General features: G+C 38.2%; 1 protein-coding gene across 1 annotated transcript; it reads left to right on the forward strand.

Moving 5' to 3' along the window:
- The first annotated feature begins 9,285 nt into the window (after positions 1 to 9,285).
- Positions 9,286 to 36,257, forward strand: LOC135216808 (phytanoyl-CoA dioxygenase, peroxisomal-like). Its single transcript, XM_064252309.1, is given in 9 exon segments — positions 9,286 to 9,565; positions 14,419 to 14,587; positions 22,328 to 22,444; positions 22,446 to 22,465; positions 28,488 to 28,569; positions 28,571 to 28,615; positions 29,200 to 29,224; positions 29,227 to 29,333; positions 35,514 to 36,257. Coding segments are annotated over 8 exon segments (714 nt in total). The 5' UTR covers positions 9,286 to 9,565; positions 14,419 to 14,464; the 3' UTR covers positions 35,709 to 36,257.
- Positions 36,258 to 65,000: the final 28,743 nt, after the last annotated feature.

Consider the following 65,000-nt stretch of genomic DNA (forward strand, 5'->3'; position numbering starts at 1 on the left):
GAAACTGTGCTAAACTATAAAGGATTCTTATCTTATCATAATATGTGTTTTTTAAAAGCATCGTAAACTCGGAGCATCGGAAGCTCGTCAGCGTCGTAACCTCGGAACAAGCGTCGTAACCTCGGAACAAGCGTCGTAACCCAGGGCGGATTTTTCAATGAATATTTAAGAAAAAGCGTCGTAACCTCGGAACGTCGTCAAGCCGGGTTACCCGTCGTAAAAAACCCGGGGACCGCCTGTACTCTGTTTTCATTTTCATTAATTAAATAAATTGTGAGTCAAGAAATGGAGCTATCGCTGTAGATGTGGCGGGTTTCGCTCTTTTCCTGAAGTTGATCCTCATGAATAATGTTCTCAGTGTCGAGGGCGGCAGTGCGCTCGTGCGGAGTCGTTTATTTCTGGGTGAAATTGTGAGATGAAACTTGTAAGTACAGTACTCTTTTTCATTTATATTTTGCCCTGTGCACTCTGGGTCGAGGGGCACGAATGCTCGCGGCACGAGCCCTTTAAATTTGTATGGAAGTGAATGCAAGAGCAGTATTCCTTTTCATTTCCATATATTATTTGATTTTGGATCAGTTTTTTCCGCTCTTACCCGGGGGGAAACAAAAATGATCCTTCCCCTTTTGATTTTGTGTGAAAGAAAGTGAAATTGCAAGTGCAGTACTATTCTTTTTCATTTTCATATATTATTTTTGATTGCATCAATATTCATTTGGATCAATGTTTCGGCTCTTACCCGGGCCCCAATTGATCCGTCCCTTTTAGTTATGTGAAAGTGATCGCAAGTGCAGTATTCTTTCACTTTTTATATATTATATTTCATTGCATCAATATTAAATTATGGATTAGTTCCCGCTCATACCGGGAATTAATCTTTATACTTTGCGCTCGGTGCAGAGGGTGCACCGTTTTGCTCTCCAGGGCGCCGGGTAACGTTAGTTAGTGATAGGTGTCAATAGATGCTGTGCGGGGCAGGGAAGCGAAGGCCTGCCAAGAAGTCGTTCGGAAAGCTCTCCCGGCGACTCCCTTGGTAAACCGATTCTTCGTCTTCTTTCCTGCATCCCCGACTTCAGCTTCCATGAATGGCACCTTCCCCCCACTAATCACCCTCTTGTTGCTTACGCAGAAACGAGTGGACCTTGGACAGGTGTGGGCGTCCGTGGATCTGCAGGGCGCGCCTAGTGTCCAGGGGTTGATTCAGCATCTGGCGGGGGGGGGGTGTCGTTGGGGGCGGGTCACCCATGGAGCGGTGACCACCACAACCACTACCCCACCCCAGGGTACGGCCGCCCCTCCTCACCTTGTGTATACCCCGCATGTGATGACCGTGACGCCGACAGCCCGCCGTTCAGGGCCGATCGCTGCCGTACCGAGGAGGGGTGTGCCGCCTCCACCTGGGTTCTTTGTGCTGCCGAACCCGACTTCCGCTGCCCGAAGCTCCCCTGGACCTCCACTGGTACCCAGGATGTTGTTGTCTTGAGTGTAAGCCGCCTGGGACGCCCGACCTTCCTGCCGTACCTGATGCTGTTGCTGTTGCTGGCCCAGCCGCTCTTTCCCGCTCCTGATGTGCCAGCCGCTCGTGACGCTCCTGCTGTTCCCGCTCCTGCCCATGTCGTTCCTCTTCATGGCGGTGCTGCCCCAGACTCAGGTCCTTCCGGACAGGTGCAGCCGGGCCGTGTTGGATGGAGGATCTGACGTCTGTCCTGAGCGAGCTGACGAAGAAGAGGAAGGTGTCGTTGTCGTCTTCGTCGTCTGCTGCCGCCTCTCCCCCTTCGACTTCTAAGAAGGCTCCTTCGGGACCTTCGAAGGGCCCGCTCACTCCGGTGGGACGGGGGGTCCTTCTGCTGGTCCTCCTGTTCCCTCGGGAACAGGGCCCGTCTCTCCTTCTGAGAAGAAGAAGACGGGGACCAGAGGGGTACCGGCTACCACCGGTACTTCCTCACCTGGTGTTAGCGGCGCTGCAGCTACGCCAGATTCCGGCTCGGTCTCTCGTTCGCGAGAGGTTCCGAGTGTACGGTCTCCCGCGGGAGACCGTGCAGCCAAAGTTCTGGCGACGGCCATGGGTTGGAAGAAAGGAGACAGAGTCGCTCAGGCGACTCATGCCTTGCTGGTGATTGCTCTCACCGTGATTGCGTGATTGCGGTTCCCAGGGTTGATGTGACGGTCCCATGAGACCGTGCACGCAGAGACCGGGGGAGGCTCCCCATCCGGTCCTCTTTGAGAGATTTTGGCCTTGACGAGGTCTTGGACGAGTTGGAGGACAGTATCAACTCTCTCCAGTCAGGTGCATGCTCACCCCCACCCAGATGACGGTCACGTTTGTGTGACCGACTGGTCTCGATGGCGGCAGACGTTTCACCTGCCATACGAGAGTTTCGTAACCCTCCTTGGGAAAGTGTTTTCTCCAGACGATGACGCTTTCCTAGACTCGCGGAGTGGCCATCATAGCGGTTGATGTTTACCGGTCCTGCTGACCATGCACGCAGAGACCGTTTGTGGGCTCCCCCATTTGGGCCTCTTGAGAGGTTTTTTGGCCTTGACGAGGACTGGGGAAGCGTCGGAGGACAGTATCAGATCTCTCCTGTCAGGTGCACACTCAGCCCACCCAGACAATGGTCCAAGTCACGTGACCGACCAGTCCTCGGGTGGCGGCAGACGTTTCACCTGCTGTACGACCCGCGGAGCAGCCATCACCGGCAGGGGTGATGGCTTTCCCGTTTCTTAATTTCCTGATGAGCACCTTGGACTTATTCTTCTTGATGCTTGAATTCCAAGTCAAAGGCCCCTTTTGGGGCCTTGTCCCCATTGGTTATAAAATAGGTTTAATCTTTTGAATAACAAAAACCACAACCAAATTCCTCCTTTTGCCTTTTCCATTTACCTTTTAGCTGCCTTCCTCATCTCCTTGTAGTACGTATACATTTCTATTTTCTTCCTTGGCTGCTGTTTGCCAGAGCTTCAATTTTTACGCCAGTAACAGTTAGCTTTTCCTTACTGTTTATCAGCTTTCATAATTGATACCTATTTGAGGTAGAATCAGCTCACTATGGAAAACATTTGTATCTAAATGTACCTCCAAAAATAGATTTGTAACCATGTACATTTTGATTATTAACACATTTTTCATGATACAGTTTTTAGTTCCTATTACTTGATAAAGTGTTTCATAGTACAAAATAGTTTCTATACGTAATGCTTTGTTTTCACTTTATTGGCTATTGATTGTCTTTTTTTCTCTGTTTTAGAAGATAACTAGAACACCCATTTTTTTCCCCTTTCGATCACATTCTTGGTGGTTAACATTATTTCCCAATTGTTTATTTTTGAAAATAGGTGCAGATTAAATAGAATTACATTGTAAAATGTAATTTCGATATTTAATCTGTTTGTGCCGTAGCAGTTCGACAGTGTTTTTTAGATAAAATTGTTTGAAAAAATAAGTAGTTGACCTCTGATGTAATATAGTAATATACTATTATGAAAACAAAAAAATAAAGTTGTAAATCTGTAAGAATCATTATTTGTATGTATATGTTAAGAGAAGCCTTCACATATGTAAAATTTGTACAATACCCTTGCAGAATTCTGATTCATGTTTTCATATTGATTGATTGATTATGTAATTTAGGTCTTGAGGACCTAGCACTAGAACCCATCAGGTTTATTTAGCAGGTGTAATGTATATTTTCAAAAGTATTTCATGCCCTCCACAGTTTGTGGTATTGTTGTAAAACAGTAAACACATTGTTATGATAAGAATATCTTTTGAGTTTTTGTGTTAAGATCAGTGTGTGGAAAGACCTGACAATATCAGATAATTTGTGTACATAAATTAGTCGTGTAATCTATAGAGTTATCACTAAAATAACCTTTGACATAATTGGACCTTGCTGAACTGATAATTATGTAAGTGTAGTGTGGCTTCATGGTAGTGCACATAGGTGTATTTTCATGCATACACAGGAAAAATATTAATGGCAAAGTGAAGTCTGCACCTTTCTTCTACTTTCAGGCCTCTTTGTGTTGGAAGAATTGAGATTGTTCAGTACTGTCCCCTAACTGAGAGCAGTCCATATTAAATTAACACAGTGGAAGTAGTAGTCTTAGATAAGAGAATTATATAGCATACGTATTCCAGGAATGAAATTTTCTTTGAATGTTGAAAAGCAACTGCTCGTCAATTTTAACCTAGACAAACCCTTATATCATGTTATAGCCAAGTCTATGAAACTGTATATCATTTGCTGTTTTAAGGGTGATTTTATTGTAATACGTATACACTTGGATGAAGTGGATGGTATTAAGTATTGGCTAAATGCAGATACCTTCTGATCATTTGGTACTTCTCTTGATGGTAAAGCATTGTAAACATAGAAAGAGATAGTGTCTGTGGCGCCTTATGATTTCCTTATCTGAATATGGAGTGGTGAATTACTATTGTACCAGATGTTGGTGGAGCCTGCCTAATTTTAAACATGGTTAATTTATGGTCAATAGGTGTACCACTCATTATGTACATAGAAAATTCAAGTGGAGTACACTAGTTTTATCATAAATAAAGCTGATAAAGATAGGAGTTTATCTGTGGTGATAAACGATTACTGTGAAGTAAAGCACTACATACTGGTAGTGATTACATTTGCATGTCAGTTATTTGTAGTTCCTTGACATTGTGGTAGGTATGAATTTTGGTTGTAGTTTTAAAATCAAACCTTTCTCTCTTTTCTGTGTCTCCCTCTCTTGATAGTGATAGTGCAATGTTTACAGATGAAGAAGTATTTTTGTTGATCAAGTCAAAAGAAATACAAATTTTCTTTGTATACAGTCAGTGCTTAGTCATTAGGGCTAAGAAGTATGTATGGGTATATACCATAAAAGGTTTTTATATTGGTGTGTTGCTAATGACTTGTTAAGATTCCATCTGATAAACACTGTAGCATGTGTTTTTTGTTATTTAGAATTAGGCTAGCCTCATGCCAGCATGGGAAAAGCAGCCTGTAATGACAGTAGAACAGATAGTTGTTGGGTAACCAATTATCAATTTTTTATGACAGATGACAAAATCACAAGTAAATGTTTGAATAAAATTTAAAAAGGCAAGCCACATTAACAGAGTGTGTGTGCAATTATTATTTTTGTTATTGGTGTAATAAGTGTAGTAGTACATTGTCATTTAACCCAAAAAGACTAGTGCACTCTCTCTCTGCTCTCCTCTGTCCTATGGACTTCTTGCTTGAACACTGATTAGTGCCAGGTCTTCGTCTATCCTACATTTTGATGATCATCCTGCTACCTCCAAATCTGCAGCTTTATGATCTCGGTGCATTTTCCAGCTACTGGGTATGAATCTTTTTGCCACTTCTCATGCATAACATAAAGTTTCCATCAAACTTTGATGATGACTCTTTTTAACATTTTATATTCATACCATATCTAAAACTCCATTTTCTTCACTCATACCCATAGAATCATGGATAGGGGGCCAGGTAAAGTCCTATACTTTATGCCATTTCAAGCATTTAGTCTACAAGATAGAGGAGATTGAAGAGATGTGAAGTTAATTTGTTTTGGTTATAATATAACAGTAATTTTTGAGCCACGACAACATGTCATAATAATTTTGAGCAAGGTCATATAAAGATTGTTGTAATTATTTTTATTTCTTCTGATGTTTTGACTTGTGCTCTTGTGATTATCTACTGAGAGTTACCAAAGTTAATGAAGGTACACAGGTATTCATAGCAGATGGGTGGGTTACATTTAGTGGGTGGACTGGCGTGCTGAATTTTGATCGAATGTGTGGTGATGCTGTTACAGCTGGTTCTAGAGGAATTGCGATCTAATTAGTCTGGTCGGGGGTGGGTTAGCTATTATATCCCCCTCTGGTCTGACTGGTATGAATCCTGTTGAGATGAGGAAATATCTGCTTTTATTTTTCACTCTTTTTCTCTTGAATAATAATCATAATAATAATAATTTATAATGTTCTAAAGGGTCCACAATAATAAAAGAAAAAATGTTGTGAGTCCGTGTATAATTTTTAAAACTTTACAAAAAGCTTTCGAACCCTTCCCTGGGTTCATCTTCAGTCCAAATGAACAATTAGTTACAACATGTACTGAGGTGAATTTAAAAATAACCAAGAGTCATTGAAGATCATTGACACCGGTCGTTAGCTCGTTTTTGGACCAGATAAACGAGCTAACAACTGGTGTCAACGTTCTTCAACGACTCTTGTTTATTTTTAAATTCACCTCAGTACATGTTGTAACTAATTGTTCATTTGGACTGAAGATGAACCCAGGGAAGGGTTCGAAAGCTTTTTGTAAAGTTTTAAAAATTATACACGGACTCACAACACTTTTTATTATTGTGGACCCTTTATACATTATATATACTCTTGCGATAGAGAGTTTTTCCCAAATAATTATAATAATAATAATGAGACTAGTAATTAGTTTTCTCATGTCGAGATGGGGGGATTATGATTTGAAGGTCAGCCAGACCATTGACTTTTATTTCTCCAATGGGCCAGACAGCAGGTAAAAATGATCCATTGCCCAGCTAGGTGACTGCATCTCTTCTGTTTGTTTCTCACAGCCAATCTGCTAGACCTTCTCACCAGTAGTTGTGCTTGTGCATACATTCTGTCATCTGCTTACATTGCTTTTCGTTCATATGGGTTGCATGATATCTGTAACAGGAGAGGAGAGGCAACGGCAGCATTGGACGAAGGAAAAACGGAGCCTTTCCTAACATTGAAATTTTTTTCACAAAGTTCTTTACAATATAAAGATTAACAATCTGATCATTTTTTTTTTCCAGAAAACTTGTGACCTGGGACTTGAATCACTTAACTAGAATTAACCATGGCGCAGGCGCGCATGAAGGTCATCTTTGGCCATATAAATTGCGAAGGGGACCGGTCCCATGCTTTTTGTAGCCTTTTTAAGCTAAGTGTTTCACAGGCATTTCATATCAAAATGCCCAATCCATCATCAGTGGCAGTTTACTTGGGTTTTCTCATCATCTTTTTTTATAAGACTTTGAATAAACCTCACTTGTACCCATTAAAAAAAACACTAGTAGTATAGGATTTTTTTTTATGAGATACAGTTTGTATTATTTGTGGTCCTACATTTGTACAACCCTGATGTTTTACATGCATCTTATCAACTACTGATAGCATGTGAAAAGATCATTTAGAACTGACATACCTGTTGTTGGGATACCCTGCTGTGGTTACTTTGATAGTTGGTAAACTACTGCCTGTTGGTCAAGTCCCTTGCTTATCAGCTAGAAGTGTTATTCCTTTGTTTGATTTCTGTTACTGTATCAAACATTCATATTAGGTATGTTCTTGTTACTTGGTCAGAAATTTCAAGTTCGTATAAGTTTGCTAATTTTGGGTTTGTATTTCTGTTAGGTTTGAGACTTGTGCGAGAGCATGAATCTTAGTATTTTGTTGTAAGTGTAGTAATAATTTAGGGTTGTGCAGAGAATGGTGTATTGTAAATAACTATGATTGATTATATGCTTAAAGACCAAGACCTTGCTATTTCACATTACATTGACACTTGCTATTCTTGTTTTGCCATTTTTTATTTTTTAATTTTTATTTTTTTTTACAACTGGTGGTCTTCTTCCCCTTTTTGTTATTCAGTGTGCAAAGTTTATTTATAATAATTCAGCTGTATGGATTATGCATTTATTTCCAGGCATTTCCTACAGTGTTCAGAGTTTCTGTATAATGCTTGATTTCCCAAAACTTGCTGGTATTGCACTACTTAAAATCATTATATTTGGTTCTGAATTTGTATATTTTGAATATAATATAGTTTTTTTTACTAGATGTTAAATAGTATTCACAGTCCATGTCATTGTAACTTAAGGCTGGTCCTGAGTGTGAGGTTCCACAAATTGTAAGTAGCATCAGTGATATCTGTTATATTTATTGACAGCTCAACAAAAAGATACTGTAATTAGTCATACAATATGTAGAATAACATTTAATATTAGGGACACAGTATGCAGAATATACTACATCTAATCTAGAATTATCTCATGTTTTGATAAAAAAGCTTGTTGGATGTGGATATACTTCAGGTTGTTACACTAATATTTTCTGGCATCACTTGTTAGTTTTTTGTATCGGGAATAAATACTATTGTAATTAACAAAGCCATTGAGTCTCAGTGCAAGACTATTAGAGCTCTGAATTTTGTTCCAAAGTGAGAATTGAAAGTAAAAGAAGGTAAAAAGTTGTGGACATTAGGCTATAGGAGAAATGACTAAAGGTAAGGGATAAGAAGTACAAGGCCGTTTAGGTGTAGTTGAAGGGATACATTTATAGTATGCTGTGGGCAGTAACCCGTAAGTGGTGGTTGGCTCACCCTTTGTAATGGCAAGAATACAGAAGGCTGTAAGATAGTCTGGTAGTGTTGAATGATGTAACAGATTTTTAGGTGTAATTAGGATAGGAATATTTCCAGATGAAGGCTTATTAACAATAATAACTTCAGTCTTCAAGTTAACTGTGATTTTAAAGTTTAGGTAGTATTAAATGACCCAAACTTTTGCAGCTTTTTCAAGAAAAAATTAAGTGATAAAAATTTTGCTGAGTTTTTATTAAATTTCAGAGTTGTTACAATTAGATATTATTGTCAGGATTATCACTGTCTGGATTGAAAAATGCTTGAAAGTCAGGTTCTTGGTTTAATGTATAGTTATGCCCAAGATGTATGACATTGAAGAAAACTTCACCCTTTAACCTTTGAGTCTCAGTTCTGTAGGCAATAGCATTTATTTTCATTATTTTATCAATTGCCTACTCTCGGTTGCAAAATTATATACATACCATATTTCTCCAATATAATGTATACAAGGAGAATGACTGAATCTAATGTTAATCCTTCCTTGTAAATACAACTGTGTTTTCAGGACCTGACTCTTAGAAATCGAGTACACGTATAAGGAAATGTGATTTTGATCAAGGTATTATTTTTTGCAATATTTAATGCCACACTATTCGAAAGATTCTGTCAGTTGTATTTTAAAAATAAAACTTCTAGTGGAATTAACATTGTAGGGATTACTCATTTTTAAATTAAGTGTCGGCCATGATCTGCTGAATTTATTCTCTCCATATTCAGATACAGAATATGAACTATTTTGAAAGTAAGAATAAGCTTGACCTAGAATTAAATTATTGAATTATTGATATTTCCAGCTGTATTTTATTCTCATTTCTTATGTGGTGTATGAAAAAAACCTTGTCTAAAATTAACCTTGCAAATTTTAAAAGCTTTATATATATTAATTTTGTATTCAACTTTTCTCTACTTGACTACTTAATGATTCCTATTAGTACAATGTTTTCCTTAACAATATCCTAGTCATTAAGCCCTGTTGCAGCAGGACTGAGTGTGCAGCCACAGGTTACTGAATTTCAGTATACTCTTGATAATCCTCGTTTGACCTACGCCCAGCGTGCCTTTTATGAAGAAAATGGATTCCTGGTTATCCCCAATTTGGTACCACATGTTCTTATTGATAAATGGAGGTAAGCATTTTCAAGTAACTCTTTTTACCCTAACATTAACTCGGTAGTTTTTAGGAGGGCTGAGGCACTTGATAGAAAAATTTGTCAACCTCCTGATATTTAAAGGTATTTTTTTCATGATTATCATGGTAGGCAGTCCCCAGGTTACGACAAGTTCGGCTTACGAAGTTCCGAGGTTAGGCACTTCTCAATTACAGTATATTCATCAGAAATTATTTCCAGGGTTACGATGCATGTTCCAGGGTTACAACGCCTACAACGCTCATCTGGCAGAAGAAATATGACACCAAAAATGCAAAATAATCAATATTTGAAGTTTTTTTTATGTAAAATGCAATATGAATGCAGTTTATATAGTTTTCAATGCACCCAAAGCATTAAAAGTAAGTTTTTCTCAAGATTTTCAACAATGTTCCGGCTTACAACGATTTTCGGCTTACAACGCGCCTCAAGAACGGAACCCCCGTCATAACCCGGGGACTGCCTGTATACAGTTTTGGATGATTTATTTAGGTTACAAAAGGCAGCTTTTTGTCAATCAGTAGAGTGAAAAGCTTAAAAGAAACAGGAGGCTCTTAATTTGGCATTTTTTATATTCAAGAAGAAGGTATGTAAAGAAAATGCTGCCTGATATGCTTATCTAACAGTAATTGAGAAAAATGCACAAACCATTATACCATATTTTTTTATTTCTAAGAGTTGTGAACTAATACTATCATCTGGGCTATTTATGGCTACTAAAACTCATATCTCGACAAAGTCCTCACATTAGCAGCAGCAATGTCCAAGACAGTAGTTGCCATGGCCAGACTGAATAAACTTTGTAGCATTGTCTGTGCTTAGTAGAATTACATGTGCTGAGCTAGTTTTACATTGGATGGCTGAGGGTTTCTTATTTGGATTTTGATGTCCATTCAAACAAAAAATCTTGCACTTTATCTTGTTAGTCCAGTTTTTATTCATCCGAGTATGCAAAAAGCTTAAATCTGGCAATGATTCAAAATATGTCCTCCTCTTCCTGGATGAAGCTGAAGTGCTGATGAAGAGTTGTCCCTATTAGAAAGATAAGCGAGAAGTGAGAGGTCTTGGCTGAGGCTCAAAAATATCCTCTCAAAAGAGTTGGTTGACAGTGTCTCTTTGTTTGATGGCTGGGTAAGTCTCCCAGTACCATTCTTTCTCAATCATGAGTGGTCATAGTCATTGTTGGAGAAACATCTTGAGCAGTAATGTTGAGACTGCTGATGAGGTAGATCTGTGTGAAGAAAGCTGATCCTTTAAGATTCCTTAAGATGGATCCACCTGTACAGTGACAAGCGTTGATGTTAAGAGAAGGCAATCACAGCCTACAATGGTGAGTTAGCAGAAAGTCATTAAGCCACAACTTGAGAACATCACGAGAAATGGTTATGGCATGTATTTAGTCCATCATTAGTACAGTAGTTGTTACTGAGGATATGCCAGGACAATAATCAGATGTGCAAGCTTGAGAACTTAAGTTCTTTCAGTTGAGCCAAATATAAGTGATTACATATCAGTGGTTACAGCTACAGAGCAGGTAACAGAGGCCGAGTAGAAGTAAGTCAATAAGAGGATGAGACATCATCCAAAGTCTGGCACCCATTCACTATAACCAACGATGAGTACGTTGCTGACTGTAGACTGAAGACTCTGAAGCTCAGGGAGCAGCACTACTTGACCGTCTTACACTGCATGTTTTTGCAGAATTACTGTATGACAACCTCTTGCATGAAAAATGGTGAACATAATACTTCAACAGCATATGAGAAGAAAGTGAAGGTCATGGTTGATACTTCAATGACAGGAATGAATTACCCAGCTTATTCAGAGGGTCTTGACAGGTAAGCTGGGGCAATGAAAAAAGACCGCACATGAAATCTCAAAACTAGCAAAGCACAGCAGTTAATGTGTGGAAAGTCAAGAATTCGCATAAATTAATACACTGACAGTAGTGGTAATAAAACTAATAAGTTCCAGTGAATTAATGAAATAAACTAAAATTAGGTACAACTGCAGGCAAAAACATATGTCATTAATACACTAATCAAATACCTAAGTAGCATGTGAAAAAATACAATTGATACCAGTATAGCTTATGTGCAGATAATTAAACCAGTATCAATGTTAGGATACTAAAGCAACATTCTAAATACCTAAATTTAAATTTACATAACATCCTCGGAAACAATGTAAAGAAGAAACATACCCTCAATATAGTACATTAACACTATAGCAAATGATTGTGTTTAGTGAGAATAACTCGCTGAATACTAACTACTGTACAAAAATCTACTCGGTAGCATCACTTCAGCTTAAAAACCTTTACAATAGCTATAACAAATGAAAGAGAGAAAATAAAGACTGAAATCATAAACCAGAATTACAGCAAACCCTGAAAAGTGCTAAATTCTCAAGGTGATCAAACAGTTTCTTGCAAATTGCTATACCTAAGAAAGCCTAGGATCCAAGAAACGACAATGACGCTGATTGTGCTAAAAAGCAAGAAAGGTTACTGACATACTTGAGGATCCAGATGGGACATGTAATGGCAAGACTATTTTCTGTGTGACAGACAAAAGACTTGTGAAATTGGGAATAATCGGGGCATGAACCAATAGCATATATAAGATTGTGATTTTGGTAGAACCAAATTCTGGCAGCATTAACTAAAAAGCAACAACCAAATTCTGGCAGTATTAACTAAAAAGCAGGCTTCTGATTAATTACTCTACCATACTGGAGTGAACATTTCCCATTTCTTTCTACTGAATAAATAACTAATTTTGGCTTTTAATTTTTTCATTGCTTTAGGTGATCAAGCAAACTGCTTACTGGAAACATACAGGATAAATGCTTTATTCAATATGAGTATGAAGTCTTCTCCATTGCATTATAATTCTTGTAAACCCATTGCTACAGCATTTGGCTCCAAATGAATTCCTGAAAGATTGTTATTGTTTTCATGACAATTTTTGTAGCACTATGCTCATACAGCAGATGCTGACTATCAAGACAGTTTGCGATGACATCCAGAAGATTGCACTGTGCATATGGGTACCTCTTACAATATGTATTGCATAGCAAACAAAATGGTTCTAAGGATTTTCTTCAGTATTACTTCAGGCCCCAGTTGCATTGCTGTCTGTCTTTTACTTTTTATCTGTTCCCCTCTTAACTTTTCACAAATCCTTCAACCAACCTCTATGGAAGTCTAGTAATATGACTTTATATTATTAGTTCACAACTCTTAAAAAAAGTATGGGATAATGGTTTATGCATTTTTCTAAATTACTTTCAGATAAGCATATTGGATGTGGCTTTTTCTTTACATACTTTCTTCTTAAATATTATAAAAAATGCCAAAATTAACTCTGCACATGTGGGAGAGAAGTGATGTGCTATCAGGCGAGTGCAACACATTTACAGATATTCCTTGACCTCCTTACACAACAGAATGAACTACTTAATTAGTATGTATCAATCATGGAACTATAAACAAGGAATGGACTTGCACATATATATATGTACTGACGCTGATTGTCACTGTGCGGTGCTAGAGGAAAAGGTGGAGATGACGCTATTAAAGCATAGTCTTGCAGTTGCTTTTTTCACTCTGTTGTCCTTAATTTTCCACCAATTTTAGTAAATACAGGCTTATTGGAAAGCTCTTGAAAATCCCTTTTAAATGCATACAATTAAGCATGTAGAAAATATGGCGCTGCAGTGTTTTAAGTAAAGATATCCAGATATGTATTTTACCTGGGTTTGCTTTTTACTCTACTGTTCCAAATTTTTTAATATAAAATTTTAATAAATTTATCATTGATTAAAAGCTCTTGAAAAGCATTTTCCAGTGAGCCCACCTTGCTATCCAGTCTGTGTCACCTAGTAGGATTACCCCATTACCATGGCACAATGGACTTAAATTGTAATTATGATGACTTATTCTTAATGCTTACTTACATCAGTCATTATTACAAAAAGAAACACACTTGTTGATATAAATAATTTATTTTTACAGATCACTTATTAATGTCAGTCTTATTGTTAATACTAATAATTTTAGATCTATTTCAAATGTATTATCATGTAAACAGAATTACTAGATGACCAGATATTGTCATGGAAAATTAAACGAATTACACTCCAATATGGCGAGGTGGCCATAGTGATACAGGCTGGCTTACCACTGAATTACATAATTTGTAGAAAATTTTATGCTAAATATACAGAAGCTGAACTCTTAACACTAAATATTACTGCCCCTTGAAGAGAACAAGTTTATTGCATTTCTGGCAAATGCTTCTACCCTGCAATGCCTGACTGGAGCCTGGCTACATGATAATAGCGTAAATCAAAGTAAATGCCCATAATCATGCGATAGTGACTAAAAAGCATGTAAAAACTGAATTTACTTGTAAAAAAGAGTTGCCATGTTGTTTAGAGAATATGTTTTTTGTAGTTTGTACAGTTAATGGCAAAGCACTGACTGCCTTTTTTAGTGTCATTACATTTCTCCTTCACTGGCACCATAACACGGCTCTCTCCCCCCTTTGTAATGGTGGCATGCGGCACATGGCGATTTCGCGCATGTCCATTCCATGTTTATAGTTTCATGATATCAACTTTGCTCCCCACCTTCCTAACAACTGTTTATAAGTGATGCATTTTCCATGCTAGAATTATTGTAATGTAATCATAATAAATATGCATTTACTCTGTTAAGGGTACAGATAAATGTTAATTTTATTTTTAAAATATGTGGTAATATGCTGACCTTCGATTATTCAACTCTTGAAAATTTGGTGAGATTTAGAAAATACTTTATCTTACAGAGACAGGTTCCTTGACCTTGTAGAAGGTCGTGTTGATACTGCAGGCATGACGAAGATGAAGGATATAGCATTGAAGGACAAAAAAAACGTAGCAGCTGAACGTGTTGTCAACAAACTTCAGGACTTTGTTTGGGATGAGGTTCTCTCTGAGCACTGCTTGTTACCTCAGGTATATATCATTTACCCAATAGTATATTCATTGCAGGTTTTGTAACTAATGTTGAATTAGTTATTTGAATCCCAAGGTTATGTGCATGAATTATGCAGTCTAGTAATCTTTGATTTCACTTTTATTATCAACATCATCTGTGACAAAATAAAGAGGAGACAGATGAGGCATTCCAAGCTTTCAAGGAGCTTTCACTCTTACTGTAAAGCCCAGATGAAAAACAGTAACGGGTTGTTACTGGTATACTCTTGAGTAATTAATAGGTGTGTGAATTTTCTTGTGCATAGAGCAAACTTGTGGCTTATTAATGCCAAACGACCACTTAGAGAAAAAAAAAATTGGACTCCTCTTCAGTTACAGCATCCAACCAATCAGAAATTACATTCAGCAATAATGCCTATTGCCGTGATCACTGGTTAGTGCTATGATTGTTTTTCATTCTTATAAGGTGCATACAGTATATAAGCCAGTAAATCATTTATTAGATAAACTTCCAAAGAATAGCATGTCAAATATGAAAAAAGAAAATGGCAATGATGAGGATATAAAGTCAAATTATAAATACGTTAACCCTCTTACGCCGGAGCGGTAAAAAAAATTTGTCCTCCCTTTGTGTACTGGAGGGGTTTTCGGAGTGAGCGCGGAAGCGGAAAAAATATTTTTTTCAAAAATCACAGCGCACTTAGCTTTCAAGATTAAGAGGTCATTTTTGGCTCCTTTTTTGTCATTGCCTGAAGTTTAGTATGCAACCATCAAAAATGAAAAAAATTATCATTATCATATATAAATAATGCGATATATGATAGCGCAAAAACGAAATTTCATATATAATTGTATTCAAATCGCTCTGTGTGCGAAACGGTTAAGGTAACAAGTTACTTTTTTTCGTTGTAATGTACACTAAATTGCGATCATTTTGGTATACAACACATTGTAAAACGATCAAAGCAACACAGAGAAAATATTATCACAAAATAATGCATGAATTCGTAACGCGCGGATGTAAACAAATATTTTTTTCAAAAAATTCACCATAATTCTAAATATTGTCCTAGAGACTTTCAAGTTACTTTCAAAATGAAGACACAAATGATTGAATATTACTATAAACTGTAAGAGTATTAGCTTAAAATTGCAGTTTTCGACCATATCTGGTACGAGGGTTAAAGTTGACCGAATGTCTTATTTTTTATATATATGTTTTATATGCAATTATTTCGGAAATAAGAAAAGCTACAACCTTCAAATATTTTTCGTTTTATTCTACATAAAATTGCGCACATTTTCATATATAAAACTCTATGAAATGCCTAATATGAAACGGAGCAAATATTCCGAGAATGGTACGTATGTATTTCGGAGATTTGTGGCGGAGAATCCACGCGCGGACCGGGAAGGAAAGATTTTTTTTTTAAATTCACCATAAATCTAAATATTTTGCTAGAGACTTCGAATTTGTTTCAAGATGAAGATAAATGACTGAATATTACTAGACTGTAAGAGTTTTAGCTTACAATGCGTTTTTCGACCAATTTCGGTAGAGTCAAAGTTGACCGAACGTGGTTTTTTTTCTATTTTATCGTGATTTATATGCAAATATTTCAAAAATGAGAAAAGCTACAACCTTCAATTATTTATTGTTTGTATTCTACATGGAATTGCGCACATTTTCAATATATAAAACTTTATGTAACGGCTAATTTAAAATGGTGCAAACATTACCACAATCGCACGTATGATTTTTTCGGAAGAGTTACCGCGCGGACATAAAGAAAATGTTATTTTTTTCATAAATTCACCATAAATCGAAATATGTGCTAGAGACTTCCAATTTGTTGCAAAATGAAGGTAAATGCTTGAATATTACTAGAATATAAGCGTTTTAGCTTACAATTGCGTTTTTCGACCATTTCAGTAGAGTCAAAGTTGACCGAAGGTTGAAATTTTGGCAATTATCGTTATTTATATGAAAATATCTCAAAACTGATAAAAGCTACAACCATGGGTTGTTTTTAGTTGTATTGTGCATGAAATTGCACACCATTTCCTATATAAAACTTTATATAACGGCTAATTTTAAAATGGTGCAAACATTACCACAATCGCATGTATGATTTTTTTCGGAAGAGTTACCGCGCGGACATAAGGAAAAAGTTTTTTTTCAAAAATTCACCATAAATCAAAATATTGTGCTAGAGACTTGCAATTAGTTGCAAAATTAAGGTAAATGATTGAATATTACTATAATATAAGCGTTTTTTTTTAGCTTACAATTGCGTTTTCGACCATTTCGGTAGAGTCAAAGTTGACCAAAGGTTGAAATTTTGGCAATTATCGTTATTTATATGAAAATATCTCAAAACTGATAAAAGCTACAATCATGAGTATTTTATTGTTGTATTCTACAAAAAATAAAAATTCGCACATTTTGTTTTTCATATATAATACTTCATGTAACGGCTAATTTACAATGGTACAAAAATTATGTCAAAGTGACGAAATAATTTCCGAGATGTGTCACAGATACTTTTTAGTGCGGCAAGAAAGAAATTCGCGCTTGCGCGCCTGCGTATCGATTGTAAACAAAACAACACCTTGATCCGTGAACTCCCAGCATCCCCCAAGGCGCGTGATTCAAGAGTTTTCGGCTGGTAGGCCTAAAAGTATTTTTCCGCGAATTTTTAAAAAAACTTTTGTATGTCGACGTAAAATACGTCCAGTCGGCACCCGAGAGAGACAAAAAAATGTCGACGTAAAATACGTCCAGTCGGCGTTTAAGGGGTAATAAGATTTTAAAACTGTAAGTGAGTAGAAGCCAAGATAATTTAAAAAATTGGTGCAGTACACAAAGGATCAAAAACTCCAAGACCCTTTAGACCATGGTACAGAAATACTGTGAAATTCAATGTTGTAGATCAAAAATTTACATAATATGCCTCTGGCCAGTTCAGTGTTTTTAGAACAATACATTCATAGTACGCCACTATGTTCAAGGCCGTAAAACTGACACATTTGACCTGAATGTCACAACAGCATACAGGGTGTGTTTCGAAAAGTAGAGCCTCCCCCCCCCCCCCCTCCCTCCTTTTACAGCATAAACTAAAATTGATATGGACAAAAACAAAAGTAATTCAGAACCAGTATGTATTTATTTAAGTTTCTCTCTTGAGTATTTAATATTTTGTGCAGCCTCCATTTGCCTGTATCACAGCCTGCATTCTTGAGGGGTGTGATTTCAGCAAATTGCAAAAAAGCTGAGACTAACTCCATTTCCCTGAGCACTTCGGTCACCTCTCTTCGCAGGTCATCGAGGCTTGGTATACCATCATAGTTCCCTGTGCGCGCTTCAACACGGTCCTTTAAGATCCTATCCATGTTTTCACACACATTAAGGTTAGGGGAGCTACCTGGAAATTCACTTGACGAGAAGAAATAGATACCACTGTTTCGAAGCAGCTCTGTGTCTGAAGAGCCTTGAAATATGGTGGCTTATCATGCAAAAATGTGACAACTTCAACAGATAACACATTTTCAGGATCTTTGAGGAAAGGAAATACTCCACCAGTAAGCACAGTTTCTCTGACGTATTTGCCATTCCATGACTGTTCTTTTTCTTTGATGATCCACATTAACCATTTGGCTGTGAAACAGAAAAAATTCCCAACATTAAGGAAATTTCACAACTTGGCGATAGTGCATGTCATCGCTGATATCATCCAGCTTTGCAGCCCAAATGATGTCATTTTTATGATTTGGCCTCCTGACTGTGTGAATGAAGAATTCATCTGATGCGGCAACATGGAGAAAGTTAGCTTCATCCCAATCGCTAAGAAATGAACCACAAAACCATGCACGGTCTTCTCTGTTGCTGAGTGATTTTGGGCTTGCTGATAACATGGAATGGCTTGATACCAGATTTTTTCAACTAGCAATATACAGCACTATAACTTCTCTTCTTTCCCCTTTTTGTTTCTAGTTCAAGCGCCAACTTATATAGAGACTTTCTTGGTCTAACCACTGCATTAGCTATGATGTCTTTTGACTCCTGAGAAAGAACTTCAGGCCTTCCAAGATTCTCACTCTTTTTGCGATGACAGTTTTGGATTTTTGGTCCAGTTTCTTTAAACAAAGGATTCATCTCTTAATACACATATTTAGCTATCCAGGAATGTGAAATGAAGGATGCGCCAGCATCCCTGGCCTCTCTGAAGGTTATAGCCCGGATTCGGTCAGTCCATCTGATTTCCTCCAAGTCATTAGCCATGCCTGTATCTAACTCTATCACTCAATATGAAAATACAAGAAATGTATAATGAAAAATAGCTTAATAGAAACAGGATAATGTACTTGGAGATAGGCTATAGCAAAGAACTTCATAACTTTCCATTTGTTCCATGGGGGGGGGTGGCCTCTAATTTAGAAGCACCCAGTAGATCCAGTCGACCCCCGCTATTCGTGGACACATGATTTACGGACTCTCTTATTCTTGGGTTTTTCCATGGAACGTATGTATTCATTATTCACAGAAAATTCACCTATTGACGTAATTTGTCACTTAGAGATATTCACAAATTTTATATCGTATCTTCATATAATTTTTTGTAACTAAAAGCACTTTTTTTGTGATAAAACTATTAAAATACGCAGGTATAATTATTTTTTAGATTTTTTTTAACTATCGAAATAGGCAATACCAATCATTTTCAGAAGGGTTTTAAGTATTTGCAGATTGTAGCTATCCACTGGTGTGTGTGTGTGTGTGTGTGTGTGTGGTACCCATCCCCCACGAATACAGGGGGTCCACTGTAGTACTTACATTTTTCTTACAAGATATTATCCCTGTAGGGAGATAGTACTGTCAGTGCACCTCATGTGGTGCACTGTAGCAATTTGGCTGCGGGGATGGTGCTGTTAGTGCACCTCATGCGGTACTGTAGGCATTAAGGGTTTTTGCAGCGTGCCTTCGACCTCTAGTTGCAACCCCTTTGTTCCTTTCATTGTACCTCCTTTCATATTCTTGTTATTCCATCTTACTTTCCCCCACTCCTAACAATAGATTTATAGTACAACTGCAACGTTTCCCTTTCAGCGCGAAATAACCTCATAGGTCCCAGTGCTTGGCCTTTGGCCTAAGTTCTATATTAAAATCAATTCAATGCAAAATATTATGTTGGTGGTATTTTTGGCAATTTTCTCCACGACAAATATCAGAAATCAAGTTTGTGTAAAACTAAAAGGCACTGATCTGATAGCACAAGGTGATGAAGTACACCCATAGGACTGTCATAACCATGGCTGGAACAGTCAAATGGTCTGTCAAATGCAGTAAAAGATCTTTCTGGATGGCAACTAAGTACTTGGCCAAAGGAAGCTTGAAGTTCTTGGTAGCAGACTCCTGATCATCACTCCTTAGGTTGGCAGCTGAGGCTTCACAGAGGGATTAAGAGGCACTGTGAATCTTAAACATATCAAAGATTCAGTTGTGGATCTTTGGAAAGTGGTATTGTTATAGAAAAGAGGTCCTACACAGGGTTATCAGTCTTCAACCAATACAGCACTACACTCAGCAGAGCTAAATCTAGCCCTCTTAAGAGTGAAGAGTGCTGGGCATGCTGGGCGGTGTATCCAGAGTCCAAAAGGTTCAGGCTAAGGGGTCTGGGAAGAAGCCACACTTGATGGATGAGTTGAAGCTGTAGGGCACAGCTGGTGAAGAGCAATATAGAGCTCTACAATGGGAAACATTTCTGGGGAAAAGTGCAGGAGAAGCAATAGGATGCCAGGACTGCTTTCAATGAAGAGCTGCCAGAAGAGAGCTAGTATGGGAGTTATCTGATGAAGAGGAACACTAAACAAGAGAGTAGTCCTTTCTAGAACCACAATCAAAAGGGGAGTAGCATGGCAACTTTCAGTATGTCAAAGAGGACCACCAAGAGCTACCTCTACTGCAGTGACAACTCAAACTCATGACTGCAACCCCTCGGGTAGATTGTGTACATGACTTTTGATGATTGAAACAACAGAAGACTTGATAGAAGGTTCAGTGCTGGTCCTCTATTCACAGGTTCAAAAGATTACCCTTCACAGCAGCTGTTCAAAATACTATAGGGAGGGGGATGGAACTTTACTGCAATTCAGTTTATGGAGGCATCTCGGGTGTCAGGTCAACAGGAGAGGAATGTCATCCATACAAGGCCCACAACCAACAGTGGTGGACAAAAGCCCAGAATCAGTTACCTTTGGCACAGCTGCAGTCCAAGCCATGGTCAGCAAGGATAAGGAGACTTATGATGGTAGTACAGCAACTACAGCCTGACCTCTTAAATTTGGCATTCCATGGTCTGGGAACTCCCATTAACCGAGATGATTTTGAATCGGCTGCCATTAATTCTTTAGTCAGGATGGTGTCACATGTTCTTTGTATATTTTTCTTTGGATTTTGGAACTGAAGCTTGGTCTATAAATATACAAGCACAGTTTATTTCCAAGGAAAACACAAACTCAAAAATATACAGCATACAAAAGAACTGTAATTTGCACACACGTATACTTTTGTATCGTTAAAACTCCGTATCATGTGATTGTGAAAATTTCATCCGAAAAAATGATTTACGTAATCATATACATTTTGTATAGTATGATATGTATTTACTAGGCTAGGGTTTCTATGCTTATCTTGGTTTTGGCAGATACCACTGATAATGCATCTATTTCCGGTTATCAGTGCTGATATATACCTAACAGAGGTGCCATTAACTGGTTATCAGTGCCAATAAGCCCCGAAAATGGCCAATTTATGGTTTATCAGTGATTTTTGTTTATCATAAAGACATTTAAACAGAACCCCTGTCGATAACCAGCTACTGCCTGTACTGACAAACAGTCTAATCGAGAAACAACTGTTTGCCAGTATCAGTTACCATAACCAAGACACGCTAATTAAGGGTGCATTACAGTTGTTAACTTATTAAAAATGTGCTAATTTTGAATAGTGACTGACATAAATAAAAGTAAAATAACTCTTTATGTACCCTTCATGCAATGGAGAAGAAAGTGTTATGAAATATGCCACAAAATTTATGGTTGTAGTTGACTGAAGAACAATGTGCATGACACAATATGTTTAGGGTAGTCTACCCAATAATTATTATTTCAATAAGTAAAAGTAACAGTATAGTGTATCAGAATTCTAGGGTGGCATAATTTTGAAGGTAATTTTGAAGGTAGTATTGTGTGACTATACACACCATATAGAATTTTTAAGAATACTGTATGAATGTACATATTTCAAAAATGTTGTTAAAAGCTCCACAGTTGTACATATGTTATAATTAAATATACATATAGTAAGTATATGTAATGTATATACAGTGGAAGAGGCACAGTGGAAAAAATGCAGAAGTTACTGTTATAATTATTAATGCATATACTAAATAGTACTTTATATACTACTGTGGAACTTTGAACCATAAAAATAAAAGAATGACTAGTGTTCTGCTGGGGATGTACTACTTTAAAATCTCAAAGTTCCACATAATAAAGTGCTGGATAATAATGGATGCCTTAAACTTATATGATTTATTGGAACAACATGCATAGCATTAATCAACTTGAAAATTGTAAATGACAAAGCCATTGGACTTGTACATAGTTGGAATGAAGGAAGGTAAGTTTAAGGCATTACCAATTAATCCTTGTGATATTTGGAAAGAATATGATCCTGAACAGAATCCCATTTAACAGGTTCTAGACTATGTTGAATGTTTTACTGGTCCCAACATCATGGCTATGCACACCATGCTGATTAACAAACCACCAGATCCAGGTACTCGCACTTCACGACATCCTCTCCACCAGGATTTTACACTACTTCCCATTCAGGTGTAGTACAGAATATCTTGTGTCTTTTCTTTTCTTTGCATTTGACAATATTGGGGGATAGTTATTAATCCAGGAATTTTTTATATGAAAATTTGTGGTTGCTTGGATATGTGCAAATCACATTTGTTCCAAGTGCAAAAACTTTGTGAGTATAAAGTTTGCCATTGCATAGTAGAGTATCACTTTAAAAGTAACTTACCTAGGTCTCCAATTGACATAGTTTCTCGTTTTAAGTATTTTTCCATTATGGAAAAAAGACAACTATAAATTTGAAATTATCCATTACAATCTATTAAAAGTAGTAAGAGTATGTTCTCTTCTTGGTAGTGGCACCCTGCTCACTTTTAACAGTCATCTTTCAGCTCGTACTCCTGTGTGAACACTGTTTGTATAAGCTGTTTTCTTCACTATGGTATCAATCTCTTCCCATTTACATAGATTTTGGAGGCTTTTAGATTGTCATATAATTTTCTAATTAAATATAGTGTAAATCTGAGATGGTTGTACTTCAATGTTTTTATTCATTTACTTGTCTTTACTTCTGCTCATCGTAGCTTACGTCAGCAGAAATGCTTTATGGAGTGATGGTGTGAAGTATTTGTAAAATTAACAGATCCAAGAAAATGTCTGGAGTTTTTAAGGATATTTGTTCAGAGTTAAGCTCCTTAATCTTTATGTGTGCAGTATTAATGATGCCATGCTGGTGTTAGGTACTGCAATTTTCCCTGAAAATTGAAATGCCCTCATTTGAATTTATATTAAGTGGGCATGGGAAGTCTGATGTAGGTGAACATCAAAGCTATTTCTCAAGTTACTTTATTTCCCAGTATACTCTGAAATAATCTTCTTCAGTATAGTGTTAGGAATGGAATATAGAGAGTTTAGGCCAAAGGTCAAGGGCTGGGACCTATGAGGTCATTCAGCGCTGGAAAGAAAATTTAGTATGGGTAGGTTTGAAAGTATAATAGGAGGAAAACCTTGTAGTTGCACTAGAAACCATTGTTAGGAGAGGGTGGGAGAGTAAAATGGAAGAGAGATTTGAATAGACTTACAATAGGAATGAAAAGGGTTGGAGGTAGAGACTGAATGGATGCTGCAAAGAACCTTTAGCTTTGATTACAGTGCACCATGTTAGGTGCACTGACAGCAATAACCCCCTACAGGAAATAGTGTTAGATTTTGTTGCTCATGTGGTTAGGCGGGTACTAGCACAGCACAGTAATGCTATGGTTAGGCCCCATACTTCAGTGGTTGAATGTACTTGCTGTTAACTACTTTGTATTTAGTTATTTTTTTAATTTATTTATTGTAGTGGGTACTTCTGCTTTTTAATTCTTTTTTTTACCTTCTCAGTTACAGGAGCCTGTTATGTGGAAACATGTTATAGAAAGATTGTTTCACCATGGTTCATAAAAACATCTGCAGGAATTTTTGTTTAATGGCTGATAAATTATTAGTATACTCTAATTGGAGATGCTAGCAATGGGCCTTGGAAAACATTAGATTGAAGGTGGTTATGTCTTGGCTCTTAACTTTCTATCTTAATTGATTGTCACCACTAATTTGTACTGTACCTTCTTTTATATTATTTTTCATCTTGCTATCCACCCTCTCCTAACAATTATAGTGCACTTGCAAAGTTAACTTTTCAAACCTACTTGCTCTCAATTTCTTTTTCAGTACTGAATGACCTCATAGGTCCGAGTGCTTGGCCTTTGGCCTTAACTCTATATTCAATTTAATTCTTTGAAACTACTGAATGTTACCAACTAAACTGTGATAGATGTTACTATCATGGCATCTTCCTGTATGTCTACATAATACAAGGAAAGATTCTGGATCATCTGTGGTTTGGAGGTGTTATTTAGTTTTCATTCTTCTTGAGGACCTTTATTGGTGTTTCTCCTATATTAGAGTGTATATTGACGCTGGATTTCTTGTGTTGTCTAATAGCTAATTCTGGAACAGAAACCAGCACTAGCACCTTTTCTGGGATTGAATAAGCCTGTAAAGGAGTGACTGGTTGTGTTGCTGCTACTTTCATTTTATGTATACATTTCTACAATAAGGTTTTCTTTTAGTTTAAACATCTTGCATGGAACTGACAGTGAATTGGCTTTTCATTTGTAAATGTATTTATGGCACTACCATAATGTACCTCATCACCTTAACATCTTGCCATCTTTTCAAGTGGAGTCACCATCTGTCACCTTGTTTGAGTTCCTTCCAGGTATCGATCTGTCACTTTCTTGTTGAGTTCCCTCCATCTATCCAGAGTGCCTGCAGGAATAAATTTGAATTGAGCATTCTATTTGAGAGAAAAATCTGTTTGGCTAGTTAAAAAATTCTAACAACTCAAGAAGAGACCTATTAAACAAAAAAAAAAAGAAACAATTTCAGTTGGCACCAAAGCCTATTTCAAAGAACCTTTTATATGCAGTGCTTTAACGGGGGTATTGCAAAAGCTGTGAAGACTTTAATTACTTTACTGGTAATGCATTCCTTTTGACGGTACAATGATATTCCCCGGTTTGTGCCTGTGGTATTTGGAACTGTTGGGATGAAGCTTGACTCAAAAGTCTCCTGCCATGAGGAGAAACAATAGAATGAATATCTGGCTTTAGATAATCATCAGCATATTTTCAAATACTGACATAATCAACTGGAACACTGTTGGATGGGCAGCATTTGTGTCTATATGCCAGCACATGTTCAGACACCAGTCTGTCATCACATACTCGGAGGTTTTGAGGAAACCCTAAAAAGAATTGGTTTGGATTTCAGGAAAGTCTCTTTTTCATTCATTGTGGTGTGGAAGTGCTTTGTTTGTCTATTTGCATTCTACATATGCTTCTCTGCTGCAGTACAAGTAATCTGATGTAGACTTCGTGTTCACTTTGTAGTGTATGTTACGTTTTAACAGCTTCAACATGAAGACTTACTGTTGAGTCGGTCGTCTGTATTTTACTTAACTTCCTAACAAAAGGTTTCTTTTTTATTATCTTTGGAGTTATAGCTTATTTAAAAATTACTGATTTTTTTTTTCACAAAAGTTGCAATTTTGTATGGAGGTTGTCCACTAACTTTCTTTGGCAAAATCTGACTGAAAAGGAAGGCATCAATCAAGACTTAACTCTTACAAGGACTTCCAGGGAGTCTAACACCTCTTCCTGGTCATTAGATCTGTGATTAGCTGGAGCAGGAAGACAAAACACTAACCAGGCTTCTGTCATTAGGTGTGTTGAAGACTGAAAACATTGACGACCTCTGGATGGGGAGAACTATGATTAGTGTGCAGTTCAAGTGATGAGGCATTACCTTTCAATACATATCAAGATTCATTGAGTACACAAGCTTTTTTTTCTTTAATACTAAAGTGGTCTCCTAATATTCAGCAGATGAATTCTCTTGTCCAGTGTGCTAGATTAATATTTACATGGAGAAATAATATCAATCTATGAAACTAGCAGAAACAGAACCAGTGTAAGGTAAACAAAATTAGCTCCAGCAAAGCACAGGAAACAGCAACCCATCTGGGACTGGTGGTAAAGAATACTCTGTATCGGGAATAAGAAATATGGTTACACAAACCTAATTTAGCAGGGGAAAAAAAAGCATAGTCATTTAGGTTTCAGTGCTTACTTTCCCTATCCAAGGAGGGATATTGATCTGGATAATGCATAGAGGCTTATGGTATAGCCTTAATTGAGAGTGCTCTCACGAGGAAATTACCAGCTAGTCCATATCATTGGCATCCTACAACAAATTATTTGCCATTCTATGGCTTTGACAATTAAGTCTGGTTGCTGGTGGATTAACAGGATATTTAGGAGGTTCAGGTGGCTTCTTAGAACTCTTCAATTGCCTTAGTCATCCCAAAGGCTGGAGTAGGATAAAGGCCCAGTACCAGTTTGGAATTCCTCTATTTGTTTTTCACTGCAGACTACCATCTAAATTCACACATTTTTGGGTTGTATTTAGTTGTATTAAAGAAAGTGTTGCACTAATAAGGTGTTCAGGTCAAGAGTATTATCTATTCAAATCTTCAGTAGATTATTGGCGATGGTCCCTTTGCTGAGAAAAATGTCCAACTTGTCAGTTTCTTCATTACCCTCATCAGTTCTTCCTTCCTTCAATGTACATATGGAGCTATAAGGGTCTCACCTCAGGTATTTTCTTTAGTGTCTTAGTGGATGGACATAGCTTTGAGTTCTGTTCCATGTCAGTTACTCTTATATAGTAGTCAAGTTCTTGTCTAGGTTAATGGGAGTATATGTATTATCCTTTGTCCTTAATATACGTGCTCTTTTCAATCCTAGAATTTTCAGGATGATCCATATGGTCTCCATTAAGCTACTGAGGGACATTGGCAGCTCAAATTTTACCCTCCCAAGTTGGGATGCAAGCTAAATAGTATGTGTAATAGGATCGCAAAATGAAAGCAGTTGAAGAGTAAAATAATTTTTAAATTTTTACAAAATACATTACTTGTAATGAAGTTCCCGCCTCCCAACCCTGCTGTTTTAACACATTGTAGACAACATGAAAGAATGAGGCTATTGCTTGACTGGAATCTGGGTGTTTTATTTTTATTTCTTTTTTTTATTTAGTGGGACCTATTTATTTGTTCTGAAGTCTGTGAATGTGGGCTAATTGTCAGTAATGGAATTGTACAGTTTCAACCTCTTAAATCCAAGAACCTTGGGACCAGGTCACTGCCAGACCACAGAAAATCCAAGAATAGAATACACACCTGAAAAATTAAGCCCCTAGATAAACAGTCTTGCAAGTTAATTATAACTATACTAGTACAAATAGCCTAGTTGCTTACTTGGCGTACTACTACTTGGCTAAGTTCTGGCGCCACTTATTATCATCATTTTATTATTCATATTTTTTCACTTGATCATTTCATAACTTCATACTGTATAATTTTCTTTTAAAAATAGTGTACATTACTTATTTAACTCATTTAGCCTACATTCCCTAGCTAGCCTAACTATAGGCTGATTACTTTTTTCAGAATTTGCAGAATCCTACAGTTGACTCAAGTCTCCTAATTTTACTACTTCATAATTGCTAGTATAGATAAAGATTTATGTTTGCATTTCTTACCTGTATCATCATCTGATCTCTTGGGTGGCACATCGGATGGGTAAATATACAACTGTATGAAAGAAATGAGGTCTTTCAAGCACACTAAGAGTAAGGAATCCATGTGTTGCTAAGTGTCTCATTGTTTTGATCAAAAGTTTTGACTTTATAGTGCTTTCTCAAGTGGAATCTTTAAAAAATATATTTATGCATTTAAATTTACTATTGAAAACTTATTTGATTTTGCACATTTTCATTACTAACAATTATTTTCATAAGAACAAAAGATAGCGGATAATTTTTGCTGTTAGGAAGTTATAAACAATATGTGGCGCCGTCCTTGTGACTTTCTCGACGAACTAATGGCAGCCGATTCAAAATACAGCCGATCCATGGGAATTCCTGGACCACAGAATACTGGTTTTTAGAGGTTCAACTGTATAAGAAAATCGGTATTACAAGAATATAACATAATTGTAATGGGTCCCTGTACTTAACACCAGTTAGTTATAGTATTCAAATTTGGAAGGGGAAGTACTGTACTTTGTCACTCACCCTAATATATATTGATTTTTGCATCAAGAGAATATAGGCAATAGATTTTCTTCTAAATGCTTTAGAGAATATAATATAATAGAGATATATATTTTCTTCTTTTTGCATCAAGAGAATATAATAGATTTTCTTCTAAATGCAATTTAGAGAATATAATATAGAGAATATAATAGATTTTCTTCTTTTTGGCATCAAGAGAATTATAATAGATTTTCTTCTAAATTCATGAGCATTTCATCTTTCTACCGGTTTCATGTGTGAATTGTATTTTTTGTATGCTGTAAAGTATCATACTTTTATGCCTACTTGTAGCATGCAAATATAATGTCATTCTATGAAAACATGATAGCATTTTGCTTTCTTCTTCCTTCAGACCCGCAAACAGAATTGTATGCGCCTGGACAGCTATGGAGAAGATAAACAATGACAATGGGTGCCTCTTTGTCCTCCCAGGTTATTCATAAAGGAAAGCTTGAACAACACGAGTACCCAGAATGGGAGGTAACAGCACAATGTTTCTTTTACTTGTTAAAAAAAATTACTACAGTAATGCATAAAAATTGGAGATCTAAGGTCATAGTTTTCCTTGTTTAAGTAAACGACTGATGTTAAATACCTTGTTGTTTTCTCTGGATGGGGTTTACAAAACTTGGGAAGGCTGCAAGATGCAAATTATTTTCTTGAGGTAATACAGAAAATTTTCATAAATATCTGTAGATCTGAGTACAACGGTGATATGATTCCATTGACAGCATGACAAAGTAAGTCATTGACAAGGACATATTAAATATTGGTTGTGTCCATTTCCTGCAATAAACAAGGGTAACATGCTGACATTTTGAGTACCATAACTGTATAACCAGAGCTTTTAAAGGGTAATTTTACTCCACAAGCTGTAAATTGACTAGTTAAAAATTGCATCTCCAAATATTGTACTTTTAGGTACAAAGAAAAATAGTACCTAGTTTAGATTCCTACTGAAGTTAGTGGTTGGTGTTTTATGGATTACTACTGATATTCAAGAGTTATAGTTTTCTTTTGGAATTTTAAATTCATTGTAATGGGTGTATTACTTGCTTTCACAGGATGGGGTAAACAAGATGTACCATGGAGTCGTGGTTTTGATGATGAGCCCAAAGCTATGTTATGCATGGAAAAAGGTGATACAGTTTTCTTCCACCCTATCCTGCTACATGGCTCGGGAGATAATCGTACACAGGTAAAAAGAGTAACCAAATTCAAAATTCTTTTATATTTCAGAGGAATAACTATGCTTTGTGTTTTTAAAGCATCTTAGAGTTTTTGGTCCATATCTTTGATACTTAGTTCTCTCTCTTATGCAGAGAAATCTTAAATTTACAGTTGATATGGATTGTAAAATTACAATGTGGTAGTGTCCATTTAACTTCTTTATTTGGATGATCTGTTTTTACTGTTTTGAATTTCAAGTATTGAATTTTTTAAAGATATACATTCATATATATTTTAGTAACACCCAATTAACTTAAAAAGCTAATGAAACTCAGGTGATACTTAAAATCAGTTTAAGTCCATTTTGGCATATTGAGTTATAATCCCAGGAAGATGGTTAATATGCCATAAGAAAGTGAGGAGTGTTGATACAGTGTAACTAAAAATTGCTCTATAAAATGCACATTTCAAAGGTTTTCACAAGTCAAACAGACTTTTTAATTTTAATTCAAAATTATTAATAAGTGGTAGATAATTAACCAGCGTGTAACTGCTTGGCCATATTAGCTATATCACTTTAATTCCAGCTGAGCAGTCTAGCTGTAGTGGATATGAATATAAGAAGTCGAAATGCTTTTTAAAAACTAGGTGAAAGTGATAATCTGCGTGTACATATGCTTGTAATATTTGACTTTTTGGGGGCCTATTTCTGATACAAAAATTAGTAGGTCAAACTTCTTGTAGTAACTGAGAAAACTGGGATTTAGACCAATCTGTACAGTTGCATACTCTTATACAAGTCGTAATCAACAAAACATATCTCTTTTTTAATTGATATAACTCTATAGTTATATCTATATAATCATCATGCACTGTGTGCATTCTAATATACTATATAGTAATTAGCTTTGAAGTAAAATTTTATTCTGAAATTACCATATAAGATGGTTAAAGTCTCTTGCTTCTCTCACCAGTTGACTCCACTGCAGTTTCACTAACCCCTCCCTACTAACATTTTGGGTGGTTTGTGTGTAGATAATAAATAATATTTACATGCTAACTTTTTGTTATTATGGAAGCTTTAATAAAATTAAAGTACAAAAAATTTACATAACATTGTAGTAATTTGTTAAAATATCCACAGGATTGTAAGAATCGTAGCAAAATATTGCTCATACATAGAACAAACTTTCAGTCATTAAGATAATCTGCGGCATCTGGCAACTCATAGGTGGTACGAGGTTGAAGTTAGTCATGAAATAGCCTTAGCCCTAGATTACAATAGCCTGACAAAGGAGGAATGACTAGCTGAATTCCCTTAGTACGATCTGACGCTATCCTGGCTACCACAGTGGACCACCAGTCCAACAGGACAGAGATTTGAAGATGGTTGAAGCAGCATCCTCCATAGCCAAGGCCCTGATCCAGGGTCAAACCAGGCTTAAGATGATAGGGCATCAGCTGAACCACATTGGTGGAATAACACTTCCTATGCAGCATGAGAGGAGGGAGGAAGGAACTTCAAGGGCCTATTGGAGTGCAGAGAGCCATCCTGGTCTGAAACCAAGGGGTTAAACACGCTGCAAGATCTGAGCATGCCCTGTCCAGTAGGAAAGACTAACAAGAATTTGGGAGGAGTTGGTGAAAAGTCTTAATGCATGCAGCTTGGGGTGAAGTCTAGTGTACACATGCCCTTAATCGGAGCCTTATCATCTCGACAATGGACTGAAACAAGGACAGGAGACGATGGTGGATGGAGGGCTATCGCTTCCATGGCCACATACATGTGCTCGTAAGGGAGAGACAGCGAAGCACTCCTCTCACTCGCAGAAGACGACGCCACAAAGTCCAGAATTCTCCTTTTCACTCGAGGAGTGGAGAAGCAGAGGGAGATGGAGGAGGAGAGTGCTGTCTGCCTTTACGATGTCTCTTGCAAGATGGAGGTGAGAAAGAATCAATCCTTCAATGATGCTTCTTACCAGAGAGAGCAGGGTACCTCTCTCGAAAAACAGAGTCCAGCCTCTCAACCATATCTTGCAACACCATCTCCAATGGCTCAGCGAGAGGTTGTTATGATGTCATAGGAGAAGGTGGAGATGTTGTCACAACAACAGGAGGCAGAGATGCCACCGCAGCTGACGTCTCCCAAACCGCCATCTTGTTTGATTCAGAATCTGAAATAAGGCAGAAAGCACAGCCTCCTCCCTCTTGGGAAGGACATAATATCCCATGGGAGAGGGGCTACGTTAAACAATCTCATCATGTCCAGGGCGTGGCCTTGTCAAAGATGGCGGGATCAGTAGATTCGGAGTCCTTGCCGCCCTCTGGAACGGGGATCTTCTCGAGTTGCAGCTTCTATTCCCAAGAACTCATTTAGAAGATGTGATTAACTGGCTGTGAGACAATACCAAAGATAGGCTAGCATCAGGCAGTATCTAAATCGGAGGCTCATTCTCATCCTCCTACTCCCCCTCTGCAATGGCTGACAAGTCAGTCTCCTGTCAAGTTGACGAGGTGTTCAACTACTGGAGAGCCTCTCGGGCTGCTTCTCTGTCAAAGTCCCTTCATCCCTTCAATCTCGCCCCTACAAGGCTGGGAGGGAATCTAGAGGAAGGGGCAGAGGGAGTCATGGGTTAAGTGGGTGCCCTCTCCCTCCCCATTGCCATGGGAAGGGGGATGCCTGGTGGGCCATTGGGCCAATGGCAGTTGCATGGAGTGGAGAAGTGGGTAGAAGATGCATTCAGGAGTATATCTACTACCCTTTGACTTCTCTCCCCCCCTCTCAGACAGGACCTTTCTCAATTGGACTTATGCTCAAGGCTCTCCAAAGTACGTGGCTCTTCGGGAGGAAGTGTTGAAAATGCTGGACAAGGGTGCGGTGGAAGAAGTACACTGTCCTTCACCGGGGTGTTTCATTTGGATTTTCCTTGTTCCAAAGGCTACAGGCAATTTGAGACCAGTGATAGATTTTTACACACTGAATCACTTTGTAAAGAAGACAAGGTTCAGAATGGAGACGCCTCTGACAGTTTGGCAGCAATAAGAGACGACTTCTTGCTGTCAATAGATTTGAGGGATGCTTATTATCAGATTCCAGTCCACCCTGCATCCAGGAAGTTCCTTTGCTTCAGCCTGAGAGAGCAAGTCTTCCAGTTTACGGTCCTTTGCTTCTGATTGACTATGGCCCCTCAGGTGTTGACAAGGGTGTTTGCCCTAGTCTCGAAGTGTGCTCATGCTCAAGGGATTTGCTTGTGAGATACCTCAACAACTGGCTGGTCTTGGCAAGCTCCAGGAAGAAACTACTTCAAGACAGGGATTGCCTTCTTCAGTTTTGTTGGGATCTAGGCATAGTAGTAACCTGGAGAAGTCCAATCTGGTACCCAGCCAGAAAGCGCTCTATCTGGGTATGGATATAGATATTGCTGCGTCAAATGTTTTTCCGTTGGACCAGAGGTTGAAAAAGTTCAGTTCAGGGCCATGTTCATTCCTGTCACAGACCGAACAACCAACTTACCAGTGGCAGGTCCTTCTGGGGTTTTGACTCCTCTGGAGAAGCTGATCCCTCATAGTCACCTTCACCTTCACTCTCTACAGTGGAGACTGAAGGAATTCTGGCCCCCAGTGGGAGATTCCCCCTTTTCCAGAGTGTTCCTCTGTCAGAAGAGGTAAGAAAAGACCTTTGTTGGTCTTTTTGAATCCCACGGTGGGAGTCCCTCTGTGTTCACCCTCTCCAGACTTAGTACTCGTGTTTTTGGATGCCTCCCTCTAAGGTTAGGGTGCTCATTTGGAAGATCTCCTTGCCTCAGGTGTTTGGAATGTGGAGGACAAGCTGCTTCACATCAACATTTTGAAGGTTTGGAAGCAGCTTTCTAGGTCAGCGGGAGAGGGTAGAGGGACAGTCCGTTGTGCTGATGTCGGCAACACCACAGTGGTCGCCTATGTTGTGAACAAACAGGGCCTGGTGTCTCATCAACTCTTTGTTGACAATCGAGATGCACCAATGGGCGATTGACAACTGTGGAGCTCCCCACCAGGTACATTCCAGGCAAGAGGAATATGGTGGCTGACAAGCTGAGTCGTCTGAATCAAATCCTTGGCACGAAGTAGTCTGGTATCAGGACATGGCGAACAGGCTTTTTTTTTACATATGGGAAATGCCTATACTAGACATCTTTGCCACTCGCTTCAACAGGAAGTTGGAGGTTTAGTGGTCCTAGATCCACTTGCTGAATCCTTGTGACAATGTCGAGGTGTATGCCTTCCCTTCGTTCTCCCTGATCCGTCAAATTCTGAACAGAGTAATAAGTTCTTGAAATCTCAGGATGACTTTGGTGGCACCTCTGTGTCCTCTAGCGGAGTAGTTCCTGTACTTTCTGTCCCTTCTGTCAGAAGTTCCAAGAGAAATTCCCCCATGGCAAACGGCTCCTTTGCCAACCTTGTGGAAAGGTTTCACCGCAGTGCGAGTCCCTGTCTCTTCATGGCTGGAGACTTAATGATCTCCATGAGTGAGAAGTTTTTCTTGAAAGGCTGGGGGGCCAGATGTTAGGCTACCTCAGGAAATCTTTGTCAGCAGTTTACCAGGGGACAGGCAGTCTGCTGTGATTGGTGTCATCGACGGGGTTCCTCTCCACTCGGAGCTTCTGTTCAGTGGATAGCGGTTTTATTTTCTGATCTTCTGTTTCTGCTGTCACAAGGCTACAGAGTGGCCTTGGGCTTGATTTTGCGCCTGAAAGGCGTGGACATTTCTTCATCCTGGGAAATCTCCTTGTTGTTCAAGAGTTTCAAACAGTACTGTTCACCAAGAGAACTCAATCTCCTATGTGGAATCTTTCTCGTCCTGAGAAGTCTCACTCAAGCTCCTTTTGAGCCCCTATGTCGGTCATCAAACCGGGATCCAACTCTAAAAGACAGCTTTCCTGTTAGCTTGGCTTCTTCAAAAAGAGTTAGGAGCTTCATGGCTTAAGTTATGATGTTAAAACACACCAGGGGTTGGGGGTCTATGGCCTTCGAATTTGTCCCGGAATTCGTGGCTAAAAACCAAAATCCCTCTGTGCTTGATGACATATTTGCCTTGTTTTTCTATTCCCTAACTGTATGACTTTGTGGACAATAATCCACAGGACTCGTTTCCTAAGACCTAGGTGCCATAGACTTTTTGTTAGCATAGGCTGGTCAAGAAGGGAAGTGTCCAAGAACACTATTTCATTCTGGTTATGTGAGACAAACTGGCTTACTCTTCACATACTAGTTCTGTCACAAAGTCTGTGCTAGAGCACATGGCATCAGAAGCATAAGTTCCTCTCTGGCATTTAAGAAGAACTTGTCTGTTCATAGAATTTTGAGCGCTGATTCTTGGTATGTCAATCCACATTCTCTTCCTTTTACCTAAAGGAAGTTGCCGACAGTTCCTTAGATAGGCCATATGTCTGGCTGTTTGGTAACCTTTGCTTAACAGATCAGAGGCATAAGACTCCTCCTATGTCCTATCTTTGGCCAGAAAGTGAGCCAAACTTCCAGTTAGTTCTAAGACTTACTTTATCCTCCCACCATGAGTAAGTCTCCCCTACATTAAGTCCAACGGTTTATTTTGTGTATGACCAAATGACAAATTTTTAATCCAATTTCTATTTCTCATAACTAACAAACTTGTGGTCTTAGTGTGTATGGTGTGTGGCCCACCTAAAGCCACCCTCATTCAGTTATCTGGGGTGGAAGAAAAATGTATGTATATCACTGCATTGGTGGGGAAAGTCAGGTTGGGATGCACCTCCCTTCTTCACCCCGTATTGCCACCAAAATCCTTGTGCTATTTTAACTGGACTCCAGCAGGTGCTAGAGAAATTTCTCTAACACTTAAGACCAAGGGTTTGTTCTGTGTATGAACAAATGACAAATGTTAGTTGTATATGAAAAATATAGATTTATTAAAAATGCCATGTTTTCTTCAGGCACAGTTGTGCTTTAAAAGTCTTAAAAATCTGTTGTGGTAAATTCATGTGTTTTGTCTACATTAAAGTTCTTTAAGTCCCCATCTAAAGCTTCCAGCTGCTATGCGGGCTCCTAATCATCTCTACTTTGAATTTGTAGACTAACTCCATAACTCATGGTACAAAGCTACTAATTTTTTCCTGGATTATTCTGAAATTTTCCTAATTAAAAGATTTAACACACAAACCTTCCTGAGATATAATTTAATCTTTGTTTTCAGCACTTCCGCAAAGCCATTTCCTGTCACTATGCAGCCTCCGAATGTAACTACATTGATGTACGTGGGACATCCCAGGAAAGTATTGCCAAGGAGGTTGAAGAGATTGCCTTAAGGAGAGGTGTTACTGGATTAGACTTCAAGGAAATTTGGAAACTTCGCAGTCGTGTAGCTCGTGGGACTGAAGTGAACCTGTAAATGTAGAGTATTGGATGAAATAAGTAAACTTACATATATATAACATGAAGGATATAATGTTTGCATAGTATTGCAATCAGTAGATGTGGCAGTGCAAGTATTATTTCAAGTCTGTTGGGAGTTTATATAGTTTTGTCAAATAATGAGGAATGTTCTTAAATGTGAAGGTTAAGAATATGAAGCAGTGTATAAAATTTCATTGGAAGTTTTTGTTTGGTCTGTAATATAACTCTAAACATTAATTTCCAAATGCAATTCAGCTGTAAAACTGTAATGTTACACAAATGTTTATCAGTAATAATGAATGAATGCATGACCAAATTAAAAATCCAAAGTTTTTTATGGTGACTAATTATCATCTACAACAATAATAAAATAGTTTCTGATTCTTTTTCACTGGGTAGAATTTGATGGCATTAGTTGAAGTTCGGCTTCTTTAAACAGTTCTCATAATACACAAAAATTTTCAGTAAAAAAAATTACAGCCTTAAACTCATAGGTTTCTCATTGATCCTAGGCTGAGTAGTTAATCTTTAAAAATTAATTAAAGTAACAACATTACTTATATGGATGATTTTTTAAGGCTTTTTATTACTATGATGGCTTTTTAGTTGAAACATTATTACTATGGGGAAAAAAATTTCCCCCCAAAGTATCTCTCAAGAAGCACAATTATGATCCAATCTCTTTCATCTTCTATAACCAACTTCAATTTTAAATTCCCTGGATCTCACACTCTCCTTACATTTAAGAACAATCCCTAGATGAGCCCTATGGGTCTAGATATGTGCCTTGGCGGTTTCTTTAAACTACCGTGTAATATAATCGTTTTGGTGCTATTAGAATAAACTATTATGTATGCAAATCTTCACTATGAAATATATGGCAATTTGTATGACACTACTGTGTGTTTCTGTAATTTAGGATTATTTTATTCTTGAATAATTTTTTTGACATACTACAGTCAATCCATGGTATTCACAGGGGATAGGGATCACAAACACCTGTGAATAGCTAAAATCCATAAAAATTGACATCTCTAAAAAATACTTATAACTGGCTATTTAAATACTTCAAAAACCAGATCCCACCTCTAAAAAAATTTATAACTGCTTCCACCCTCATCCTACAGAGAATATCTGCTTACCTACTTTAATAGTTCAAAAACCAAATCTATATCTTTTTGCAAATAAACCAGTGCCAAGTTTTCCGCAGAAAAAATCTGCAAATAGGTGAAGCCTAGAATCAGGAACCACAAATAGGTGGGGGTCAACTGTAATGCGCAGGCAGTAGTAAAATTTGCCAGGAACCCCTTAACTACATCAGCAGTAGTAAAATTTGTAAGGAACCTTAACTACATAAAACCCTTTGTGTACCGTTAGATTTTTCTGCACTAGTTTGAGCCATGTAGCTCTAGCTTTCAGAGGTTCCTTAATATATCCAAAATTCATATGCAGTAGTTGTAATAGAATTATGTAAGCAACAAAAACCAAATTAAACCTTCAAAACTTCTATTTTAGTGCATGAATTCATATGTATGGTTTAACTTCATACTGGTTGTCCAGTGCTTTTGAAGTTATTTAAAACAGCTGTACATTCATTTAAAACAACTGTACATCTTTTGAAATTATAGAGTTATACAAAACAACTGTAATTTCTGATGTAAGATGTATCTTGTAGTTTCATTTATTTTTTTCTCCAGTGTTCCTCCACACAGTTCACTGGTTAGATTTATGTGCTGGGTTATATAGGTGTATTTGATCTGTTAAACTAGACCTTAGAATTTTACCTTCATATGAATAAATCTGAAAAAATTTAAAGCATTAGTTGTTAATAACCGTCCCTATTAATCTTATTTTGTATTTCCAACTGTTTTGTCCAAGCTCTCAAAATGAAGCAAAATATGTATGGTTTCTTAGTTTCTGATGTAACTCGATGTAGCAAATATATTTCATAAGTAATGTACACTTCAAATTCATATCATATCAGTACATAAACTGTATAGGTCTTTCAGGCAAGCCATAACAGGGTCTCTAGAAATGAGAGACTGTAGTCCTGTTAAAATACTTTTTACTAAAAGCAGGCATTAAAAATAAACAGTTTTGATGTAGGAAAAACCAATGTGTCCATACACAAAAAGCTTTAGTTTTTATCGTGCAGGATAATTTTTCAAAAGCACAGCTGGACTGGTTTAAAAATAGAACAAGGTTGGTGGCTCAAGTCAGCCAATGGGGGGGAGAGTGGAGGCTGAGCCTCAATTTTTTTCCTTATTGCAAGATGCTCAGTTGCTTAATTTAATCTCTCAAACAGTCTTCAAGCAAGACGAGCACTCCCCTCTTTCAAGAAGCCGGTTGTTTATGCACTTCATGATCATCTACGGGTTGGCATTTCTGGTTATCACTTTTTGTTGTGTTTATATGGTATTGTCTATAATTGTATTTCAATCATACAAACCCAAGAATCATCAAAGCTTAATGCCAAGTCCCCAGAAGAAATGTTCTGGGATTGGTAACAACCCATGTATGCATTATCTAGCCTCTTTACTGTTCTCATTCAACTTGCAGTATATTTAGATTTCGTTTGTTTGCCGTGTAAGTAGCCCTTGTTCAGTGTCATGATTGGTCCCTGGAGCAGTGGATATGTTTTGGTAAGAAGCAGCAGCACAAAAGGAAGCCAGCCAAGGCATTATGGGAAGACTTCATGCCTCCAATGGCATTATATGCAGATTTTCCTTCCTCTTTCTCTCCACCATGAGAATTGCCTCTTGTTTTCTATTCTCAGGAAGAATTTACCCCTTCTCGTTCTATTGCTTTGTCTCTGGATAGTCCAAGGGGCAGTTTGAGTGACCACATGTTAGATGCAGCTGCTTCTATTCTTTTAGAGTGAAGCAGCTCACCCTTCTGTTGTTTCAAGGATAGATGCAGAGAAGCTCAAGGAGTGCTGGTCTTCCCTAATCTATCAGGGAAGCCCCAACTAGGTGGCCTATTGTCTCGCCTCTTGTCTTTCAGTCTCCCAGAGTCTACCGCCATGGTAGGCTCTACACCTACAGTGGCCATGACTTCTGCTGGCTTAACCACAGTCACGACATCTAAGGCCTACACTGTACTTTTATTGACCCTTCCACTTTCTTCGGTTATCATTCCTAAACCTGCTGTTTCTTCTTCCTAACCTCTTTGTTCAAGTGCTCTGGTTTGTTTGTTTGTGTGGTGTTTTTATGTTGCATGGAACCGGTGGTTATTCAGCAATGGGCTTTACATGACTTCCCCCGAACCACGTCGAGAGTGAACTTCTATCACCACCTCAGTGGCCACGAGTTCGATTCTCGGGCATTCCATTGAGGTATTAGAGATGTGTATTTCTAGTGATGGAAGTTCACTCTCGACGTGGTTCAGAAGTCACGTAAAGCCGTTGGTCCCGTTGCTGAATAACCACTGTTCCATGCAACATAAAAACACCAAACAAACAAACTACATCAGGACCAAGCAGTTCTGAAATATCCCGGCCCACTAACCCATCTCTTTGCCATGCTGCAGCATAACTACAGCAGTGTAATAACGTGTGTTCCATAGTAAGGGGAAAGTCACTGTATACAGACTAGTGTAGTTCCCCCATCTAAAAGGAATTTGTGGGTCAATTGAGTACTATGGCCAATTCTCAGATGGCACAGTACAATTTCTACCCTTCAACTTTTGTGGGAAACTAGATGGACATGTTCAATACTTTGTCTGATCTTCCTGTACTTCTTATTGTTGGCCAGAAGGGGAGAAGACCAACATGCTTGCCATTTATTTCTTATATATGAACGAATAGTCCATTTCATATTGGCAGCAGGAATATGGTTGAATAGAATGTCATCTTTAGTAATGACAATGTCTAGCTTCACGGTCAACAAGTTCGTTATCTACAACTTGGAGCACTGTATTGCCTTAACAGGTTTTGGTTTTTAATAGACACATTGTCAACTGCAGCATTAATTTTTACATGAAAAGGGTTGGATGCTCTAGTGTTTGCAAACTGGTGTAAATCTTTAGGTTAAGAATGGATGCTGCACAGTTTTCATGGGAACCTCTTAATTTGAACATACACCGCAGTCTCAGTTCCTCTTGACATAAATCTAGAGAGAGTTCTTCAGTGTCAGTATATAAGCTTTCAACGGGTAATGTCTTAGACGCACTAGATCATATTCTTAGACCAAACATGATGAAACTACATCCAACTCCTTAAGTTTCCCTGCACTTGCTGAAGAGTAGACTTGGCAACCATACTCAAGCTCAGATTTACATAAAAAGTCATATACTAACCATAAAAGTGACCTCTCATCAGTACCCCAGTTAAAACCTGAGAGTACTTTTAAAATATTAAGGGATTTCTTTACTTAATATTCAAGGAGTCAATACAACTAGCTCATGTTAGCTTATCAAAAATCATCGCCCTAAAAACTTCACCTCCTCTTGATATGGTATTAGTACATATGCCTTTCAACTTAATATTTGGGATGGCTTTCTTTCGAGTACTTCTAGTAAAACAAACTGCCAATTATGGAAGGGGAGAATCGAAAGCCATTGTCATCAGCCCAAATGTTGATTGCATAAACTGACTTTTGCTAAGAAATTACATGCTGCAATCGCATCACAACTAATGACATATAGGAGTACCTTAAGATATGAAATTAATCCGTTTAGAGGTGCCCTTCGTATCATGAGGTTTTCGTATCTTGGACCACATTTTACATGTAAAATGGCTACTAATCCGTTCCAAGCCCTCCAAAAACACCCAGTAAATTTCATAATAAAGCTAATTGGCCTATACATAAACAATGAAATACTACAACAATTTGGACCATTCAATACCTAAATTAATAACAAAAGGCAAAATAACCTGTAAATAAAGTGTATTAGTGTACATGGTATACAAGAAATACTGTACGTAAAATGTGGAAGCTTACCTTTCGAGTGAGGCTATCTCTGAAAGTGGCGGCAGAGGAGGAGGAGGACAAACGATTGCACTTTATGAAAAGCGGCTAGACATCCTTAATTTCTGCTGTTTTTTTCTTTTTTTGATTTTTGACTTTTTTTTTTTTTTTTTTTTTTTTACTTTTTTTTTTTTTTACTTTACGTAGGTTTTTTTTTTTTTTTTTTTTTTTTTTTTTACAGAATTTCAACTTCATCACCACTTTCAACTTTCTGTTTTTTTATCACTTGGTTCTTATCCTTTTTGCTTACAACTTTGTTTTTTATCACTTGGTTCTTCCTTTTTGCTTACTCCTGCTAATGCTAAAGGCCTCTTTAAAAAATAACGATCCAAGGAAGATTGCTTCTGCCTACTTTTCACAATGTTCCTGAAACGACTCGGGTAAACATCATCGAACTGCGCAAGCATACGACCTGTCTTTTTTTCTATAAATGCGTAGTGTTCATTAACAGCTGCCCGTCTTGATAATTATCTACTAATTGTTGCACCTCATGACTCTGTTGGCCCTGGTGTCCATCAAAACCCCGTTCAACCAAAAGCTCTCTCTGCAACTGATTTGGGTACTGAATGTTTGGCTGCTGACCTTCAACATAAACTGAAGTGCCTTGATTATACTGGTATGCATGTTGTAAATGATTGGTCAACACCCTCTGTTCAGCAGGGAGTGGAGATTCTACCAACCTTGCAAAGTTTCCAGTTATCCCATGAGAGAGACCTTGATCACTTATCCCATGTGAGAGATCTTGGTCACTTATCCCACGAGAGAGATCTTGGTCAATCATATCATATATGTCGTCACTCAAGAGGTGCTCTTCTTTTTCCATTTTCTGTGAAAAGATATGAGAAATTTTTTTTTTAAATACACATTGACGATCCCGAAACGAATACCGCGTGTGTACTATAACAATGCAGGTACCGAGTGGCTGAGGCACACCACCACGTACATAGATGCATGATGGGAGGGACGCTGGCCAATAGCAGAGAAGGATCTCAGGAATCAATGGGAGAGCAGGAGGATGGCGGCGAGTCTACTAAGTTGGCGGCACGCGAGTTTCAAAATTGTTATCGGTGGTTTGGGCGAATCTCTTACTTTACAGAAACCTTTCGTATCTTGAAAACTTTTCGTATGTAGAGCCGTTAAATTTTTCGTATTAGTTTTCGTATCTCGAGTTTTTCGTAAGTTGAGCCTTTCATATCTCGAGGTACCACTGTATATAGCAAGTTCATTTACAATAAAGATCCCTTTACTGCAGATGAGACACCTTCAACAATGCTGTTTATAGCCACAGCAAATAAGGTGACAATACACTGCTTGTGGGATGCCTTCCTCTAGCTCAAAAGCATTAGACAGTGTATTTCTAACTTTACTATATACGTACCTATCACTTAGAAACAAGATGATGAAATTAACATATTACCTTGTATTCCGATGTCATGAAGCCACTTAATAATACAGTAAGTCCTCGGGTTACGCCTGTCTCGACTTACGAGGTTTCATAGTTACGAACGCGCCCCCATATATAAAAAAATAATACTATGCGTCGTTCCGTCTTATGCGGTTTAGCGTCATAAGCGATGTAAACAAACGCGAACTAGTTCCGGGCGCACGGCGGAAGAATATCGCTTTGTGGGGGAGAGGACGGCGTCGCTTCGCTACGCTCATTCCTCGCCCATACGCCATATTGGTTGTTTACACTGCTCTCTCCCTCGTGTTGTATCGTTTTTGTAACTTTTTGCTCTTTGTTATGGCTCCCAAGCCCAAGGCGGACTCTTCTGATGGTAGTGCATCGAAGAAAAGAAAGGCCATCACCATGGAAATTAAAGTGGACATTATAAAGCGATCTGAGAAGGGAGAAACGCCAATAAACATTGGCCGCTCGCTTGGCCTTAGCCGTTCGACCGTTGCTACCATTATCAAAGATAAAGAGCGCATCGTTGAACATGTGAAAGGATCTGCTCCTATGAAAGCGACAGTGATAACTAAGCAGCGTAGTGGTCTAATAATTGAAATGGAAAGGTTATTGGTGCTTTGGTTGGAAGACCATCAATGGCGTATCCCAGTCAGCCTTATGGTGATTTAGGAGAAGGGCGGAAAGATTGTTTGAAGCGTTAAAAAAAGAAAAGGGGGAGGAAGTGAAAGTGAAGAGTTGTGGCTAGTAGGGGTTGGTTTATGCGATTTAAGGCTCGGGCCAATTACCATAACCTTAAAGTGCAAGGTGAAGCTGCTAGTGGGGATGAGAAAGCAGCGAGTGAATTTCCTAAAGCGTTGTCTGAGATAATAAAGGAGGGGGGTTATTCTGCTCAGCAAGTGTTTAAAACGTGGACGAGACAGGTTTGTTTTGGAAGCGTATGCCTAACCGCACTTACATCGCCAAGGAGGAGAAGTCAGCACCCGGTCATAAAGCCAGCAAGGAGAGGCTAACTTTACTTCTTGGGGGTAATGCAGCTGGCGACTTCAAACTGAAGCCCTTGTTGGTGTATCAGGCTGAAAATCCAAGGGCACTCAAGGGCATTTGGAAGGGTCAACTACCATTAGAATTTGGAAGTCCCAACAAGAAAAGGCATGGGTGACACTTGGCAGTGTTTGAGGACTGGGTTCGTAACAACATTTTGTTCCAAGTTTGGAGGGCGGTTATTGCGCCTCCAAGGGTATCCCCTTTAAGGTGTTGCTAGTGCTGGACAACTGCCCCTGGACACCCTGCCCAGCTGGGAGACTTCAACCCTAATGTCAAGGTGGTTTACCTTCCACCTAATACCACGGCCCTTTTACAGCCTATGGACCAAGGAGTGATTGCTTCGTTCAAGGCCTACTACCTACGAAGGACAAATTGCTATGGCTTTACAGGCAACTGAAACCAAGAAGGACTTGACTCTGAAGGACTTTTGGAAATCCTACATCATCCTTGATGCTGTAAAGAACATTGCTGATTCCTGGGAGGAGGTTAAGCAAACAAACATGAATGGTGTCTGGAAGAAAATTTGTCCTCAATTTGTGAATGATTTCCATGGGTTTGAGGACAGTTCAGCAAGTTGTCAAGAACGTTGTTGCCCTGAGTAAGGAAATCAATTTGGAGATGGAGGTTGATGATGTTACAAAGCTGCTGGAGTCTCATGGCGAGGAGTTATCTGCTGAGGACCTGATACAACTGGAGAAGCAGATGATAGAGGAAGAAGAAGAAGCACCCACCCCAGAGCCTAAGGCTTTCACAAGGCAGGACTTGGCAAGGAGGTTTTGCAGAGTTGCAGCAAGCGTTGGCAACTTTTGAGGCTCAGGATCCCAACTTGGACAGGTTCACTAGGGTTTCCAGAGGCATCATGGATTTGATGCAGTGTTACAAGGAGATCTTGGATGAAAAGAGGTTGCTCTCTGTGCAAACCAGTGGGGAACATGGCAGTGGCATGGAGCCACTAGTAGTAGATGTTATGTGGGTGAGATATCTACTCCCCTTCTCCCTTCAAGTTTCCTCCTTCCCTCTCCAGCTCTCCATTCCATCAAAGAACCTGGCTCTCCATTCTATCAAAGACCTATGTCCAGGGATTGCTGAAGGATCTGGCTTTCCAAGAGGAAGTGAAGTTAATGATGAAAAAAAGGAACTGTGGAAGTTGTGAAGGATGATCCCCAGGGTTTCTACAGCCAGATCTTTCTGGTACAAAAGACATTAGGGACTTGGAAACTGTCTTAATCAGAAAGACTGTTCGAGATGGAAACATGGCAACATTTCGCACAGTTCTAGCAGCCATCAAGAAGTCCGACTTCATGCTAATGATAGATCTGAAGGATGCATATTTCCAGATATCGTCATCTCGCAAGTTCCTTCACTTCACTCTGGGAGAGACAGTATAATAGTTCAAGGAGTTTTGCTTCTGCCTCTCTACTGCCCTACAGGTGTTCACGAGTGTGTGTCTACTGACCTCGATGGGCTTATTCACAAGGGATCAGAGTCTTGTGATATCTCAAAGACTGGCTGGTCCTGGAGAGTTCTCAAGTTAATTCAGGATAGAGATCATCTACTCAAATTTTGTCACAGCTTGGGGATAGTGATGAATTTGGAGAAGTCAAATCTTACGCCCATCAAAGAACATGTACCTGGGCTTGCTAATAAACACTGTGCAGCAAGGGTCTTTCCATCAGATGCATGCATTGACAAATTCAAGACCACTGTTGAGTCCCTCCTTTTCAAACAAACACCCAGCACATCAGTGACAAATCATTGTGGGTAGACTGTCGTCCCTGGAGAAGCTTGTTCCGCACAGAACGTCTCCACCTTTGATCCCTTCAAAGGAGACTGAAAGAGTTCTGGTCCCCATCGAAGGAGTGTCCCTTCATGCTCCCCCTCTGGAGATAAGTATTTCTATTCTCAGATGCATCAAACGTGGGTTAGGGCGCACACATGGAAGATCATCTGACTTCAGGTGTGTGAATATAAGGCACTCGGTGGTTTTTATGTCCGACAATACCATGGTGGTGGCATATGTAAAACAAACGGGGGATTATTCTGCCATCAACTTCACAATTTGACAGTGGGAAGTGGGAAGTGACTCACATTCTGTGGAACTTTCAGCCAGACAGTACATCCCAGGCAAGACGAATGTAGTGGCAGACAATAAAGTCGTCAGGGTCAAGTGCTGGGGACAGTGTGGTCACTACACCTGAGGTAGCAGAAAGGTTGTTCCTTCTGTGGGGAAGGCAATTATCGATCTTTTTGCAACTCGGTACAACAAGAAACTGGAGGATTTTTGTTCGTCATTCCAGACCCATGAGCCACGGGAGAAGATGCTCTGCAACACCCTAGGGACATCTGGAAATATATGCCTTTCCTCAGTTTTGCCTGATTTATCAGGTGATCAACAGGGTAATGATCACTCAGAAACCCCATATGTCTGGACCCTAGTGGCTCCCTTGTGGTCCACACACGAGTGGTATGTCGAACTGCTAGCCCTGCTGAACAAGGCATCAGAGAGATTATCTCCTGATGCAACCTCCTTTGTCAACTGCACAGAGAAATTTCACCATTCTGTAGGGTCCTTCTCTCTCCATGACTGGAGACTAAACAGTATCTCCTTTCTGGCTATCTCTGGAAATCTTCTACCAGGTGAGGGGCGCCTCAGTGGCATGGTCAGTATGGTCTTGGCCTGCCACCTCAGTGGCCACGAGTTCGATTCTCTGGCATTCCACTGAGGGGTTAGAGATGTGTATTTCTGGCGATAGAAGTTCACTCGCGACGTGGTTTGAAAGTCACGTAAAGCCGTTAGTCCCGTTGCTGAATAACCACTGGTTCCATGCAACGTAAAAAACACCATACAAACAATTTTGTCCACTAGGTGAAATGGGCCATAAGCTTCAGGAACAACCTGTCATTTCAAAGGGGTATAGGAGGCTTGTACGTTGGTTTGTCAAACGACCTTCACCACCACCTACCTATGGGCAACATCCTTGAACACTTTTACTTGAGTCCAGTGGAGGCTGCTGAAGTTATGTAGCTCATCCCCCATGCCCTTAGTGGGACAGGTATCTTGCTCAAGATATTTTTGACCTAATTAATTTGGCTATGGAGGTCCATACATTAGAGATGAATACCTGTCCTCTGTTGGATGTTATATCACCCAAGAGAAAATATCTCACCCAACAGTTAAGGAGTGCCTAAGCAAAAGGTGTGCGCCACTTCTCCCAACATAATTATGTACTGACTGGGCATCATGTAAACTGTTTCAGTTGCTGTGAAGATTTATCTGCATGATGGAATTAGGGGTCACACATTGTTAACATAAAAGAGAGCAAAGTGCTGTTTCGTCCGAGGAAAAATGACTGTGTATCAGCTTTGTGTGTAAAAGCTAACTTAATTTTACTTATCTTCCAAATGGATTTTTGTGCCACTAACTAGTTGAGGGTGAATACTTTCCCAGAGAGGATCGTTTTGTTGGCACTAGATGTCATGGAGGATGGTGCATCCAGTCTTGCAAAATGGAACATCTTCCTATGATAAATGTACAATATTCATTTTTTTTTATTTTGAATCTTGAAGTAGACCCCATTACATAATTTTTTTCTGGAAAGTGCATTTTATCTGGCACTACATGTGGCATATGGTTAGTATATGCATCTTTATTTCTCATTAGGGAATGTACATGCTATGACAATAAATTAGGATGGTGAAAGGTGTACTTAAGGTACAAGTTTGAATTGTCTGATATTCAGGTGTATGGCGAGTCCCGTCCCCAGCAGTGCGCCGTAAGCCAAAAATCGTTGTAACCAAAAGCATCATAATTTTTAAGAATATAAAGTACAGCGCCGCAAATCCAGGTTATGGCGCTGTAAAGGGGGTAACTTGGAAAAAAATATTTCAAAAAAATTTTTTTGCAGGGCATTTATTTTGTCTGCTTTGCAGAGAACTAATAAAAAAATTGAGTGTGGGTTTTAAACTCCCATGAAAGTGCCACTTACTTGCCTTTAGGAGTCCTATGTAAAATTTAGGAAAAAAAACCTAGAAAAATGACATTTTTTTTTTTATTTGTATTTTTTATAGCTGACAAACCTCGAGTCTTAACATTAAGAATGGCAGTGCGAGGACTCTCTGTTTACAATGCAAATTCCTTTGACAGTGCACAAAGTTGTTAGTCGACTACTTAGCATGTATTTGTATAGAACATCTTACCATAGGGCATCCCCTTGGGTTACCTTATTTTCTTCTCCGTTCTGCCTGATCCATCATGTACTAAAATCTCAGGATGGCCCTTGTAGCTCCTTGTGGCCCCAAGCGGACTAGTTCCCAGTTTTTTTTTTTCTCTTCTCCCAGCAGTGCTGAGAGAGATTCTACCTTAGCACAACCATCTCCACCATCCTTGTGTGGAGAGTACCACCAATCAGTAGGATCGGGGGATTTATTTCTTCATGTCTGGAGTCTGTCCAGTATCTTTCAAGTGAGAGATCTTTCTTGCAGAGCAGAGATGCAGATGTATACAGCTACTTCAGAAGATAGATGTACAGCTACTTCAGAAGATCTTCGTCAACCGACTACAAGGGCAAATGAGCCATCTGTTGTGATTGGTGTCATGAAGGAATTTTTCTCCACTCAGAATTTCTGTTCAGTAGATAATGATCTGGATCTTTCTCAGAACAGAGGAAATTCTTTCTGTTTATGATGTCAAGAGCTTCAGGGCTACCTTATGATTTAGTTCATCTGCAAAGATGTGGAAATCACTTCAACCTGGGAAATCTCTGTGTGGTTCAAGAGCTTTCAGCAGTCTTGTTGACCTAGGGAACTCAAAAACCTCCTACATGGACCTTACTCTGGAAGCGAGCAGTCTCACTCGAGCTCCATTCGAGCCCATGTCAATTATTTTACATACAGGGAACTGACTTTGGAATAAATTTTCCTTCCATCCTTGGCTACCTAGGAAAGAGTTGGAGAGCTCCACGGTCAGGATTATGACAAACACAAGGGGTTGGGGTCAGTAGTTTTCGAATGTCCTGGAATTTGTGGGCAAGACCTGAATTCCCTCCGTTCACGATGACAAAATTTGCCTCCATTTCCATTCCTTCCGGTATGGAGTTTGTTATCAGCACCTTCTCAAGTTACTGCTTTGCCCCCCCCATCAGAGCACTGCATTGTTATCTAAAGCCTAGGTGTTGTAGACTTTTTGTTAACACGAGCCAGGCCAAAAAAGAGGTGTCTTAGAACTGAAGCACGAAGACCATTCCACAGTTTTCAATGAAGGGACAGTCACTGATACAACAAACAAAATGTGGGAGCACTCTTTTTTATAGCATTAACTGAGAAGCTCTGGGTGGCCTCCAGTCAAAATAGTAACTTGAGGATAAATTGAAGGGAAACTATACTATTTAACTTTGAGTTTTGAAAATACAGATATGCATGGCCCTCCTGCTTCCTAAGTATATCCGGAAGTAAAAAATGATTATAAAGTACATATTTTCCTGTATTCTATGCAATAAGGGTATTAATCATCAATGATATAATAGTTCTGCTACCTTTTAACCAATTTGAATTTAATGATAATCATAACAAAAAATCCGTAGCATAATTATTTTTACACAAATTCAATTATTACTCAATTTGAACAGACTGCATTCCTTATGTTGGTTCTACTCTCATAACAGAGGACGAGTTTTTATACAGCATCATCATACCCAATTCAAATTTGCTAGGTGTAGGAAGGAAGCCATGTTGAAATATATCTTCAGCAAAACACAAGCTCAAGAAGGTGGCTTACATGCATGAAAGGAAAAACATGTTCAGTTACTGTACTACTTATATATTCGCTGTAGCTGTACCAAATGCTTCAGGACAAAAGAAATGACTTCACCGATCCATTCAAAAAACAATTTTGGAAACTATCGAGGCAATTAACCAACATATCTGAAGAGAATATGAGAACTGGTTTCATTCAACATAATTGCTCATGGTGTGTACTTGGTTATCTCAGCAGGACTGAATACTGTACGTAGTTTCCTCATTCAAATTAATGTCCATCACATCGGAGCCTTTGGTGGATTTAATTAGGCAAGATCTTTGGGGACCAGTAGTTATGGACTTTCCATGGCCAAGGCCAATTGGAACCACTCCTTTAGTTGTAAGATAAAGTAGGGCAGCTAGAGTGAGAACAGCCACTTTTCATTTTATTTTCACAAAATCCTCCACTAAGCTGAGGAACTAGACCCAAGCAAGGGATGCTTACACATCCAACATTGCTTAAAGATGACTTTTGGGTAGCTGAAATGCAAAGGCAACCTCATTCTGTCCATTAGCTAATGCCTTGCATCTAGTTACACTCTACCTTAATGTTCAGCACACCTGTAAGAATATTTTCCCATCAACAATAGAATGCCCACCACCTTTTGACTCTTGAAACAAAATTAAATATGCACTTCTTTGTCTTATCTTAAGCAGATTATGACTACTATGTACAGAGATGTATCGCCAATATACTCTAGAACACATTCGAGAAAGGGAAACCAATCCATGAAATATACAGATAGCTCAAAAAACAAAAAACAATACAGGAGTAGGAACTTCAACTTTCTCGAATAATAAATTAATCAAAGTAAGGCCTTCCTTTAATATCATCTGTGTTTACTGCAGAACTCTCAGCCATACAAGCAGCCAGCAATTGATATATTAATAGAGGTGAGCAATCTCTTCCATAATTTTCAGTAATGCTACTGATGCTATAAAAAAAGTAGCATTTACTGATGCTATAAAAAAGTAGCAATCTTTAAATCAATTTGTCCTGGAAATCCAAATAAAAATCTGTCCACTCCAATCTGGATTATTAATAAGTTTTTTGGACTCTAGCACATGTAGGAATTGAAGGGAATGAAATTGCAGATTCTGCCACTAAATTAGCATGCACTATTACCCCCAACAATTTCACATGCCCCTGTATCAGACTGGATAGCATCTGTCAAATCTCTAATATATATCAAGATTGGCAACAGATTGGTCTTCAGTACTATTATCAAACAAGCTGAGAAATATAAAAATCTGGAGTATAACCACTGGTTTCAACACCCTTTGGTTTTGAGATCCAACAATGTCAGGAATTCTCGCTGAAGGCAAAGATTTCTCACTTAATAAAAAAAAATTACATGTTCCTAAGTGAAGTCGTTTTCTTTTTCTAATAAAGTCCTGGTTTTTTTCGCCTCGTGTTAATTCCTGGGAACCAGCCCAAGAAGAGCCTTTGTTTGGCTCAGTGATCTGGTTAAACTAATCTTTTATCCCATCCTACCTGTAAGAATATCTCTAGAGGACATCCATTTTACAGATATACCACCCAAGTCAGACCTGGCTATCTGAGAACTCTACTATAAGAAAACAAAGCTGCTGCTCCAGCTGGTAGCACGGACTTCAAAATGTCAAAAGGATGTAATGATAGTGTTCATGACCAAAATCTGTAATAAGAATAAGAGAGAAGACACTGTGAGAGAGAGAGAGAGAGAGAGAGAGAGAGAGAGAGAGAGAGAGAGAGAGAGAATCAACTCTATATCTTACCTCTTTTGTTGAAGATGCTGGACTGCAGCCTTGAGACATGTCTATTGCCACCGCCACCTTTCAAGTTTCTGCACGGCCTTGAGGCATCCATCTCTTAAGGCCCGTCCACACGTCCGAGCTTTGCTCGACGAACTTTCTTCGTTGTGACGTCAGAAGCGGAGAAAATGCGGCAAAGTTCTGACTTTTCCCGCTATTTCTCCGCTTCTGACGTCACATCGGACAAAGTTCGTCGACCAATGCTCGACCGTGTGGACGGGGCCTTACACACTGCCTTTTGGAGGTGTTGGGCTGCAACTGAGGAATAAATTTAATACATCTGAAGTATATATACATTATTTAACATTTCTGTTGTTGGAAATAAGCTGTGTAACTTGCTTCTGCACAAAAAAAAAAAAAAATTCCCCACAATTTCCACAATTGGCAAGCCATTTTGTTGTGAAGGACACATTGTAGATTTTCTATAGCATGCTTTTCAAGGCATTATTGCGTCCCCTCGATATGTGTTCTGTATTTTAAGTCACATTAGCAATTTCTTAGCTCTGTATTCTATATATACTAGCAATGGACTTGTCATGCATCAAACTATTAATAATGCTCCAAATGGTTTTTCTGTAGTTCTGTAGCAAACAGCTTCTAGTTCCAGCAAACTATCTGGCCCTGTACTTTTAATGGATTCCCCATGAAAGTGTTACTGTGCAAAGGAATATGACTTCTCAGTTCCTCCAAGATTTAAGTGTGGACAGAAACACTTTTCCTGTCATACAGAAGGTTCCCAAAGACCCGTTTGAGTTGGGTGAACTGAAGTAACTTTGAAAGCAGAAATAAATAAATATATTTGATAAAAAGGAATAAACTGAGTTGTGACTCATGAGAGCAGGCTCAACAATATAAGCTTTTGCCACAGTTTTGAACATCTGAAGTCTACATAATTTAGTCACGAGCTGAAATACAACTAAAGTACTAGAAAAATTTGGGGTATTAAACTTCATTAAAGAAAGAGAAGACTGATAAAATGAACTTATACCAAGTTACATATGGTACCTCATTAAAAAAAACAATCGCCTCAGTGGCGTGGTTGGTATGGTCTTTGCCTGTCACCTCGGTGGCCGCGAATTAAATTCTCGGCCATTCCATTGAGGAGTTAAGAGTGGTGTGTATTTCTGGTGAAAGAAGTTCTCTCGACGTGGCTCAGAAGTCACGTAAAGCCGTTGGTCCCGTTGCTGAGTAACCACTGGTTCCATGCAACGTAAAACACCATACAAACAAACAAACAAACAAACATTAAAGAAAAGAGAAGACTGTTAGAATGAAATGCATACCAAGTTCACATGTTCTGGAAATGTCTGGATGAAAATGATACGGAAAGCTTTTCAAAATCATTTACGATGAGCTAATTGAACAAAGGTGCTAAAGAATAATTTAAATTATGGAAACAGAAATTTAATAAAACGTAAGTTTTTCCAAACAAGGGGACTCTACTCAGAGTAAAAAGTACGAAAATATTTTCTACTTTTTACTATTGAATGACTTAAAGAACTTTTATAGAAGAAATACTTCATTTACAGATTTTCATACAATAAAAAGGGACAGACTGGGAGAGGGTGGGAGGGGGGGGGGTTGCAAAAAGCATAAAACTACGAATAATCATACTTTGATTTTTGTCTGGTTGGAATTCATTCCTCACCATTTGTAAAATGCAATAATTTGCGTTAATCTCCTTAAGAAGATTCTGCACCTTATGTCTACGTCTAGGAGATATGATCATTGTAAGTACAACAGAGTGGCATCATTTGCACAAGCAACCCAGCTTGTTTCTAAGCCCCACCACACATGAACATTTAACATAAATACTGTAGAAGTGAGCCAAGAACATGACCTTCAGGAACGTCAGGAATACATTTATTATTTATCATAGTATCCATCGACAACTACTCTATACAATCTATTTGTTACAAATTTAATCATAAAACTGAGAAATGCACCCCAAGTTCTGATTAATCAAAGTTTGAAAACAAGGGTCTAATGATTAATACACCCAAATGTGACGCTACAGTCAAGAACAAATACACAATTTTACGACCAGAATCTGGGTATTTCTGTGAAATGAAACTGCCACGCCTACAAAACATGAATAAAAGAATTTTTACAAGAATTTTTACCTGTCCACCAGAAATATTCAACAGTTAAGCAGGGAGTTAAAATTACAAATTAATTACATCATATCCTCCATTTGCAAACAACGTATTCCAAGTACATCAGCATTTTAATAAAAATAATTACAAAATTCCTTAAAAGCAAGGTAATTAATCAAATGCAGAATTAACAATGTCGACTACCTATATGAATATAAAAAAAAATTAATGTGGATAAAAAATGTATTGCAATGAATACAACTGTACACATCCATATGCTAAAAACATTTTTCCCAGTAAAACACACAATTCAATAAAATTATGTAATACCAACCATTAACGCCCCACCTATTAACTCTCCTCGCTAACAAGGAACGACGAAAACAATATCAGCTCCATGGCAACTCAAAAAGCATTGTTCTCACTGCTTCACGCACCTCTTCAACTCATTATGCAAGTAACTCTCATTCTCTTTACATGGACATGTCTTTAGCTGTGCCAACCTGCTGTTCAACATATTCGGGTTGTACTTCTGAGGATACTCTACTCCATTTTGCTATTTATTCATCATACAGGCAACTTCTTTTGCTATTTATTCATCATACAGGCAACTTCTATTGATAACAGATACCTGTCAGTTTATCATATCAAATTATCGAAATGGCTAACACTAACACACTGATCTGTTTATTAAGGCCATCGGGGGCAATTTTAATATAACGTACTCTGCATTCATTTTCTTAACGAAGTTTATTGTGCCGTGAACAGCAGCCTATAATTAGAGATAACTTACCGGAAAGAAGCTGAACTGACATTTAGTGTCTTCCAAAGTTAGGGGACTCACGTTAACAAAGTTTCTGAACTACTTTATAAAATTCAATAAGAACCAGAGTAAAGGACCATTTGTTACCCAACAATACAGCCAGATTACAATTCTATTTGGAATTAAAACTGCAATGAGTTTTACCAAAACATATGACAAGTCTTTGAAGGGAGATGGAAAAATCTGGGGCATAGTTTCTGCATACAATTAGTTACAATTATTTAATAAAATCTAAAAGCTTTAAAATAAAATAACGATTTCGATCGTTTGCAAGATTATCTGCCATTAGGTAAGTTTCCAAAAGTTACGAAGAAGACGAAGTTATTCATACCATGTACGTACTCCATCCTAACAAACATTCTTTTTAAAAATGTAGAGTTCATTACAAACATTCATTTACTTTAAGGCAAAATGGATAATAAATATATCCAATACTATACTTATTCAGTAACTCATGGCCAAACTGCAAAGGACAAATGATAAGGAAATTAGTTTGGGCAGTTTATCCTGCCATGCACTATCAATTCAAATATAAATAGTTTACTATGCAGGATAAAATTTGTCTTGGACAAAGGACGGCGCTACCCTTGACGCAAGAGTGTAAAACCTTTCTTACTTTCTAAATAGGGACACTCATCCCATGCGCAGAATATTCAGTTATCATCGAAACGCTATTTTGTTACACCAATTAAACAATATGCCTGTACACAAAGAAGTGCTATTAATCAGATCACTTACAATTACAGGGGTCTATGAAAAAAGGAAAAAATCTGTGCATTGTGAGTGACTGGGTTTATGGAAATGATCCCCGGAGCTTAATACGCTCAAGTATTCATCCATTTATTTCAAGTTAATTAGCTGGAGAGAGAGAGAGAGAGAGAGAGAGAGAGAGAGAGGAGAGAGATAGAGAGAAGAGAGAGAGGAGAGAGAGAGAGACGAGAGAGAGAGAGAGAGAGAGAGAGAGAGAGAGAGAGAGAGAGAGACTGCGTACTATAGCAATGCCTTGATATTTGAGTAAAGAATATTACGCTCTTTGGATGATTACGTTAAATGAAAAATATTTAACAACGATGATACCGATGAAAAAAGTTAATCTGTTATTGCCATTGAATGAATGCCGATATATTGCTGACATATCACATATAACCACAACCGTTTAAAGCACACCACTTTAGTTACACACGGGAAAGTTTGTAACCTGAAAACTCTTCACGATAAATTTCATATACTTATTGTAATGATAGCTAAACGAACATTAGTTAAGAATGGCGTAAATATAAGAGAGAGAGAAAGAAATGAGAGGGAACCATTAATAGACAAATGAATGAATAATATAGAAAAGAGACAGAGAAAGAGAGAGAGATAGTAACGATCAGGAAGTATCTTGGGTAGTATGTGGTCAAATCACGGGTGCCAGAATAATCTAAACACAACATTTAAAAACTGCCTTACCGCCTCACCTGTGACCTAACCTTTCAACTTTCGCCGAAACTTGAAGACTTCGGGGGACGCCAGTAGTCCACCCACAAAGGAGGGTCTAAGTCAATCACACCCAAGGGAAGTCGTTAGATAATCTTCAACCAACAACGACGGCTACAAGGCGGAACAGAAGCAATTGTCCTCCTACTGGTAGCCTGGACAATTTCCTTTGAAGAGCCTTAGGCATGCTTGAAGATAGAGAAGTAGATAGAGAATAGCCAAGAGTCTTAGCGGAGTGAGGTCGAGAGCCTCACCAATTGTGGGTTGTTAAGAAATTCAAGAAAGGCTCATACTTCGATGTAGTCATCCTACTTAACTTGTATATATACTGTATTGTTTTACGAGTGTGTTAATTAAGTAAGAAAACTGAACTGTGTCTTCCCTAAGCCTTCTGAGACTAACAACTGACAACAAACAAAGCAAGAAACGATAAAGCAACTAATAAAGATATATAAAACTAATCCAGATAAGAAGCAACAAAACGTTACTAAGATAACAATAATAAGCGTCTTTACATTGGTAACGGAAACAACAAACAATACATAATTAAATAAATAAGAAGTAAACATAATTCTGTCACAAGCTGACCAACAAATGCCACCAAAATATGCCCCCACCCACTCCCCCTCCACCTTCCACAGGCACATTAAGGCAGCAGAGCAGTATCAAATACAAAGCAAGATTCTGTCCAGCAAGGGTAACACTGTCAGGTAAAAGCCGTCGAAATCAATGTGGTTTTCCTAAAAGCAAACACACTGACCTTTCAAAATCCATGATGGAATAAAACCATTAGAAGTGAAGCTCATTCCACCGAGAAAAGTCGAACAGAGCAGTACATAACTTAAAATACTATACCTTTGATATTTCCCGTGCACAACTATGCATATTTCTTCAAGCACAATCCTAATTAAGCGCAAAAAATTTTTAGTGGCTTTGGACAAACTAAGGATTTCGCCAAAGAGACTTCAAACATTTTTTTATTATCACCATAAAAAAATACAACCACTTCTGCTGCTGCTATTTATTATAATGTAGAATAGAAGACTATAGAATTTAGGCCTAGCGCTGGACGTATGTGTTCAGTCAGCGCTGAAACGGAAACTGACAAAAAATAAAAAGGTTTGGAAGGTGTAACTGGAGGAAAAACCTCGCAGTTGTATAGTATATCAATTGTTACGTGAAGGTGAAGAGTAAGATGGAAGAAAGTATATGAAAGGAGGTACAGTAAAAGACATGAAAGAGGTCGCAGCTGGGGCCGGACGGACCCTGCAAAGAACCATAAGTAATGCCTACAGTACATCGCATGAGTGCACTAACGGCGCTACCTTCTACGGGTATTACTAATGTAGACAATATAAATGCACAAATAATCGAGATAAACCATGGCATCACCCAATATGACGCCTACTGTTCGATTCTTTTAAAAATTCTCGATAATTCTTTGTTGTAAGCTAAGTGGTTCTTGGAACCTTGAAGTAATAACAAATGACAACCTTAAGAGAGGCGATATATAAAAAAATTACAAGACGGTAACTTGAGCGTCTTTTGAATGTGGCTCTAAAATCAGTTGATACTAATAAAATGGATCCTATTTCAATTAGGTTTTTTCTATTATGAACTCTAGTACAATAATTTCGTTTACATCATCTGCCATGTAACTACAAATGCAAAAGATATTAGACTGGAATAAACTCGTAATCACTTCTGATTAGACCACCTAAAATCACAATAATTTCAAACAGCGTCGAATTTATGGAAGACTGTTATTACGCTTTTCCACGAACATCACGATTTCAACTTGTAAAGTTAAAGAGAATAAAAATCATATTAATTAAGTAGTATGAAACTAATAAATACTTTTCAGCAAAGCTTCGTATCTAAATAAGAAAAAATAAAACTAGCCCGAAAATAGTCGTTCTGCAAAAATTCCACAAGAGCTTGAAAACAAAATCTTTGTTAAAATAAAAATAAAAATATTCAGCTGATGAAAAAGTCTTGCCGATACCGAATACAGATCCCATAAGAAACACTAATATGAACTTCTCAGATGATATCCAAGAACAACGTCTTCGACATGACATCAGTTCATTACGAAACCTCCAATACATTAGCAATTATAAATCCATGACAAGAAAGCAAATACGAACTTCCTAAATGCTTCTGAATGAGGCAGTATGAAGTTCCACTTCCTGAGCATTAGTTACAAGTAACTTTAAGGCACTACTCTATCATACCATTCTTTTGGCTTGCAAGACTAGACAACACAATATAAACTGAATGCTGATCGGCAAAGTGACAATACAAAATGAATGCTAGTCGACAAAGTGATATATGGTCACGAGAGCAACACAATTTGCTAAAATTTGCAATTTCTAGACTAACGAAGTATCCTTAACGTGTAACTTTACAAACAATATAATTTAATCAACTAAATATCAGTAATACAATTTTCATAAAACACTTAAAGGAGTAGGATAAAAAAAATGCTTCAAGATGTTCATGATAATAGAAATAAATAGCCCTCATTACTGCAGCAACATCTTTCATCTCTGTTTCCCTCTGGTAAGATTATCAGGGACTACTTTTCAAGGGTAAAATGTCAAGTTACATAATCTGATTTCCCCATAGATACGAAATAGGCCTAATGAAAATGACTACTCGGAGCTACGTTGCGATGGTTTCTACGGGTCGGTAAATCATAAGCTCAAGAGTTTTCTTATTACAGTCTCTCTTACACAGAGAACAATCTTCTTGGAAACGTTAAAAGGCTCAAGATATCTCCCGGTACGTTCAAGAATGCATAATTAACATCCACATCTGACGCCTTACCTTTACGATCTAAATATGAGCACCATAAAAAGTAGTACTTTTTATTTTATATAAGGGTATAATCACGTCATTCATACTCCTCGTCTAGATTGCGGGAACACACCTGCAGGCCAGAGTTTATGAAACCTGGTTGGTAAGAAAAGTTAGCTGTACTCAAAGATGACTCTGAACACGTGAAGAATGAGTCACGTGATGCCGGCGGTGGCTATACACATTATAGATAAATTATTTTTTAGCAGGAATTTTGTAACTTCCTGGACGATGAACAAGGATGAAGTACCTAGATACAACTACTACTCGTGGAGAAAAAAAAGAAATATGTGACATTTAGTAAGTCATGTTAGAACTAATTTCTTCCAGATTCATGACCTGATTAAGATTAGTGGTAAAACGATGTAACTTATAAGAAAAAAATGGAAAAGGAAATATTTTAGAAATTAACATGAAATATATTTTCTGAAGGATGGCAATGTTTCCTGGATAAAAGCATATGCATACCTTAAACAACTAAACCTCATTACCCAGACGCGTTTTCGTCCATTGATGTTTCTCTAATAACTATACTGTTTTTTTTTCATCTGTCCATCCGCCTGTAGTGTTTTTTGTATGGTAACACTGCGTCCCGGGCTTTAGATAGTTACATTCAACGATTATAATAATACTCTATTTCGAATATTAACGGTGTAATTCGCATACAGTAAATTATTAACACACTTTTCGGTTACAAATGTACACCCAGATATCCTTTTATTTACCTAAAACTTACAATTAGCGTAACTATCTAAAGCCCGGGACGCAGTGTTACCATACAAAAACACCACAGGCGGATGGACAGATGAAAAAAAAAAACAAAAAAAAACAGAGTATAGTTCCTTCTTCCTAATACATTTGTGGGACCACATCAAGTCTTCCTTGACTGACTGACTGACTGAAAGCAAAATTCAATTTAAAAACCTGGACTCTTCACAGCCCTAACGAAGATAAAAAAGAAACAGGCCCATGAAACATATACCTAACATGATTATATTTGACATCAAGACTGGCATAAAATACAAAACTAGTAAAAATGGTAAAAAGTGCTTACAGCTGTTACAGGATAGGTATAAATGGTCTAGTACATAGTTCGCCCACAAGAAAAGGTTAACAGTCTAATATGCGAGGCTAAAAATGTACTTTAGTGAATACGTATGTCAATATATTTCATAATTTTTACAGATTTTTCAAGAGCGTCTGTCATAAATAAACCTACACTGCTACTAAAGTTATTGTTTGCACTATATCGAATACATGCTATATCAAATTTTCTCTCGATAAAAATATTGCTTCCGAATGCAATTTTTGCTTTAGACCAATGAATTGGATAAAAGCATGTCCTAACGTGATTACTAATGGCACTGTTTCTCTGATTAGTAGCGATCCTGTACTTATGCTGTACTCTCCGTTTTTTAACAGTTTACTGACTGTCCAATAAAAATGTTATTGGACCCACCTTTCTTACTCTAGTCCTGCCAATGGTTATGTGATGTACGTATGTATGTTTGTATATATTATTATATAATATATATATATATTATATATTAATAATTTAATATAAGATCTTTATATATATATATATATATAATGTATAATATATTATATATATATATATACATATATATATATATATATATTTATATATTTATATATATATATCATATATAATATATATTATAATATATATATATATATATATATATATATATATATATATATATAATATAATATATATATATATATATTACACACTCGAAATTCAACTGCAAATTGTTCTAAATGTTCACTTCAGTTTCAAGAAGCCTTATTTTATTAAACTTCAACAATATGTTGTTGTGTGTTTTAATTTCGGCTTCAGTGGGGCAATGATAAGTTTGTGTTATCCGCGGTGATCATCAAAGCTGACATCAAAAGCGCCCGACAAAATATTAAAGTGTCCATACTTAATCCAATAAAATTTCTTGAAGCTGCTACTGGAGGTTGAGACAGATCAGCTGTTCTCAACTAACATGTCTAAGGAGGAGCAGAATATCAAGAAAAACTGTTCTGGACTTACGTCAAGAAGGAAAGTTCTAAGAGGTAAAAAAGACGGAAAACTTAGATTAAAAGCAGAGACAGGTGTAAAAAAAATGAATTGTAGAACACCTTTTGGAAGGAAGGCCTCTAACTTAAAACAGACAGTGTAATTTACGCAAGTTCAGTTGAAGTTGAACAAAGCGAAATAGGCGTATTTGTACGAATCCTTACAAAGAAGTATTATTAAGGACTTATCCCATTTATTACCAATCGCGTGAACATCCCATTATCATGGATTTTAAAACACTTATTATCCAAATAAAAAATAACTATACAATCAGTTCTGATGTCATCGTATAACATGAAAAAATTTATAAGCAGCCACTAACATATTTGATGTACCTAGTATTCGAGGTAGCAACTCTCTCTCCGGAAAAGGGTTTCTCCAGCCTCACTGTGACCCTTTGCAATCAAAACAGACACTTAGGCCTTTTGAAACTGCCTGAATTAGACTCATAGTTCACCAACACACAACGAGGTGACTTTTTCTGTTCTCGTGCATCTTACAAAAATTAGTCTATGGAAACTTGGGGAAGAAAACTATGTATACTGAACAAGAGGAAAGGCAAAAAGGCGAGTTTTCCTCACAAAAGGAAACGACAGGTACGACAAGGCAAACTATAAAGACTAAGAGAACTGAACACTGGATATTAGATGAGAAACTATGTCGAGGGGAGAAGCAGCTTAGCCACCTACCTCTTGTTTAAGCTATGCCCTTTAATGAAGAAACCCTTCCACGATAACCGCCATGCGACAAAGGCATCAACAATTTACATTTATCGTTTAAGTCTTCCCTCCCCAACTCTAGCTGAAATTTCTTGTATAGAAAAACATCCCTGATGCTCATTAAATACTATTCAGGATTGTTTCAAATTAAATTGTGATCGATTCGATTCACATAACATCCTCAGGCAAATTGAAGAGTGTGTGTGTGTGTGTGTGTAGATTATTGGCTGATCGGTGTTACTTGTTGACACTGACACATCCAAATATCACTGTTCATTCTTGTTTTGTTTAAAATATGAAAATTCAGTTACGATAGACATGTCTAAAGAACAGAAACATAAATACACGCGTACTCGTAGATGCCAAGTACAAAAATGGAAACCACATTCAGTATGTTTCTAACAACAGAGACAGAACAACTTCAATACGAAGTTTTATTAGATATATAGCATAAAAATGTATAAAACTGAAGTAAATCAGTTTTACGAAAAGCTGCGAATTCTCTTTGGTGTTTTTACATTGCATGGAACCAGTGGTTATTCAGCAACGGGACCAACGGCTGTACGTGACTTCCGAACCACGTCGAGAGTGAACTTCTATCACCAGAAATACAAATCTCTGACCCCTCAATGGAAGGCCCGATAATCGAACTCGCGGCCACCGAGGTGGCAGGCCAAGACCAAACCGACCACGCCACTGAGGCGCTGCGAATTCTCTCTCTGGGATTTCTTCGATCTGCTTAATCAAACACTGCAGGTACATCATCAATACAAACTCCAGTGTGTAATGAGTAGTCCTACTCCACCAGAATCCCCAGTCTTTCATAACCCCAGTATCGTTTCGTCTATTCTTTAATCACAGATAATGTTCCTAAATCAATAAAATAGTCTAAATCCTACCGCTGAAAAGAGTAACACTCCGTTATCCATTCAGACATTAATTCAGAGGTCGTAAGAAGAAAAAGCAGCGGCAGAAGATATTCAATTTCAGATCTAAATATAGCTAATCTTTGACGTCAATAGAACTGTACTCTTGGTTCATTTGTCTTACAAAACGCCAGGCCTGTCATTCTCTCGTGTTCATTAGCCGAAGTCACGCAGGTTTAACCATCTAATATCAATCTTCTCCCGTTTCTAATACATCTTAATACGAGTTAAGGGACTATAATGAGTGTTATACTAAACCATGGCTCGTTAATATTTCCTTCGTAACGTCGGCTTCCGGCGAGCTCCAAAAGAGAAAGGTAGTCTTCAAATGTCTTTTAGGTCACTTATTTTTTAACATAATCTTACGTACGAGTTTCATGTAACGAGAACTTTCCTAGGAAGTGCTGCTTTACGGAATGTTCATGCCACCCTCTGCCCTCATCTGCACCTCCCTCCCCCACCAACAGCCTTGAAGTTTGTTATCACCATTATGGTTTCCGCGAGGTCTTGGAAGCCTTCCTGGGAACTTCCCTAGAGGAGATAAAATGTCACGCAATCGAGGCAATTTGGCTGAGAACAGGCGGTAACGTCCCTTAGGCACAGAAGTGGGGCTAAAAACTACTCTCAATTCCTTTTCAACAACGTAAGGAAATGATTAAATTTTTATTTGCGCCCTTAGTAACAAACGCTGGTGAGAAAAATAATTTGAAATCCTGTTAGTAACACAAATGACTAGTTAACTGTAATTACCTAATGAGTGTTGATATAACCGTTACCAAAACTCTGTAGCATCTGCAAAGCCAACTATCCAAACATCAACGTTTTCCTACACAAAGCTCCACGACCGTTTTCTCCTCGTCTGCTCACACGATTGAACGCGCCTCTGACCCTAATGATTTCTTAATGGCGCGCCCATGAGATACTCCGGGGAGAAAGGAGCAACAGGAGATTGGAAAATGATGGTGCGCTCTTCCGATATGACAAAGGGAAGCAGGAGTGAAAAATGAGGCCAAACAGACCCAAACGAGGTTAATTCGTTCGTCTGCAACTGGAGCGTATGGCGCCTGCATGAAGTGAGCGTGATCTCTAATGCTCATATTTAGGAACGACATCCGATCAGCCATTTTATGAGGGATCTCACCCCGAACTCTTGCTCTCTTGAGGAGCGAGTGTAGGACATGCAAGTATACTTGACGATCGTAGTTAAAAGGAACTACCGTAACAACGGCTTTGTCCACAAGTTAAAAGTAATAAGCTAGCGAATTAGTTTCAGTCACGAGGATTTCACGGCTACAAGTTTCAAACCCTTGTAAATTCATCATGACAGAGTAATGGCTTCATTTAATATACGTTTATCACATTTATATTCTGCATACTGGGGGTAAGAGTATTTCAAAGTTATTTCTGAGGATATAAAAAATATCAGAAATACGGTATACATATAAAATCGATAATTTTCGGTCAACTGACTTGCATTTATGAAAGATGGTCCTTTACTTCTCTATAAATAAAAACCATTATATAGAATGTTTAAAACTAAATTCCCACTGAAGGGCATAGGGCACAATCCATCATGGTGCTTACTATTTTTTTTTTTTGTCCGGATAAGTCTTGCTGCTGGATAAAGACGACAACTTTGGGTTTCTTTAGGTTTTTTTCGCTCCGCTCTTGGATTTTCGGAAGCATTTCATACACGACCATTAGACCATTATCATATGGTCCTTTTGAAAAGTTTAATTAACATCTGGCAAACTCTAGGTACGTTTTTTGAAAAAAATAATTGAAATGTAATTTATAAATTATTTCAATGAAAGCTGATGGCACATCGTTACCCCTACCGCCCTTCATACCATCCACTGCACCCAGACGTCTGTGGCCGAAATTTTCTGCAACGGCCGTAGCCCCGCCCCTAAGGCCAACCTCCTTCGGACCATGACCCAGCCACCACCCCCCCCTCCCCTATTTCGGCACTTTTCAAGGACATATAATAATGGCAGCTCGAGCAATCCGTCACCATTTCAACGTGACAGCGTGCAACTACGAGATACCCTTTTAATGGATACTGACATAGGCCAGAGTAATACTCAACAGACATAAAAAGAGCGTAAAACTGAGATACTGTATTTAACATAAAACGTCAGTGAAAAATTCGGGAACACTGCTGATCAGTGTCTATCCATAAAGCAAGAACAGAAAAGAACACTCGCCAGAAGACATGAAGGCGCCAAGGCTCTTCCAGAAGCTAACGAAGTCGGCGGTGATCCCTCCCCTGCTGATCATTCTGACGGTCGTCCTTCCGCTCGTCAGTTCACTGGTCACTTACGCCTTCGTTTCTCTTCCCGACAACTCGATCTCTCTGGACTTGACTGGTTCCCTACTTCTCCTGTTAGTCCTTTTCAAGATCTTGATTCTGGGATCGCTGGGCACCTTTCCCATCGACTTGAACGGCGTTTTCAACAAACGGAAGGGAAGACGAGCGGCGCGCCATCTGATGAGGGAGTAAGTAACGTGTGAATAACTTCTTTTCAGTCTTTCGAAGGAAATTTGAGCCAATGCAAAAGTTTAAGATACAGTGCCTGTTAAAAAAACAATTAAGTATAGAAATAACAGCATAGATGCATTTCATTATGAAAAAAGTAGTTAATACATCTAAGCTATACAGACGGATAAACAAGTTAATACATCTCAGCTATACAGACGGATAAACAAAATTATAGGCTATGCTTAATTAATGTACTTTAATAAATACAGCTTGCGCTTTTGAATGTGCTTTCATTTGTATAAATACTCACACACAGGCGGTTCAAGAATTCAGTTATCGTTATTAATGAACGAACACGACCTCAATCAGGCATTTTCATACAAAATTCGAGCAATGTTGTTACCCTTGATGGAGGCAATTATGTTGCCGAGAGAATTCTCTTTCACTCGCCCGAGAGAGAGAGAGAGAGAGATAGAGAGAGAGGAAGAGAGAGAGAGAGAGAGAAGAGAGAGAGAGCCATTTTCCTTCAGTGATGGCACAAATTTTCAAGAAATAAAAAATTTCTATGAAGGGGAGTAACTTGAATATACAGATCAAGCAGTTCCTGCTACATCCATCCTCATATTGGATAAATAAGACGCAAATCTCCGCGGTAAAGCACAAAGAAACAAGTACATATAAAAATGAACAAATGAAACTTTTTCCCAGTTGCCACACATGCCTCATTAGCAGTAAGGGAATCACTCTTTGACGTGCATTGAACTAATTAGGTTATCTCTTCTAAGCGCGTGCGCTCACATACGCCTAC

Source organism: Macrobrachium nipponense, chromosome 6, assembly GCF_015104395.2.
Source record: "Macrobrachium nipponense isolate FS-2020 chromosome 6, ASM1510439v2, whole genome shotgun sequence".
NCBI classification, from domain to species: Eukaryota; Metazoa; Arthropoda; class Malacostraca; order Decapoda; family Palaemonidae; genus Macrobrachium; species Macrobrachium nipponense.